Source organism: Oryctolagus cuniculus, chromosome 7, assembly GCF_964237555.1.
Source record: "Oryctolagus cuniculus chromosome 7, mOryCun1.1, whole genome shotgun sequence".
Taxonomy (NCBI): domain Eukaryota; kingdom Metazoa; phylum Chordata; class Mammalia; order Lagomorpha; family Leporidae; genus Oryctolagus; species Oryctolagus cuniculus.
In genome coordinates, this window is record NC_091438.1 from 155,832,190 (window position 1) to 155,893,137 (window position 60,948).

A 60,948-nucleotide genomic window follows, 5' to 3' on the forward strand; every position below is an offset into this window, starting at 1 on the left:
ACATGGGTGCCAGGGCGCCAGGGGGCCAAACACCTGAGCCATTCTCTGCTGCCTTCCCAGGCACATTAGCAAGGGACTGGATCAGAAGCAGAGCAGCCAGGACTCAAACCTGGAGCTCTGATATGGGATGCCGGGTTCCGCTTGCCACAATGCTGCCCCTCCCCACCCTTTTGCAAATGTGGGTTATTTATGTATTTATTTGTTTGAGAGGTAGAGTGACGGACAGAAAGAGGTAGAGACAGAGAGAGAGATCTTCCATCCACTGGTTCACTCCCCAGATGGCCACAATAGCCAGAGCTGAGCCTATCCGAAGCCAGGAGCTTCCTCCGGGTCTCCCACATGGATGCAGGGGCCCAAGGACTTGGGCCATCTTCCACTGCTTTCCCAGGCCATAGCAGAGAGCAGGATCGGAAGAGGAGCAGCCGGAACACAAACTGGCGCCCAAATGGGATGCCAGTACCACAGGCAGAGGCCAAAACCTACTACGACATAGCGTCAACCCTCTAAATTTTAAACAGTGGTGCTGGAACTGGGTCAGCACAGCTCATAAAACCAATTGTGATCAGGCCAGCGCTGTGGCACAGTTGGTTAATGCCCTGGCCTGAAGTGCTGGCATCCCATATGGGTGCCAGTTCTATTCCCGGCTGCTCCTCTTCCAGTCCAGCTCTCTGCTGTGGCCTGGGAAAGCAGTGGAAAATGCCCCAAGTCTTTGGGCCCCTGCACCCACATGAGTGACCCAGAAGAAGCTCCTGGCTCCTGGCTCCTGGCTCCTGGCTTCAGATCAGCACAGCTCCGGCAGCTGCGGCCAATTGGGGAGTGAACCATCAGATGGAAGACCTCTCTCTCTCTCTCTCTCTCTCTCTCTCTCTCTCTGCCTCTCCTCTCTCTGTGTAACTCTGACTTTCAAATAAAAATAAATAAATCTTTTTTTTTTTAAAGAAAGCCAATTTTTATCTCTTAAACCCCATTCCATGAAGTCTCACTGGTGGCCTGGAATCAGTCGCCACGGGACTATTTACACCACAGAACTGGCCAGCTCTACGTATGAGGTCTTGCTGATTTTGTCCCAAGAGCCAGTTTGTATTGGTTATGGCATCCATGTTCCCCAGAGTAGAAATTAAAGCAGACATTTCAAACACACTTATTTCAAGAATAACAAAAAAAACTCATGCATGTTAACATAACTCTTTTGTTTTTGAAGGAAAATTAACTTTATTTTCCAAACCAAAATTTAGCGAGAAGAGTGGCATGCTTTAGGTTTTTGCAAATATGCTTTGAACAAATATGTTCCCGAGTGATGCGGGTGAGAGCCACATCTTCTGTGATTCACTCCAAACTCCTCTGAGTCATGCTGAGTTTGTGCTACTGAAGAGACTCGCGGTAAACCCCCAGGCAGCTCAGGGTGAGGGCTGATCGCAGAGGAACCAGCCTTGTGATCAGGGACGTGGACCGTCAGCCACACCCCATGACTTCATGGAGGTGGGGGGCTGAGGATGGAGCTGCTCACCCATGTCCAGTGGTGTCATCAATTGTGCCTACACAGTGAAGCCTCCGTTAAAAACCCTAATGAAAGGCGTTCAGAGAAGTTCTGACTTGGCAAAGGGCACTCAGGCTGGGAGGGTGGTGCACCCCAAAACCAGCAGGGTGGGTGGTTCTGTGCTTGGCACCCTTCCAGACTTCACTCCACATACGTCTCCATCAGGCTCATAACATCATACCCGTTATCGTAAACCAGTAGTGGGAGGCAAGGTGTTTCCTCGAGTCCCGTGAGTGATTATAGCAGAGTATTGAACACGGAGGGGTCATGGGCACCCCTGATTGGCAGCCAGGTCAGACAGAAGTTTGGGTACCTTGATGACTGCTACTTGTGGCTGGCATCTGAAGCGGAGCACCTTGCCTAAGGGGTGTGTGTGCTCTCAGAGCTGGAGTGGATGGGAGGACACCAGCCAGCGTCTGCAGAGCACTGGAGAGCTGCCGGTGCGGACCAGCCTCACGACTGGCATCAGAGGTGTCGTGAGTACGGCTGGCATCAGAGGTGTCGTGAGTACAAACAGCTGCTCAGTGTGGCACACCCGCTGCTACACCAGTGCTCAGCGAGGGGCCGTCGCTGAAGGGGAGCTGTAGCGTGGAATCTGAAGCTACTCAGCGGGCTCCCTGAGCTGTCACAGGAAAATCTATTGGCTGATTTGGGGCTTTGACTAAGTTATTCACCCATTCGTGACTTTGGGATGCGGTGATGGTCATTTGGAGAAACTTGCTTTACTGAGCTGTGTGGGCCTCCTGCAAACCCGCTTTGTTCTACACACGCAAAAAGCACATGGAAAACAATGTGCAGATTTAAAAAACATTTTGCAGCGGCCGGCGCTGTGGCTCATTAGGCTAATCCTCTGCCTGCGGCGCCAGCACCCCGGGTTCTAGTCCCGGTTGGGGTACCAGATTCTGTCCCGGTTGCTCCTCTTCCAGTCCAGCTCTCTGCTGTGGCCTGGGAAGGCAGTGGAGGATGGCCCAAGTGATTGGGCCCTGCAGCCCATGGGAGACCAGGAGGAAGCACCTGGCTCCTGGCTTCGGATCGGCACAGCGTGCTGGCCATTGCGGCAGTTTGGGGAGCGAACCAATGGAAGGAAGACCTTTCTCTCTCTCTCTCTCTCACTGTCTAACTCTGCCTGCAAAACAAAAACAAACAAACAAACAAAAAAAAAACATTTTGCACCAAAATAAACTTATTTTTAATTCCATTTTCCACAGACTTTTTTTTTTTTTTTTTTTGACAGGCAGAGTGGACAGTGAGAGAGAGAGAGACAGAGAGAAAGGTCTTCCTTTGCCGTTGGTTCACCCTCCAATGGCCGCCACGGCTGGCGCACCACGCTGATCCGATGGCAGGAGCCAGGTGCTTCTCCTGGTCTCCCATGGGGTGCAGGGCCCAAGCACCTGGGCCATCCTCCACTGCACTCCCGGGCCACAGCAGAGAGCTGGCCTGGAAGAGGGGCAACCGGGACAGAATCTGGGGCCCCGACCGGGACTAGAACCCGGTGTGCCGGTGCCGCAAGGCGGAGGATTAGCCTGTTGAGCCGCGGTGCCGGCCCTCAATAAAACAATTTTTAATATGAAAAAAAAAAAAAAGCCCAGCTAATTCAGCGCACAACGGGAATGATCACGCACCTGCCGTTTGTCGAGGGCGGCAGCAGCTCCTCCGCATCTCCCTCCCGTGTCGCAGCACACACGCGGCTAGCAAGTTGTCTGCGCATTTTCACATCTTCATCAAAGACATTCTCTCTCTCTCTCTCTTTTTTTCTTAAGATTTTATTTAAGAGGTAGAGTTACAGACAGTGAGAGGGAGAGACAGAGAGATATCTTCCATCCATTGGTTCACCCCCCAAATGGCCGCAACAGCTGGAGCTGGACCCATCTAAAGCCAGAAGCCAGAAGCTCTTCTGGGTCTCCCACACATGTGTACAGGGGCCCAAGGACTTGGGCCATCCTCTACTTCTTTCCCAGGTCATAGCAGAGAGCTGGATTGGAAGTGGAGCAGCCAGGACTCGAACTGGTGTTTATATAGGATGCTGGTCACAGGCAGAGGATTAACCCACTGAGCTGGCTCCGAAAGACATTCTCAAGTGAGAGGAGGACTGGCAAGCGTTCTCGCCCCGCCTTGACCTCTTAGGAGCCCCTGCCCTTGTCCTTGCGCCTTTTCTCCACTGTGGGAACGGCCAGCGCTGTGAAACAGGGCACGTCGCATTGCAGACTTAGTGTAAAAGCAGTTTGGACCCCTGTGTCCTCTGGGAAGGTCTTGGGATTTCCAGGGGCCTGGGTACTATGGTGTGTGTGTGACTTCAGTGTGACTAGAGAATGACAACTATTTTCCCAAAGATCCTATGCACTGGTGTTCTCACCATCAGCACGTACGTGTTGGCACTGCTCCACGCCGTCCGGAACCTGCTCAGCATCAGAGACAGAAGCTCTGCCCCATTAACTTCCGTAGCAGCTTAACCACTGAGCCACAGTGCTGGCCCCGAGTGCCAGCATTGTTGACATACATCTTTTTATTATCTTTTCAAGATTTCGGGGGCTTACTTTGACTATGACCGTGTCTAAACAAGATAAGAGTCGGAGAACTCAAGGGGCTTCCATAGCCTTGGAAACTCATGACTGGTGCATAGGGAGATTACTGATGCCATAAACAGGAGTGTCAATTTGTAAAGTCAACAACAGGAGTCACTGTGCACTTACTCCTCATGTAGGATCTCTGTCCTTAATGTGCTGTACACTGAGGCTTAATGCTATAACGAGTACTCAAACAGTATATTTCACTTTGTGTTTCTATGGGGGTGCAAACGATTGAAATCTTTACTTAATGTACACTAAACTGATCTTCTGTAAAAAAAAAAAAAAAAAAAAAGAAATTATCAATTCCCAACTTGACTCTCACTGGGATTAAACATGACAATAGGTCTGATCTGATTTCATCATCATTTAAAAAAAAATCATCTATTATTTTTCACTTTATGTTTCTGTGTGGGAGCAAACTGTTGAAATCCTTACTTAAGGTATACTAAGCTGATCTTCTGTATATTAAGATAATCGAAAATGAATCTTGATGTGAATGGAAGGGGAGAGGGAGTGGGAAAGGGGAGGGTTGTGGGTGGGAGGGACGGTATGGGGGGGGGAAGTCATTGTAACCCATGAGTCGTACTTTGGAAATTTATATTCATTAAATAAAAGATAAAAAAAAAAAGATTTCTGGGGCTTGTTTGAAGTCCCTATTTATTCCTGGTTACTACTTACGCCTTTTCTTCCCTCTACTTTCAAAGAGCTAAAATATGGCATTGTTGATCAGCTCCATTGTATGATGATTATAATTTCAGGATTTCTCCCTAAAATACTTTAAAGATATTTAAAGTACACTTTTCTAAAAGATTTATTTTGTTTATTTGAAGGGCAGTGTGACAGAGAGAGAGAGAGAGAGAGAGAGAGAGAGAGAGATCTTCCATCCACTGGTTCACTCCCAAATGGCTGCAACAGCCAGGGCTGGGCCAGACTGAAGCCAGGACCTCGAGCTCCATCTGGGTCTCCCACGTGGGTGCAGGGGCCCAGGCACTCGGGCCATCTGCTGCTGCTTTCCCAGGTGCATTACCAGATAGCTGGATCAGAAGCAGAGCAGCTGGCAGACTTGAACTCCACTGTGAGATGCCAGCATCAAAGATGGCACTTAACCCATTGCGCCACAACCCCGGTCCCCAAAAATACTTCTAAAAACTTATTCTTCATCATCAATTGCCTTGCATTTTCTTTGCATCTACTTTTCTAGGTTTTTTTTTTTTAGGTGATGTTTAATTCATTCTTCTCAGTCTTCATGCCTGTCTTTCTTCTCAACGTTCAATCTCTAATCTTTTGATGAAACAGTAAGCACATCCAGTCTTCCAGGACAAATACTGCGTCATCAAAAGTGAGAAATAAGAACGTGAAAAGGATTTACAGAACGTGCAAAGCACTCCATGAACACGTCTCACTCTACACCTGCGCCGCGTTACCCATGAAGCCGAGCACCTCCTACTGTGGCACGGCTCCTTGGCCAGCCTTTTCTTGTTTCGACAGTCCTTGACTTGCCACGGTTTGCCTTTGTGGTTGCCAGCTTTATGAAGCTGTAAATGCAGCATGTCTTCGGTAGAAACCAGACTTTGAATCTTGTTATCTTCTGGGGCTGGCGGTATCAGCACAATTCTATCTCACAAAGCTGGGAAGTTCAAGGCCGGCGCCGCGGCTCACTAGGCTAATCCTCCGCCTGCGGCGCCGGCACACCGGGTTCTAGTCCCGGTCGGGGTGCCGGATTCTGTCCCGGTTGCCCCTCTTCCAGGCCAGCTCTCTGCTGTGGCCCGGGAGTGCAGTGGAGGATGGCCCAAGTGCTTGGGCCCTGAACCCCATGGGAGACCAGGAGAAGCACCTGGCTCCTGCCTTCGGATCAGCGCGGTGCGCCGGCCACGACGGCCATTGGAGGGTGAACCAATGGCAAAAGGAAGACCTTTCTCTCTGTCTCTCTCTCTCTCTCACTGTCCACTCTGCCTGTCAGAAATAAAAATAAAAAATAAAAGATAAACAAAGCTGGGAAGTTCAGAGACTGCCACTCAACAGCCGGTCACATGAGGGTGAGGGTGCAACAGATTGTGTACATGTACTGTGTCGACAATGCTTTTTTAAATTATTTTCTAAGCTTTATTTATATGAAAGAGTGACAGAAAGAGGGAGAGAAAGAGGTCTTCCATCCACTGCTTCACTCCCCAAATGTCTGCAAAGCCAGGGCTGGGCCAGGCTCATGTCAGGAGCCAGGAACTCCATCTGGGTGTCCCACATGGATGGCAGGGACCCAAGTACATAGACCACCATCCGCTGCCTCCCGGGGACGTTAGCAGGAAGCTTGACTGCAGGCCTTGAGTGGCTGGACTCAGACTGGCTCTGATACGGGATCTGGGCGTTCCACCCCGTGGCTTAACCTGCTGCACTACCACGTCTGCCTCAGTACAGGAGATATTCAACACCTCATTATATAGGAAAGTCTAGGCTAAGCTACGATGTTTGGTACATTAGGCATACTAATGCATTTTATGTTTTTTTTTCAAGATCTGTTTTATTTATTTGAAAGGCAGAGTTACAGAAAGAGAGGGAGAGACAGAGACAGAGAGAGAGAGAGAGAGAGAGAGAGAGAGATCTTTCAGCCACTGATTCACTTCCCCAAATGACTGCAATGGCTGGGGCTGTGTCAGGCTGAAGCCAGGAGCTTCATCTACATCTCCCATGCGGTTGGAGGGGATCAAGAACTTGGGCCATCGTCCTCTGCTCTCCCAGGTGCATTAAAAGGAAATTGGATCGGAAGCAGAGCAGCCAGAAGTTGAACTGGCTCCCATGTGGGATGCCACTGTTGCAGGTGGCAGCTCAACCCACTGTGCCACAATGGTGGCCCCTGTTAAATGCATTTCTTTTTTTTTATAAGATTTATTTTTTAAAGGTTTATTTGTTTTATTTGAAAGGCAGAGTTACAAAGAGGCAGAGAGAGAGAGAGAGAGAGAGAGAGAGAGAGAGAGGTCTTCCATCCAATGGTTCACTCCCCAGATGGCCAAAACATCCAGAGCTGCACTGATCCAAAGCCAGGAGCCAGGAGCTTCTTCCGGGTCTCCCATGTGGGTGGCAGAGGCCCAAGGATTTGGGCCATCTTCCACTGCTTTTCCAGGTCATAGCAGAGAGCTGGATTGAAAGTGGAGCAGCCGGGACTCGAACCAGCATCCATATGGGATGCTGGCACTGCAGGCGACGGCTTTACCCCCTATAACACAGCGTCAGCCCCAGTGCATTTTCAACTTAAGATATTTTGAACTTACGATGGGTTCATCCAGACATAACCTCACTGTAAATCAAGGGACATCTCTATACTTGTGAGACTACATTTCCTGGACTATTATTTAGACACTTCTCATAGTGGTCTAAACTATTTTCTATCACTATGGCGTTTCTCCATACGGTACCAGGTATTCATGACCAAGCCAAGTCACTGACGGATGCTTTGCCCTTCTCCCAGACAGTCCAACCATCCCAGCTTCCCGACCTCTAGGTACCTTAGTCCTCTCTCCTGGATGTTTTGCTCGACACTAACTGTCCTTATTCCTGTCGTGTAGTCAGCGTTTAGACTTCCCCAGGTATCGCTCGCTTTATTGCTTTTTGTTTCACCTGCGTTTCTGGCCTCCCTCTCGGAGCGTTTTCTTTTTCTCTGAAGAACAGATTTCCTTTCTTGAAGCTCTGCTGCTGCAAACGTCTTCCCTTTCGATTTATCCGAAAATATCTCCACTCTCTTTCTGAAGGTGGTTTTCAATGACTGGAGAATCATACTCTGACAGATCCATCCTAGCATTGAAGGTAACGTTCCACTGTTTCCCGAGTTTAGAAGACAACTGTCAGTCGTCTTATTTCTTTTTTTAAAATAGGAGATCTATTTTTTTAAAGATTTATTTATTTGTTTGAGAGGTAGAGTTACAGACAGACAGACAGACAGAGGGAGAGACAGAGGGAGAGAGGTCTTCCGTCTGCTGGTTCACTCCCCCAAATGGCCACAATGGCCAAAGCTAGGAGCCAGGAGCTTCATCGGGGTCTCCCATGTGGGTGCAGGGGACCAAGGCCATCTTCTGCTCTGCTTTCCCAGGTGTGTTAGCAGGGAGCTGGATCAGAAGTGGAGCAGCTGGGGCTTGAACTGGCGCCCATATGGGATGCTGGCACTGGGGGCTGTGGCTGTGCCAGCTGTGCCACAGTGCCGGCCCCAGTCTTATTAATTCTTTTTAGATGGTTGGGGTTTTGTTTTGTTACATTTGGTTTTTTTTTTAAGATTTATTTATTTATTTGAAAGAGTTACATAGAGAGAGAAGGAGAGGCAGAGAGAGAGAGAGAGAGAGAGAGAGAGAGGTCTTCCATCTGCTTGTTCACTCCCCAATGGCTGCAACAGCTGGAGCTGCGCCAATCCAAAGCCAGGAGCCAGGACCTTCCTCCGGGTCTCCCACGCTGGTGCAGGGACCCAAGGACTAGGGCCATTTTCTACCGCTTTCCCAGGCCACAGCAGAGAGGACTCAAAGCAGCGGTCATATGGAATGCCGGCAAAAGCAGGCAGCGGCTTTACCCACTACGCCACAGTGCCGGCCCCCGTTCCATTTGTTTTTAAGAGTTTCTCTTTGCCTTTTGGCTCAGTTTCGTTCTAATGTGTCTAGGACTAAATTGCTTTGTACTGCTTGAGTAAGGTTTCTGGGACCTGTGGATAAACATCTTTCAATTATTTGGGGCATTCTTGGGTATTAATTGCTTATTATTGCCTCTGCAATACCTCTGATTACCTCCTTTGTTTTTCCTTCTCTGCTGTGTACCAGTTACCTGTCTGCTACACCTTGTCCTGGAATCCTTCCTGCCTCTTTCCCCTTCTACATTTTTGTCCGTTTGTCTCTTCACGCTTGATTCAGAAAACTTTCTTGTTACTTAATTCCAGTTCACACACTTTTCTTCAGGTGTGTCTCGTGAAATCACACCCATCTGTTGAATTTTTAATTTCATGTTTCAGTTTTAGAATTTCTGTTTGGAGCCAGCATTGGGGTGGCATAACAGGTAAAGCCATGGCCTGCAATGTTGGCATCCCATAAGGGCGCCAGTTTGGGTTCTGGCTTCTCCATTGCTGATCCAGCTCCCTGCTGATGGCCTGGGAAATCAGTGGAGGATGGCCCAAGTGTTTGGGCCCCTGTACCCATAGGGGAACCTATAAGGAGTTCCTGGTTCCTGAATCCTGACTCCTGGCTTCTGGCTTCAGCCTGGCTCAGCCCCAGTAGTTGTGGCCATTTGGGGAATGAACCAGAAGATGTAAGACCTCTTTCTCTCTCTCTTTTTCAAATACATTTAAAAAAATAATTTCTCTTCATCTCATGTATAAATGCTTACATATAAAATATCGTGCCACTTTTGGCGATTCTAATTTTTAATATTTTATCTACTGAGTTTTCAAACTACCAGTGTTTAACTCTGTAATTTTCAAATTTAGATTCTACTTTCTTAAGCATAGTAAGCAGATTTATTCTCGTCTGTGGATATTTTTTATTTTTAAATATTTATTTAATTGAAAGGCAGAGTAACAAAAAGAGACAGACAGACAGAGAGCGAGAGAGAGAGAGGGATTTTTCATCTTCTGATTCACTCCCTAAATGGCCACAACACCTGGTGCTGGGCTAGGCTGAAGCCAGGAGCCAGGAACTCCATCCTGGTTTCCCAGGTGAGTAGCAGGGGCCCACGCACTTGGGCCATTTCAGTTGTAGTCCCAGGGGCATTAGCAGGTAGCTGGATTGGAAGTGGAGCAGCCGGGACTCAAACTAGCACTCCAGTATGAGATACCAGCATCATAGCAGCAACTCAACACACACACTATAATACCAGCTCCCGTAGATTTTTTTTTTTTTTTTTTTGACAGACAGAGTGGCAGTGAGAGAGAGAGAGACAGAGAGAAAGGTCTTCCTTTTGCCATTGGTTCACCCTTCAATGGCCGCCACAGCTGGCACGCTGTGGCTGGTGCACCGTGCTGATCCAATGGCAGGAGCCAGGTGCTTCTCCTGGTCTCCCATGGGATGCAGTACCCAAGCACTTGGGCCATCCTCCACTGCACTCCCTGGCCACAGCAGAGAGCCGGCCTGGAAGAGGGGCAACCGGGACAGAATCCGGCGCCCTGACCAGGACTAGAACCCGGTGTGCCGGCGCCGCTAGATGGAGGATTAGCCCTAGTGAGCCACGGCGCCGGCCCTGTGGATCTTTTTAAAACTCATTTCTGTGGGTTCTTGTTGCTAGCTCTTTTCTTCTTACATGGCTGGCATTTCAAAAATTATTTGCAAACACAATTCTAAGACTAGATATAACCCTCCTGCGGACATATTTGCTGTCAGCTTTTCCAAGAACCTGCAAACACTAGAAATCGGGGGCATTCTTTAATTCAATCCAAGCTCCATGTTCTCGGTTGTTGTGTGTTCACAATACAATGCGCTCAGCCCTACGACAGAGAAATGGCAGTACACAATGCAAACCTCAACGCGAGCCGTAGGAGGAGAATCTGACCTGCCTGGGGTAGGGAGGCTTTCCGGAGAAGGCGATGTCTGAGATGAGACCCAAGGGGTGAATAATTAATTGACTTCCCCCTCTTGATCCAATATGACCTGGAAACACGGCTTGGAGACTGCCAATCAGCTTCAGGTTATTGCAAAGGACAAAAGTGTTTGGAGGGTGTTGAATCTGGAACAAAGACCAACTTGGCTTCAAATTCCAGTTCTACCACTTAGCTGCCACTTAACTTTAACCAAGTTCCCAGGCCAAGTGAGCCTTGGTTTCCCAACTTATAAACTGGGAGTACGGATCATGGGCTTTAGCGGGTGACGTAACCAGGAAGAAAAGAACATAGGCCAACAGTTTTGCCTGCTTCGCTGTAAAGCCGGAAAGCTGATGTTTCAGGGCTGGCCTGCGGGCGGGCTGCACACCGCGTCCCAAGGCGCACATCGCCTCATTCCTTATCTCAGCTCCTTTGCAAAGCAGGAGGACCTGCTCGGGCTGGGTCTGGTTTCCTCAGCTGTGCACCTCCCTCAAGGAACAGAGGAGGAAAGCACTGTCATCGACACAGTGACAGGCCTGAAGCTCTTTTGCGATTTTACCATCACAACACCCCCTCCCTTGTAGCCCCTTTATAAGCTTAAGCCCCCAACCACCGTCACCCAGCAGAGCGGGAGTCCTTGAGACACTGAGGTTTGCTGCCCTCTCATCTGTCGACAGGTTAAACGAAACCTGGTCCTCATTCTTCTGACTTGGCGCTGGACACCGGGACAATGATGAGAATGCAATGAGATGTCACCTATACAGCATCTAGGACCATGTCACAGATCAGGAGTCAATAACGGTTCCATCTTGCTTCTCTTTGTGCCCAACGCAGGCTCTTTGCTAGTAACAAAATGTATTCCCTTTCCTGCACGAGAGGAGTGGACGTGGAAAATCGGAGCAGAAAAATCCCCAGGAAGTCATTGTGGATTCTCTTTCATTAGAGAATTCCCGCATCCAGAGCAGCCTGCTAACCCCAGGACCGGCGTCTTCACCTTCAAATGAACGGATGAGTCCTTCCGTGATGCCGCAGGTGGGGTTTCACGTTTCGTGGGGGTGGAGTAGACCCTGGAGAGCTTTCTCCAGGACTCGACTGATGCCTGGAAACTGAACCCCAGGCACTGCCTTATCTGATTGCACCTCAGAACCTTGCAAAGGCAGTGCTGCAGCAGGGAATTCTGGCCAGGGAGCAGGGCCAGCCTGGCAGCCCGTGGAACGGGGAGCCACTTTGCTGGCAACGGCATCCTCTGCTTTGTTAGAGGCAAGGATGTTAGAGGCCAAGGCTCAAGAATGTGTCGTTGGAGTTAAGGAACACACAGACTTGCCAGCCCGCCCTATCCCACCCCACAAACTGCCAAAGCCGTCCATTCTCCTGCTGATTGAGGGTTGGTTGTCACCATCTGACTTCCCTCCTGAACTGAGACCTGCTGAAGGAAGGAGGGGGAGACAGGCGTCCTGATGTCATCTACAGCTAGAATGCACCCAGCCAACACTTCTCCACCTTAAATCCCTCCCAGAGAATCCCCCACGCAGAAGGAAGTGTGTGCCAAAATGTTTGTTACAGCGAAAAATTAGAAACAGACCAGAGGTGTCCGTCACCCAAACACTGTACTAGGGCCATAGCCTGGGCTACTCCGCAATAGCTACAGAGGGTAGGATAAAAATGTTTTCCCCGGGCACTCCACTTCTAAGATATATCATTGAGAGGGAAAAAAAATAAACAAGTCGAGTTGCACAACAACAGGTATGGACCAATCTCTTTGATGTAAGAACATGTGGCAAAGTCGTCCCACAGAACAACAGCCTGCGTTTTCAGGGGTGCCTATCTGTGGATGCGCACGCACAGAAGCAGGCTTACAATAGGGCTGGCACACCACCCCGCCAGGCAAATAAGAGGGAGCTGCGGATACAATCAGTGAAAAGGGACCAGGGTGCGAGGCGGGAGGTCGGGAGGGACCTCAGCCTCATGGCTGGCCGACAGAGGCTCAGCCTAAAAGAATAAATTTGAGCATCATTTAGGCGATTGAAAATTAAATTTGCAGAAGACAGACCGGAAGTGGAACTGCCATGCGTGAGTGCATGGTCAGCTGTGAAACTGCTCCTGTACCCCTTCAACGTCCATGCTGTGGCCGTGTGACCGTCGTGTCCGTGACTGGTGAGCAGCGGGCTGGAGAGACTACGGTTTGCCTTGTTCTACTTCCCTTGGCCACAGGCTGGGGATATTTCCAACAGAAGCTGCTCCATCAGTCCCAGGCCCGGAGCAGGCGTAGGTGGAAGCAGACCTGCGGCTGACTTGCGGACGTCATGCGAGCAAGAAAGGGACCTCCATGGTCACGAGCTGCTGGGACTGTGGCCCCACTTACTGCAGCACAGCCCGACTGTTCCAGCGCACGGACCAGAGAGGGAGCAGGCAGCCACTCTGAGCAGAGAGTGCAGGGGAGGAGAGGCAGGTTTGGGGTCCGAAAGGCAGAGGGGCCCTGGGTGGGGGCAAGGCGGATCTGGGACAGACCCTGAAACGGAAGTAGGTGAGGAGTGGCAGACTCATTTTGCTAATTTGCAATTTGCCCCAGCACCTGTTCTCAGCTGCCTACTGACTCCAGAAAGCAACTCACCGTTCTCTATCAGACGGCCCTGTCCCAAGCTAACTGGCAGATCTGCCCGAGGACACAGTCCCAGAGCATCTGGCTTGGAGGGAGTGGGGATGTCTACCTGCCCTGGGCACAGGCAGCGGGGCACCTCCACCGTGAGTTCCTGCAGGGACCCCCAGTGGCCACTTTTGACACTGGTCAGACTCAGAGAGCTACAGCCAAGAGAGCAAAGGAAACCAGAGAATAAAAATGCCTTGAGTTTTTCAACCTGACTCAGCTCAGACAGTAGCTGACCACTACCTGGATAGGAATCGACTGAAATAAGATCACGTGGCTTGGCAATGGCGTCATCTTAATCCCCAGAGACAAGAAGAAAAAGAGGGGCCAGGGCTGTGGCACAGTTGGTTAAGCCAACTCCTGCGAGGCCGGCATCCCACATGGGCGCCAGTTCAAGTCCTGCTGCTCTACTTACGATCCAGCTCCCTGCTAATGTGCTTAGAAAAGCAGGAGAAGGTGGCCAAGTGCTGCGTGGGAGTCCTGGCTGGAGCTCCTGGCTCCTGGCTTCAGCCTGGCCCAGCCCTGGCCGTTGTGGCCATTTGGGGAGTGAGCCAGAAGACAGATTGAAGATCTCTCTCGCTTACTTACTCTCGCTCTTTCTCTCTCTCCCCTGTAACTGCTTTGCAAGTAAATCTTAAAAAAAAAAAAAAAAAGAACAAGAAAGAAAAAAGAGAGCAATAGGCCAGCGCCGCGGCTCACTAGGCTAATCCGCCTGCGGCACTGGCACACCAGGTTCTAGTCCTGGTTGGGGCTCCGGTTCTGTCCCAGTTGCCCCTCTTCCAGTCCAGCTCTCTGCTGTGACCAGGGAGTGCAGTGGAGGATGGCCCAAGTGCTTGGGCCCTGCATCCCATGGGAGACCAGGGGAAGCACTTGGCTCCTGGCTTCGGATCAGCGTGCTGGCCACGGTGGCCATTGGAGGGTGAACCAACGGCAAAGGAAGACCTTTCTCTCTGTCTCTCTCTCTCTCTCACTGTCCACTCTGCCTGTCAGAAAGAAAGAAAGAGAGAGAGAGAGAGAGAGAGAAAAGAGAGCGATAATGCTGGACTAATGGCTCATGGGACATCACAGAGTTTTTGCCAGGCAAATAGGGTTTGCGGTGGAGCGTGGACAGGAGCAGGCCTTGGGAAATCTATAGAAGCAGCTGGCCTTGAGCTCTACTGGAAAGACAGGACCTGGGTGTTATTAACATGAGTTGTGGTTCCTCATCTGTACAGTGGGTTTAAGAATACCCAGCATGTAGGGTTCATGCAAGGAACACAAGAGGTAGCAGCTCCCATGGAGATGGCCCTTAGGGGACATTCGCCCCCTCTCTTTTTCATTCCTCATGGATGGGTTGCAGGCAGGACAGCAACAAAATGCTGAAAGGCAACCAGAGGAGCCTGTGAGCCACTGGGGCCGGAGGGCTTTGCCTCTCCCACCACCTGCAGAAGGAAGGAGCCCTGCACAGGCGCCTTCGCCCCTTAAAGTGCAGCCCGTTCATCTGCACTGGGCACAGGCGTCCAGGGCTCCCAATGCCTCAGCACCCCACAGCAGGCCAGCTCATGTCCCTCCACCCGCCTCCTGCGGCAGAGGTGAGACAGCAAAAGCCATATTCCAGAGGGCTGGGACATCAGAGAGCCCGGTGGAGGACTGGATGGTGGTGAAGATCCGGTAAGAGGGAAGCAGAGTCACAGCCCCTTCCTTTATCAAATGGGCCACGCAGGCAGGATTCCCACGGAGCAAGGGAAGTGCAGGAAGCGAAAGTCAACGACGCGGAGCTCTCCATGGAAACCTTCCTCCAGGGGGATCTGTGGCTCAGCGGGTTAAAGCCTCAGCCTGCAGCACCAGCATCTCATGTGGGCGCCGGTTCAGTCCCAGCTGCTCCACTTCCAATTTAGCTCCCTGCTAATGTGCCTGGGAAAGCAGTAGAAGATGGCCCAAGTGCTTGGGCCCCTGCACCCACGTGGGAGACCCAGAAGAAACTCCTGGATCCTGGCTTTGGATCAGCTCAGCTCCTGCTGTTGCAGCCTTTTAGGGAGTGAACCAGCAGATGGAAGATCTCTCTCTCTCACTCTTCCAAATAAATAAATCTTAAAGCAAAAACCTTCCTCCATCACCAGTCACCACTCCAGGCTTCCAGCCTTTCTCCTGCCCCTCCGCTTGGAGGGACCATGCTCTCCAGCGTCCAGTACCCTCCATCAGAGAGGTGCTGGCTGCCTTCCCCACACTCAGTCCGCCCATCAGAGGCGGCTGACTCACCCAGGCTTCGATAGGACCTAGTCCTGGTCAGCGGGAACATTCTGTTCTCTTGATTTTGACAACTAGCCATACCAGTCTGAAAACCAATAGAGCCATTGAGTTGCAAGGAGAGTTTTGCTAGAACTGTTGCAAATGAAGCAACTGGATAAGAATGAACTTGACCCTGGGGCAACATAAGCATAAAGCTGCCCAAGGCCACCACCGCATGGAGAGGTGAAGAGGAAGGTCAACACCAGGCGCTGACAGAGCAGAGAGAAGAAATGGCAGCCACTGGCACTGCTCGAGTTCACGCATCAATTCTTGCCTGGCTTACCCCTGACGGTCATTGCTACACGAGCCCCAATACTGTCTGTCTGATTTAGGCCAGCTTGTCTTAAAACAGAAACGATCCCTAACAATATGTCCCTTTGGTCCTCTCCTGCCATCCCGCAATGGACACGGGTGAGTTGGGTTAGGCTCGGCTTTCATGGGTCCCTGCCCCTGGCCTCGGCTTCCCTGCTGCCCCCTGTCCTTTAACTCTTAGACTCTTGTTTCAGGGCCCTGGGTTGGAAGCTCAATTTTGACTCCACGGGCTCCACAGCAACCCTGTCAGGCAGTTCTGGGTGTTCATCTTCCTCTAGGGGGCCAACTAGCATGGGAAGCCTAGCCAGTCTGTCCCAGCTCTTCCAGTCCAGGCCATCAGAACTCGGAGCCCAGAGGCTGGGCAACAGCAGGAGCAGTGTCACTGGGACCCCAGAGGAAGAGCTGGAACGCATTTCTCCACCACCCAGCAGCCTAGAACATCAGCACTCCACCTCCACCTTCTGGGCCACAGGGAAACTGCACACGGTGGCCAGGCATGCGTGCCACGCACCATCTGGATCAGCCTCCCCAGCCAGAACTCTATGTAGCTCAGAGAGGCTGTGAGTAACTCTTATGTGCTGACTCCATCTCACAAATGGCCACCAAAAATTGTAGGTTCCAATTTCCCCAGCGGTGAACACAAACAGAAAGCCCCAGCCCCATGCCCCAAACCTGTCCCCTGGGGCTCTCCCCCAGACACCAGGAAGGGCTCGCAATGTATGATTCCAGAACCTGCCCCAGGAAGGAGACCTCACCGCCGTCTCCCTCTTTAGCCCCATTCAGCATCACCCAGATCAGCAACAGGAAGCCCCGTGGGGGATGGGACAGTGGTGTGGCTCCAGCCCAGGAGGAGGAGGAGGGTCACAACCCCCGGATAAAATGGACCACGAGATTCAGGATTCTCTTGGAGCATGGGAAGTGCAACAAGCCCAGGTCGATGGTGTTGAGCACTCCGTGGAAACCATCGTCCATGTGATGCCAAGTCACCGGCACCCCCAGGTCTTCCAACCTCTTCTTGTACAGCAGGGAGTGGTCCCGCAGAAGATCATACTCACAGCTCACGATGCAGGCTTCCGGGAGCTGAGACATGACGCTGTCCTCGGCGATCAGGGGCGAGCACATCAAATTGAGGAGGACCCTGGTCTCCAGGTAAGCATCTTCGTTCAGGGGCGCCCGGGGCACGGGCTGGTAGCCTCTCTTCTTAAACCGCTCCGGGATGTTTTCTGCGCCCACCCACTTGTCATACTTCGCCCAGACTTTGGCAGGTAGATGGGCGCCCTTCTTGAGGGCGCTCTGCCAGGAAGGGTTGATATCCATGTAGCAGCACAGACAGTAGAAAGCCAAATGCCACGTGAGCAGGGGGATTTTCTCGTTCTGCTGAAAGGAAGGGGACTGGAAGTCCAGGGCTTGGAGGGCAGGGTAGATCAGAACCTGAGCCCGAATCCGGGGCAGATCCGGACGGTTGAGGAAGGTCTGACAAACCACCGTTGCCACGCCCCCTCCCACGCTGTCACCACCGACCACGACTCGTGCTGGGTCCACGCCGTACGCGTTCAGGGTCTTCAGGAACTGGACGGTGGCCGCCATGCAGTCTCTCACCATGACCGGGAACTTGTACTTGGGTGACTTTCGGTATCTACAAGGGAAGTCAGCAACACAATTGATACTCACCAGCCCAGCAGAGTCGCAGCTATGCGTGTGCAGGATCTCTGCGCCTACATGTCTTCCATCAGCCGCCTTTTCTGACACTTGAGCAGGTGGAGTTAGAGGTGAGGCTTACGCCAGACGGAAGAAGACATGAAGTCTTCATCATTAGCACACAGGCTAATTCCCTGTGGCGCAATCACCTGCTGAGGGACCAGCTGTGGGTACAAGAGCCCTGCCAGCCGCCTGTTGGCCAATGACCTTGGTATCACCTACACCTGCCCCATCTACCTGAGCCACCTGGTGTTGCCTCTCTGCCTCGCATCTGTTCTACTTCCTGTTTTATGATTTCATGAACAGTTCCAGGCTTGCTTATATTTTGATTCTAGTGACTTCTGCTCCTATAGTTTGGATATGATCTTAGTGTGTTCCCCAAAGCATTCATGTGTTGGACGCTTGGTCTAGGGTGGTGGTATTTGGAGATGTAGAACCTTGAACACTCAGAAGAGATTAAGGCAGTTTCCCAGAGATGCCTGTTCTCACAAGAGGCTTGTTCTACAAAACTGAGCCTGACCCCATACTGCTCTCCGGCTTCCTGTTCTGAAACAGGCCCCTCTCGTCCCATGCCCACCGTTCACATCAGCCTTGGGTGATACAGCCAGGTGGGATGAGGGTCCTCACCAGAGTCTGCACGTGCCTTGAGGAATTTAAGTACCCAGATGGTGAGCTAAATGTACCTCTTTTCTTTATAAAGTTAGCCTGCCCCAGGTATTTCATTACAGCATAGAAAAATAGGCTAGTCCACCTGCCATGGCCCCAGATGCTGTGGGGGAGACCTTGTAGACTTAACTTCCACCAGAGGCCAGCAGACAGCCTGCCCGGCACCCCGACTCCTGACCGCTGCTCTGTGGAGATGCCAGCCTGGCCCTGCACTCTTCCATTGTTGAAGAGATTCCAGATTTTGTGAGAAGTCTCACCATGGGGAAGACGGACCAGGTTGTTTTAAAAGACAAAAAGCAAATGCCCTCTGGGACAAACAAAGCTTCTGGCAGCCCTCTCCATCCCGACACCCCCATTCCAGACGGCCCTGGGCTGGTGCTGCAATAGCAATGCATTTAAATCTGAAATCCGGCTGGCTTGGGGTTCAGAACGTGAGTTGCCGGGGCAGACTTGCCGGCAGAGTCTCCTGATGATCGCTTGGCTTGGCAGGACCAGGACAGGAAGGCACAGAGTGCCAACCGCGGCGGTGAGATTCCGTCTCAGCGCAGGAACCGTGTGGGAACCGAGAACTGTCAAGTGAGGACTTTGTCCAGGTCTCTTTCTGTCTCTCGCATCTACATTTAGGCCTTCGCTTTTCACGCTGCACAACTAGGTCTTCCCCAAAAAGCCGGGAAGCATCCTCCCGAGACCTTGGCAGCTGCTGTTTCCTTGTGCATTTAGATGGCTCTGCAGGAGAAGCCTAACTAGGGGCATCAAACAGCAGGCCAGGAGCCCAGGAGGGGCCAGCCCACGTCTTCCTCCACCAGCGCCCACGTGGCCTTCCTTGAGGTTCCGGGTGGGGTGGGTGGGTGACTCTCAGAGATCAGCTAGGAGGAAAGAGTGGTCTGGTCTTGTCTGTCTGTTTGTTTTTGATTCCATGGGTGGATGTCAACCAGGAGGAGGGACCTCCCTCTTGGGAGCACTTGGAAATGGATAGGCAGGGCTGGGGTTGTCTTGGAGATGGCGCTGGACACCTCTGGCATTTAGCAGTTAAATGTCTGGAACAGGCAGCACTGTCTCGCTCAGCAAAGAACCACTCCACTCCACTGCGCTCCCAAAGTGAAGCTCTGATTAAAAATCCACTTCCCTCCCAGCTTCTAAACAATTGGGTGCCCAGAAGCCACCCACGCGCCCATTCCCAGCCTCCTCTGGGTCCCCGCCTCCCTTCTCCTACTCCTCTCTGGCTTCTGGTCGTCCAGAGCTTCCGAGCCCTCTTCCCGCTCCCCACTCTGCGCGGTACTCACCCGACAGCCAGGACCACGGCGTCACTCTTCTTGGACAAATAGGAGTACACGCCGTGGTGGGTTCCTGGAAGACAGGAGGTTTCCACGCTCACTGGGAAGCCCCCTTCAGCAGCCTGCGCCAGCCCCTGGCCAGAGCCCCTGGCCGCTCCCCGCACTGGGCTCTGCAACTCAGCCTCTGGCTCTTGAGCAATTCAACTTTCCCACCCGTGGGGCTGCCTGAGCTACATTGTCCCAGACACCCGTGCCCTGCCGGACTCTGCAGATCGTGAAAAATGCCTGAGAAGCTGTTTGGTTTCTGTTGGGAGCTCCGGGCTCAGCAGACCGGAGTTCAAACCCCACCCTCACTGCCGTTTAGCTTGAGCTAAAATAGTGCCCAGCACACTGCCTAGCCTGCCTGAGGCTTGATTTCTTTGTCTGTCTAATGGGGACAACGATGATGTCTCCATCGTAGGGGGGCTGAGGAGTTAAACGAGTGGTGTACGTACGGCAGGGTGGGCTTCACGCTGCAGCCGGTTAAGCTGCTGCTTGGGACTCCTGCATCCCACCTTGGGGTGTCTGGGATCGAGTCCCGCCTCCACGTCCGATTGAACTTCTTGCTAATGCACAACCTGGCAGGCAGCAGATGAGGGTCAAGTCCTTGGGTTCCTGGTACCCACACCCAGATGGAGCTCCTCGCTTCAGCCCAGCCCAGCGCTGGTTGTTGTGGGCATTTGGGGAGTGAACTAGCAGATGCAAGATCTCTCTCTCTCTCTCCCTTTCAAATAAATAAATAAAAACTTCTAGATAATAAAAGGTGAGTCTTTGGAGCCACTGTTGTAGCATAGAGGGTAAAGCCGCCAACTAAGATGCTGGCATCCCATATGGGCACCAGTTCAAGTCCCAGCTGCTCCACTTCTGATTCAGCTCGCTACTAATGCACCTGGAAAAGCAGTGGAGGGTGGCCCAAGTGCTTGGGCCCCTGCACCCCGCATGGGAGACCCAAAGGAAGCTCCTGGCTCCTGGCTCCTGGCTGTTGCAGCCATTTAGGCAGTGAATCAGTGGATGGAAGATCTCTCTCTGTCTCTACCTCTCTCTGTAACTCTGCCTTTCAAATAAATAAATTAATTTTTTTAAACGCCTACTCTTTGTCAAGTTTTTTTTTTTTAAATGTTCATATAGTCGTGCCTGTCCTGTGAATATAACTATTCATGTTTCTGAATATTGGTAGCTACTATCATTTGTGGTAGAGACCACACCACCAAACCCCTTATTCTCAAAGCCACCACGACGGGACCCTGGCCCCCCACAAGTTGGGAAGCACTGCTAAATCCAAGACACCACGTCCCACTCTCTCATAGGGAAAACCTAGGACAACCGCCTCACTTCTGAGTTTCTCCTCATGCGTTCTCCCCACGTCTTCGGTCTGTCTCAGGCCACACCGGGTGTGAACAATGAGGTGTTTCATTGACGATATCCTTATTTGCAACTCAGTAGCAGGGCGGGGGTGGGTGTGCAACGTGCTGAAAGCCACTGAATGATACCTTGAAACAGCTGATTTTCATTTCTGTGAATTTCATCTCGATAAATGCACATTTCCCACATATGTGTGTGTACGCTTCGCGAAGTTGATGAAAAGAAGGTTTTTTTGATGCTAAAAATGTTGAGATTGATACAGAGCTTTTCATGAACTTTTTGGGTGTTATTTTCATTTTGCTTGAAAGGTGGACAGAGAGAGACGGAGAGAGATCTTCCATCTACTGGTTCACCCCCCAGTGCTTACCATAGATTGGGCTGAGCCAGGCCAAAGCCAGGAGCCTGGAACTCCATCCAAGTGGGCAGCAGGGTCCCCAGGACTTGAGCCGTCACCTGCTGCCTCCCAGAAGCTGAGACGCTGGAGTCAACAGCAGAGTAGGGACTTGAATATGGGATGCACTCCAATATGGGGCTCAGGCGTCCCAGGAGAACTCCTGCACCAAAACGCCTGTCCCCATGAACTTTTTGAAGATCTCTCATATGCATGAATTTCAAAATATTTTTCACCAGGGCCGGCGTTCTGGTGTAGCAGCTAAAACCTGCAACACTAGCACCCCATATGGCCGCTGGTTTGTGCCCTGGCTGCTCCACTTCCAATCTAGCTTCCTGCTAATGGCCTGGAAAAAGCGGCTGAAGATGGCCCAAGTGTTGGGAGACCTGGATGAGGCTCCTGGCTCCTGGCTTTAGCCTTGACCCAGCCCTGGCCATTGCAGCCATCTGGAGCGTGGACCAGCCAATGGAAGATCTCTCTGTGTCTCTCCTTCTCTCTCTAAAACTCTGACTTTCAAAGGAATAAATAAATCCTGGCCAGTGCCGCGGCTCACTTGGCTAATCTTCCGCCTGCAGTGCCGGCACCCTGGGTTCTAGTCCCAGTTGGGGCGCTGGATTCTGTCCCGGTTGCTCCCCTTCCAGTCCAGCTCTCTGCTGTGGCCCGGGGAAGGCAGTGGAGGATGGCCCAAGTGCTTGGGCCCTGCACCTGCATGGGAGACCAGGAGAAGCACCTGGCTCCTGGCTTCAGATCGGCACAGTGCACCGGCCGTAGCGGCCATTTGGGGGGTGAACCAATGGAAGGAAGACCTTTCTCTGTCTCTCTCTCAAATTTTTTTTTGTAACAAACCAAATTTACCCTTAAAAACAATTTTTTTTGACAGGCAGAGTGGACAGTGAGAGAGAGAGACAGAGAGAAAGGTCTTCCTTTGCCATTGGTTCACTCTCCAATGACCGCCGCGGCCGGCGCACTGCGCTGATCAGATGGCAGGAGCCAGGTGCTTCTCCTGGTCTCCCATGGGGTGCAGGGACCAAGCACTTGGGCCATCCTCCACTGCACTCCCTGGCCACAGCAGAGAGCTGGCCTGGAAGAGGGGCAATCGGGACAGAATCCGGCGCCCCGACCAGGACCAGAACCCAGTGTGCCGGCGCCGCAAGGCAGAGGATTAGCCTAGTGAGCTGCGGCGCCGGCAAAAACATTTCTTAAAACATATTTGCGAGACAGCTTCCATCTACTGGTTCATTCCTGAAATGCCCTCCACACCAGGGCTGGCTGGGGCCAAAGCTGGGAACCAGGGACACAAGTCAGCTCTCCCACATGGGCGGCAGGAACCCACACTGCCTCCCGGGGTCTGCACCAGCAGGCAGCTGGGACCAGGAGCCAGAGCCAGAGACTCGGTGTGAGTTACTAACCCCCAGGCAAAACGCTTACCCTAAGCTTAGCTTTTAAATCCAGTTTTAGAGGAACCTTATTGAAGTACCCTGGTGTATGTGTGTGTGTGTGTGTGAGAGAGAGAGAGAGAGAGAGAGAGAGTGAGCACTCTGGGACACACTAAATGTACCAGTGTTCCTGGTCCTGGGATGATGACTTTCTTTTTTTTTTTTTTTTTTTAAAGATATTTATTTACTTGAAAGTCAGAATTACAGAGAGAAAAACAGAGAGACTGGCAGATAGACAGACAGATAGACACACACACACACACACACACACACACACAGATCTTCCATCCCTGGCTCACTCCCCAAATGGCTGCAATGGCCAGGGCTGAGCCAGCCTGAAGCCAGGAGCCAGGAGCTTCTTCCGGGTCTCCCACGTGGGTGCAGGGGCCCAAGCACTTGGGCCATCCTCCGCTGCTTTCCTAGGTTGTCAGCAGGGAGCTGGATTGGAAGTGGAGCAGCCAGGACTCCAACAGGCACTCCCATATGGGATGCCAGTGTCTCGGCAGCTGGGACAGGAACTGGTGCCCATGAGCAATGCCGGCTTTGCAGTCGGTGGCTTTACCCGAGCATCGCAGCGCTGGCCCTGACATTGTTTTAAACCCTTGATTCAGCATGTCACGTTCCTTTGGGAGGTCTGTGGACAGGGCACTTACTCAAGCTCCCCATGATGGTGCCGCCACCATGGTAGAACACAACGCCGGGCCTGGGGGTGCTGGACGATGCCTTGGGCTGGTACAGCTTCGCCCGGATGGTCCCGAAGCGGAGATCCGTGACCAGGACATCCGGGTCCTTCTTTGGCACCCTCAGGTCGTGTATGAAACGGACAAACTGGGGCATCGAACAGATCCCCAGCTTCTCAAAAACCAAGCCCTGTTAGAGAGAGACGAGAAAACGCGTCAAGGGTCTCTGCCCAGGGGTCTGCAGGTCCCTGGGGTCTGGTGGCCACCCCTAGCCTCAGCAGGTGGCAAGAGAGCTCAGCTTAGGGAATTACAGTCAGGTTGGGCCCAGCCCTGCTCCGCCTCCTGAGTGGGTGCCCCCTCACACTTGCAGTAAAATCCAACCCCACTCAGGTGCTACGTGGCCTCAGGCCTGCCAGTCCCTCTCAACCCTCTCCGTCTGGTGTCTTCAACCCCAGCCAGGATAACTCCGGCTTCTGGTTCCCCCAGAAATCCCCCTCCCCGGAGCACCCCGGTCCCTCTGAGGCTCCCACTCCACTGGGCCTGGACACGATGACTTCCCACAGTCTCCCTGGGCCACCCCAGCCCACCTGGCCATCCCTAGGCTTTTGTGGCCATGCTTAGAAAAAAGTGGGGGTGGCCGGCGCCGCGGCTCACTAGGCTAATCCTCTGCCTTGCAGCACCAGCACACCGGGTTCTAGTCCGGGTCGGGGTGCCAGATTCTGTCCCGGTTGCCCCTCTTCCAGGCCAGCTCTCTGCTGTGGCCAGGGAGTACAGTGGAGGTTGGCCCAAGTGCTTGGGCCCTGCACCCCATGGGAGACCAGGAGAAGCACCTGGCTCCTGCCATCGGATCAGCGCGGTGCGCCGGCCGCAGCGCGCCGGCCGTGGCGGCCATTGGAGGGTGAACCAACGGCAAAGGAAGACCTTTCTGTCTGTCTCTCTCTCTCACTATCCACTCTGCCTGTCAAAAATTAAAAAAAGAAAAAAAAAAAAGAAAAAAGTGGGGGGTGGGGGAGGGAGTCCCTACTAAAATATTTGAGAATAAAGTAATGCAGTGCCCAGGACGCGCTGTCTAAGCAACTGGGGCCGTGGGGACGGTGTTGTGGCACAGCGGATTGAGCTGCTGCTGCGACACGGCATCCCACATGGGAGAGCGTTTGGAGTCCCGGCTGCTCCACTCCTGATCCGGCTCCCTGCTGTGGCCTGGGAAGGCAGTGGAAAACGGCCCAAGGGCTGGGGCCCTGCACCCGCGTGGGAGACCGGGGCGGAGCCCTGGCTCCTGGCTGCATCTTGACGCAGACCCGGCTGTTTCTGACATTTGGGGAGTGAACCAGAGGATGGAAGATCTCTATCTATCTATCTTTCTCATTCTGCCTTTCAAAAAAACCAAACACATCTTTAATAGAAAGAAAGAAAGAAAGAAAGAAAGAAAGAAAGAAAGAAAGAAAGAAAGAAAGAAAGAAAGAAAGGGAGAGAGAAAGAAAGAAACTAGAAAGGTAGGGAAGGGTGGGGCACAAATGAAACAAAGCTTGGCTCCAGCCGACAGCTCAGGGCCGGCAGACTCTCCACCTTCTCTGGGACGTGCCTGAGAGTTTGCACCATACACAACACCAAATAAAGGCGCCTTCCCCCCGGGGCCTCTTTCCAGGAGTTCACAGGCCGTTGCTGTGCCACAACCACTTTGGCCAGAAGGAAGGCAATTTTACTTAATAGTCATCAAACTGTTCAAGTGAATGTGGGATGTCATAATATATTTGCTACCTCTGTGCACATCAACGAGCAAGCCCTACGGGCCACCTTCATATGAAGGTGCTCCTGAGAGTTAGTGGCCTCCAGCATCGGCATCCCACATGGGTGTCGGTTCGAGTCCTGGCTATTCCACTTCCAACCCAACTCCCTGCTAATGCGCCTGGGAAAACAGCAGAGGACGGTGCAAGTGCTTGGGCCCCTGCACCCACGTGGGAGACCCGGAAGAAGCTCCTGGCTCCTGGCTTCAGCCTGGCCCAACCCTGGTCATTGCAGCCATTGGGGAGTGAACCAGTGGAAGAAGACCTCTCTCTCTCTCTCTCTATGACTCTCTGTAACTCTGTCTTTCAAATAAATTAAATAAATCTTTAAAAAAAAGTTAATGGAAAAATAGAAGGAAAAGATAGGTTTATTTCTGTGCCAAAAGATTGAAGTCCATGCTTAGCTTTTTCATATACGTGCACTTGTCTGAAGTTTTAGAAGACCCCGCATACTACCTTTTTTTTTTTTTTACAGGCAGAGTTAGACAGTGAGAGTGAGAGAGAGAGACAGAGAGAAAGGTCTTCCTTTTTCCGTTGGTTCACCCCCCAAGTGGCCGCTACTGCAGGCCCGTTGCAGCTGGCGCACTGCACCGATCCAAAGCCAGGAGCCAGGTGCTTCCTCCTGGTCTCCCATGCGGGTGCAGGGCCCAAGCACTGGGCCATCTTCCACTGCCTTCCCAGGCCACAGCAGAGAGCTGGCCTGGAAGAGGAGCAACTGGGACTAGAACCCGGGGTGCTGGCACCGCAGGTGGAAGATTAACCTAGTGAGCCGCGGCGCCAGCCCACTACCTTGTTTCTAAGGAGTGGGAGGCTGTGGTTTGTCGCAGCAGCTACAGTGGTGGAGTGACCGCAGTGGCTGGCCCTCTTGCCATCGGGCTGCAGCTCTGCCGTGGAGGCTGCTCTGGTCTTTATCCACTACGGGAGGAAACGCTACATTCCTGTCACACCTTGGTGGCGAACGTAGGGCCATTGCGACCCCATCCAAATCCATGGGCCCCTTGCATTCTGTCCCCCACCGGCTCAGGGAAGCCCGGGGAAGAAGCCCTGCTGTAGCCACTGCCCCCGTGCACTTCCCTCTTAGGGTTCGCCTCTGCATGGTTTGCTGGTTTACCAGCTGTCTCCCCATCCCCACACAGCAAGACCCCAAACTCCTAACGGCTGACCTGTTTGTGTCTCTGGATCCCAGAACTGGTGTGTGGCACACAGTAGGTGCACAACCCCTCTTTGCAGAAAACAGCCAACACACAGTACCAGCGGCTAAGCGTGTGGAGGGCCTGGCAGGTGCTCCCAGCACAGCTTCCCCCACAGCACCCCCACAAAAGGCCCTGATGTGTGTTCCCATTCTGCAGATGCGGAAGTTGAGTCGCTGCGATCGGGAACCTGGACCGCAGCCTCTTTGGGCCGGAGGAACCCCAGGGCCCAACGTCACTTTTTCAACATCACATCTCACCCGGGAGGGAAGAAGCCCAGGAGGGGAGACCCTGGCACTTGCTTCCCCGTTATGTACGAAACTTGAAGGAAAGAAAGCTTTCCCGTGTTCCGTTCCTGCCAATGCCCTGCAGAAGGGCCACCAAGTCGGCATCTACACGGTTCCCGCGGTGACTGCTCCCGGATGCCACACGCTGACAACAGCAGGCAGAATCAGACTGCGACACGCAAACACTTCTCCATCTCCCAAAGGCGCCAAGATATTTGTGAAGTTGTATCCGGCCGCTTGGTGCCTCTGTGCTGATGGCTTTGTGACCTGTTTGTGTTGGCGCTCGCTGGCTCTGGCCGGTGGACGGGTGGCCCCTGGAGCTCAGAGATTGGGAAACTCCTTCCTGCTCCACAGGGGGCCCAGAGGGACAAAGGGAGACAGGTGCCAGGGCAGGGGGCCCAGCTGTTGACTGGGAAAAAAAGCGAACCAGGCTCTGAGGTTTGCGGACAGCAGCTCGGCCAGCGTCGGAAGAGGCTGAGAGCTGTATTAAAAGGGTTACTCTGTCCGAGCACGCGCCGTCCCCCTGCGCGGCGGCGGCCCCTGTCTGTGCCCGCTCCCTGGAACCTGCACGTGCCTGATTTTCTCAGCTCCCTCCTCAAGCCGTGGGTAACGTGCAATACTCACCCAGGTTATCACCAGCTGTGTAAGACAAGAGAGAACCCGCATTTTCACGGGGTGGCCGATACCCGCCGGGACATCTTGCCTGAGGAAGTGGGTGCAGATGGCCCAGAGCCACACCCCTGAGGACAGCACACACACGGCCACGAGCAAGAGCAGGGCCAGACTCACCATGCTGCCGCTGCCCACAGGAGGCGGAGCGGGAGCTGTGTGCAGCAGCCCAGCCGCGGCGGCTCTGCTCACTTATACATCACCACCCACCCTCCCCTCTTCCCTGCCTCCTGAAAACATTGGCCCAGCCCACGTGAGTCACGGACTCAGGTGACGCTGTGGTTCTAGGTCAAGGTCCGGCCCCAGAGAAAGTTGCTTGTACAGCTTAGCCCAAGAGAGACTTCCAAAGCTCTGGCTTAAATCCTGGCTTTGCTGGAGACGCCCATGGGTAAGCCACCATGTCACCTTGGATGTCACAAACTCGACCACCCCCACCTGCCCTTGGACCTCACCACTCACCCCCTTATATCCGCTCCGACGACATTTGCTGTTCCTGAGCCTACTGAGGCGGTCCCAGGGCCTTTGCACATGCTGGCCTCGGTGCAGCAGTCTCCCCCCAGACTCCATCCCTCCCCTCCCACAGATCTTGGGTGACATGTCACCTCCTCCAGGAGGCTACCATGGCCACCTTATTTAAAACTGTGCCCCCACCCCTGCATGCCTGTGCTCCCCTCCCACACTCCCACTTACTCTTCTCTGTGTATCATCACCTGCGGTACCGCAGGCTGCACCTGCTCGACGGCCGCCTGTAGACAACTGTCTCCGTGAGGGCGGGACTCTAGACTCGCTTGTCCCCGGGGCTGGGTCAGGCTTGGGCCCTCGGCAGGTACGAAGCGAGGCCCTGTCCAGTGCAGGGTGGAAAAACAGGCTCTGTTCTCTTCACTGTGAGGCTGGACAACTGAGCTCCCCGCCTTTCCAGGTCAGGTCAGAGGTTGGCATTCCTTCCAGCCCTCCTGGCAATGGCATCTACCACCTCACCCACCTGCCGGGTCTGGCAGCAAGGCTGTGTTGCTCAGATGAGAGATTGTACCTCTCAGGAGACATCTGGCCACACATCCCGAAACAATTCCGTCTGTCACGCTCAGCGAAGGCAGGGGGTGGTGGTGACATCCCGGGGACCCGTGCCAGGGACATTGCTAAACGTGCTACAGCAAAGAGTTCCCCAGTGCAATGCATTGACGGTGCTGAGGTTGAGAAACCCCAAGTTAGGATCGCTTGGACCCAAGTCCTGCTTCAGCCAAATGCCAGCATTCTGATCGTGAGCAAGCTACATTTCCAAGCCTCCGTTTCCAAATCTGTGAAATGGGGATAATAAGGGTAGCACCCACCCCCCCAAGCTGGGCCACGGCGCATCTGAAGCACTAGCACGAACATGGTGCGTGTGGACGTGTGAGGGAGGTCCGAGGGCACGACCGAGACTGCTCCGCGTGTTCTCCAACCCCTCCTGTCCCCTGGGGACACACAGGAAGTCAACATCCCCCCTACTTTGGGAGGCTGCGGGATGTGTGCCAGGATGTGCGTGAGACCACCACGGCCACTTCCTGGCTGCAGGCTCCCCAGGCGTGGCTGCAGAGGGTCCACACTCTCTCCCACTCCCTCTCTCTGGAGGGAAGGTCTTCCGAGGGGTGCAGAGCCCTGCCCCAGGCTCGGAGGGGAGCTTCCGGAAGACGGAGCTGCTGTGGGAGGGCATGGTGCAGGCGCGCTGCGTGCGGCCACTGCGCTGGGTGACAGCGCCAGGCTCTGGAGGTCCCCGCAACCCCAAAGCCTAACGCGAGCTTCATTCTCCTGCTCCTTTTGGCTGCTGTCCCCTGGGCACAGGACGCAGGACTCTGTCCCCGTGAAGGTGCTGACCGGGACCCTGGGGCTGGGCAGCGCCCCCAACATCGTTTAAGAGGAGGGACCACGGCGCAGGGCAGAAGGGGGGGCCTTCCCAACCTGGGCCCACGAGGCTCACGGTGAGGTTGGGGATTTGTGCCTTGTCTGCTCCCTGCCTCCCCGTCTGTAGAGCAAAGCCGGGGTCCCCGCTCCGTGCCCGGCACTGTGCCAGCGCTCTGCGGGTCTTAATGTGCTGTGATTTCCTGTGATCGTGGGTCAGCTCAGCAGCCATGCCGAGTACAGGTCCGAGCGGTTGCGGCCAGAAACAGGCCTCGTCACCCTTGACTCGGTTTCCGGCCGGCTGACCTCCTCCCGGGCCGGCACCATGGTTGATCCAGATGCCTGGTGACCAGCTGCCACCTCCCCGACTCACCCCACTGCCCCCATGCCACGTGGACTTCACGGACGGTGACCACTGCTCGGTCACAGCCTGGCTCCATGCACTCACTCCTTAGAGCTCCCCACCAGGGAGCCGGCACTGTGGCATAGTGGGTAAAGCCTCTGCCTGCGATGCCAGTGTCTCATATGGGCACCAGTTCATGACCCGGCTGCTCCACTTCTGACCCAGCTCCCTGCTCATGGCCACTCCCCAAATGGCTGTGTGGGCCAGGACTGAGCCAGGAACCGGGATCTTCCTCTGGGTCTCCCACGTGGATACAGGGGCCCAAGCACTTGGGCTTCCTTCTGCTGCTTTCCCAGGCTCATTAGCAGGGAGCTGGATGGGAAGTGGAGCAGCCGGGACATGAACTGGCGCCCATATGGGACACTAGTACCACAGGCCACTGCTTAGCCTGCTGCAACACAGTGCCAGCCCCCAGATCCAATTCTTATACCCATTTTATGGATAAGGAAACTGAGCCTCACTGAAGTTAAGCAACTTCCCCAAGGTGGGAAAACTCCTAAGCGGAAGTTGTGGAGAGGCCTGATGTTGAAGCGAGGCTGTTCTCAGGCCCCTTATTTCGTGCTGTGCCAAAGAAAAGCACACGTGGTTGCCCTGTCTGCCACCCAGTCCCTGCCGAGAGAAGCTCTGCCAGGCGGGAACTCCCAGTGCATTGCACGGTCGGCAGCTGGGTTACGGAGCTACGCTGGGGCTGCTAGTCAACGTTTGTTTATTTATTTATTATTTGAGAGGCAGAGGGTGGGGGGAGCTCCCGCCCTCTGGTTCACTCCCCAAATGCCTGCAATGGCTGGAGTAGGCCCAGGCTCCATCCGGGTCTCCATGCAGGTGGTAGGGGCCCGCACACCTGGGCCATCATCTACCACCTCCCAGGATGTGCATTAGCCGGAAGCTGGAGTGAAGAGCAGGACTCAGATCTGGGCACTCTGACATGGGATTTGGTGTTCCTCGTGGTGTCTCAGCCACCACACCAGTGCCCACCCCCAAGCACAGTTGTTCCAATCATCCGAGCAAGGCGCACGCGCCGAGTCCTCACTGGGACTCCTCCACGCTGACAGAGCTCAAGCTGCAGGTCCCTCGCCGGCAACACAAAACTGTGCTCAGGGTCATAAGAGACTCAGGACTTTTGTGACACCTGTAGTAAGTTTGGCTTTTTCAGACGCGTAATTTGCTATGGCTTCTTGTCCTAAATGTATTTTTGCCTTTTAATCTAAATCGGATGAATAATTTTACATATTCTTCTAGAAGAAATTCCCCCAAACCGTGCACATTTCAGTCCCACAACATCTGGATCTGGGAGCAGTAGAGTTGCCTGCTGCATCCCACATGGGACTTCCAGGATTCGATTCCCAGCTCCAACTCCTAACTCCAGTTTCCTGCTAACATAGACCCTGGGAGGCGCGGGGTGGGGGGATGAGTCCAGAAACTGGGTTCCTGCACCCATATTGGAAACCCAGATAAAGTTATCGGCTCCTGACTTTGGTCCAGCCATGGCCCAGCCTTGGTGTGCATTTGAGGAGTGAACCAGTGGGTGGGATCTCTTTCTTTATTAAAAGGCTGGATCCACCCAGGTCTGCACGTGTGTGTGCAGGTGCATTTATGGTATGCACATGGGTGTGTGCGTGTATTTCCATAGGAGCCCAGGGAACATATTCCTTGTAACCTTCTCTGTCACTCTTCCAAGCCAATACACTAAATCCTATGACCTAACTTTCAGCGCCTGTAGAATACTCTGTTGCTCCCTTGCTTGTCTGTGCTGTCATTTAGTACCCAAATTCCGAATTATTGTTAGAAACCAAGATTGTCTGATTTTCCTATCTTTGGACAAGACCCAATCACTTCTGTAGAAAACTGGTGGGTCAAAAATAAAATTGTTTTCAGGCTTTTGATCCATATGAACACATTATCCCAGAAAAGTTGTATCCATTCGCATCCCAACTCTAAGTGTAACAAAACCGATTGCTTCCAGTCCTCCCGCCAACACTGGGTATTAATCATTGTGTCTGAATTGGAATAGTCTGAGTTTTTAAACTTATATTGCAGTGTTGTTTCAGTTTGCATTGCCTCCATACCAGCACAATGGAACGCTGCTTCCTGTCCCATGGAGCATTTGAATCTGTTTCTTGGATTCACGTGACTTTATTTTATTTCATTTTCTACTGATGTCTCTTTTTTTTTTTTTTTTTGACAGGCAGAGTGGACAGTGAGAGAGAGAGACAGAGAGAAAGGTCTTCCTTTTGCCGTTGGTTCACCCTCCAATGGCCGCCGCGGCCGGCGCGCTGCGGCCGGCGCACCGCGCTGATCCGATGGCAGGAGCCAGGAGCCAGGTGCTTTTCCTGGTCTCCCATGGGGTGCAGGGCCCAAGCACTTGGGCCATCCTCCACTGCACTCCCGGGCCACAGCAGAGGGCTGGCCTGGAAGAGGGGCAACCGGGACAGAATCCGGCGCCCCGACCGGGACTAGAACCCGGTGTGCCGGTGCCGCTAGGCGGAGGATTAGCCTAGTGAGCCGCGGCGCCGGCCCTGATGTCTCTCTTTTTGCTGTGACTTGTGTGTGCCCTGTGCATAGTAAGGATATTGAATCTCTGTCATGTGGCTGCAAACAGGATTTAAACTCTATTTACTTTGTTGAGAAACAGAGACACAGTGAGAGGGGCAGACAGAGAAAACTCCCATCCCTGGTCCACCCCAAATGCCCACAATGGTCAGAAATGGTCCAGACTGAAGTTGAGAGCTGGGAACCAAGCCAGGGCCCCCATGTGGGCAGCAGGGACCTAATCACTTGAGCCATCACTGCTCCTCCCTGGGTCTGCATTAGCCAGGAGCTGGAGCCGGTATTGAACCCAGGCATTGTGATGCGGGATGCAGGGGTCCTGACCAGCCTTCCAATCACTCAGCCAAAAGTCCATCCCTAGTTGCAACCCTCTCCTTTTTTTCAAGGTTATTATTTGCCTTTTAATCTATGTTGTATTTCTGTACTTATCATTATAATTTTATGCAATGAAACCTGTCATTTCTTAAGGTCTTTAATTTTGTATCATGCTTAAAAAGATCTTTTATAATACATAAGGGCCAGTGCTGTGGCGTAGCAGGTAAAGCTGCCGCCTACAGTGCCAGCATCCTATATGGGTGCCAGTTCAAGTCCAGGCTGCTCCACTTCCAGTCCAGCTCCCTGCTAATGTGCCTGGGAAAGCAGCAGAAGATGGCCTAAGTCCTTCACCCCTGCACCCACGTGGGAGACCTAGAAGAAGCTCCTGGCTCCTGGCTTCAACTTGGCCCAGCCCTGGCCATTGGAGCCATCTGGGGAGTGAACCAGCAGATGGAAGATCTCTCTCTCTCTCTCTCTCTCTCTCTCTCTGCAACTCTGTCTTTCAAATAACTAAACAAAACATTAAAAAAAAATGGAGTTTGGCGAATTTGTGGCGTTTTCCTACCACGCAGCCTCTCTTCTCCCAAGCAGAGAGAGATTTGGTCGAGGGAGCTGGAAACCGGCACAGCTGTTGGCAGGCCTTCCCTGAGCAGGAGCCGCAGGTGCTGCAGGAGACAAGCAGGCTGACTGGCCCCTGTGGCAGCAGGTGATTGTCCGCAGAACACCTGGGAGCTATCCGCAAAGCTGCGCGTCTTGTGTCTGCTTACGCACACACGCTTCACGGGAGAAAAATAACTTCTGCTTCCAGCCTGCCTTCCAACGCTTCCTGGGAGGTTTCTGTGTGGCAAAATCTCGCCCAGAATGTTCCTGGAGAGAGTGAGCCTGGGAAGGGCTGCTCCGTGCGTTCAGTCCCTGTACCTGGGAAAGACCCGGAAGGGAGGGCAGGGCGCTGGTGCCAGCCTCCAGCATACAGAGTAAATGCCAGTTTGACCGTGGCGTTCGGAATCCTTGGGGGCCAGCCGTGCAGGAGTCCCTGGCCCTGGGGCAAGCATTCCTGCTGCTTTTGTCTTTTCGTTGTGACTCAGCACTCCTGGATTTTCTTTAAGGCTCTCGGGGTTTCTATTGGATTTTTCTGTTGGCTGTTTGGTTGGACTCACAGGCAGATACAATCATACGCTCATTAGGGACGGCACCTGCTGCACCTGCTGCAGCTGCAGTAACAAAGCACCACAGGCGGGGGCGTGGCTTATGCAACAAGTGTATTTCACAGTACCCGAGGGAGGCTGGAAGTGCAAAGCCCAGGACGGGTTCCCTCCGTGAGGGAGGACCTGCCTCGGGCCGCCGGGTTGGCTGGTGGCCACTGTCTTCTCCCAGGTCTTTGCAAACACAGGTCGTGGTGGGCTAAGGCCCACCCTCACGCCCTCACCTCACCTTGAGTACCTCTGGAAAGGCGCAAAGACACCATTCCCACTTCAGGTCCCACGCCGAGGCGCTGGGGGTCAGGACCTCGACTATGAGTCTGGGGAGACAGAATTCGACCCTAACAGAGGCCGTCCCCCCTCCCACCTGGTTCTCCCTGAGGATGGAGGGGTTCCTGCCTTGTCCGTGCACACAAACTAGGATGCCTCGGGGTGCACGAACCCCAGGGCAAAGGGGTCTCCACGGGTGGGGGGTAATAGGCCACGTCCCCTCCTCTCCACTGCTCTGAGCCGGATGGAGAGGGAGAAGTGGTTTTTCTGAGACTTGGAGAGGTGGTGCTGAGCCTGCCTGGGCATCTGCAGAGCTGCCTGCCTACAGAAGAGAGGGGCTGTCCGCTCCCTGGGACCAGGGCCCCAGTGTGCGTGTGCAGTGCAGCCTGGGAGGGGTCCCTACTATCAGCCGGCGCACCTGCCCACACACCTGCACCACCCTCTGAACATCAGCCTTAACAGAAAACAGAGCGATGCAGCCGTCAGGGTCTCAGGAGGAAACAGAGGGACACTCCCAGCAGGGCCATTGGCGGAGTCTAATGAGGGACTGGTTGGAGGCCACACAGGATAGCACGGCTGGTAACTGCAGGGCCGCAGCTCTTGGTGGGGGAGTGGATAGCAGAAGCCGAGGCTGTGTGGACAGGGCTCCAGCAGGAGCTAACCTGCAGCTTGCCCACGGCAACACCACAGCATAGCTCTGGGGGACAAACTCCCCCAGCCTCCCTTCTCTCTCCCCAAGTTCCCACACCACTGCCCCCATGCCCTAAACCCTTAGGGAAGGCAGAGGGCCGAGGAGCCCGCAGTTGGGCCCACACAGCTCAGAACCCAGGGCCCAGAACAGGTGAACAGGTGGAGGAAGGTGACTAGAGCACACCTGGGAGGCAGGGGGCAGCGTCCAGTGTGGGGATACTTAGCTCTGCACTTCCTTGTCTCCTGTTCTGTTTCTCGATGACCACTGAGGTTACGCGGAGGTGGGCGGGGGGTGGGGGGCAGATGACAATGGAAGGGTTTCAAGTCACACGACTTCACCCTCCTCCATTCGGAGGTCGGAAGTCTGAAATCGAGCTGCTGGCAGGGCCGGCTCCTCCTGGGGGTCTTAGATCTGCCCTCTCCGGCCTCCAGCTCCTGGAAGCCACCTGCGTGCCTGGTTGAGACCCCTTCCCCCTCCACTGTGCCCTCTGCTTCCATCACGGCCTCCCCCCCCCCCACCTCATGTAAGGACCTGCGTGTGACTACAGGGGCCCCAGAGGACCCAGAGCAATGTCCCCACCCCAAGTCCTGAATGTACTCGCACATGCAGAGTCCGTTTTGCCTTTTTGGAAGGTGACAGCTCTGGGATCAGAGCACAAACATCTCTGGGGAAAGGAGCCTGACCTGCCTGCCACGGGCAGGCAGCGGTGCCCAGCCAAGGCCCTCTGGCTTGGAGAAAGAGGCGTGTGACATCTGCTTTGGCACCACAGTAAAGACGGCTGTAAGAAGCTGCCGGCAGCAAGGTCCCGCCCCTCTACACCTTCCTCCCAGCTAGCAGGCACCACCTGAAGACGCAGAATTCTCTTCTCCCTCCTGCTGGGCACCCAGGCCTGGCTGGTGTGGCCACTCGGGTTGGTGCCTTCAGAGACACACTTGCCTTCACTTCCTCCTGCTCTCCCCGGCACCCCAGCAGGTGCGCACCGCTGTGCACGTTTTTTTGCTATTTCATTGCACGCACTTTGATCCTCGCTGAGCACAAGCCCTCTGTGAAAGGAACTGTGAGGAAGCTGGGAACCTTCTTCTGCCAAGGGTCATCTGGACATTCATCGCATCGGTCATGGGCCACAGCGAACAACCCACCTGAAGGTTAGCCTGCCTTAGGTGTGCATTGAATCTTGAGGCCCACCTGCGGTTGCCTTGGCAGGACCAGACCCAGGGACTTTGCGGGCCTTGTACAACGGATGTCCCGTGGGCCGGGCATCCCCCACCCCTGCTTTAAAGGAAAAGAGCTGCAAGTTACTGACCTGAAAACACCTTCCTGGACTAAGAAACACAGGAAGAAGACGCCCACGCAGGTGCACCTGGCCACGGGCTCAGGAGCCACGGTGTGGAGGCTCCGCAGGGATCCTGCGGACACAGCATGAAGCAGCCAGCACCCCTGGGGTCTTCCTACAACGCAGTGTGGGGGACCCCACAGAGGGGTCCACGCCCCAGAGGGAAGAGGGGCTGCTCATTTAAACGTGACCCATGTCCCAAGGTGCCCTGGGCGGCTGGCACAGCTTCTCCACCACGTGGCTACAAGATGGAGGAGGATTTGGAAAACTGTGTCTGTGCCTGTGAGCGATCTCCTCCCTTTGCAGCATCCAGAGGTGTCTGCTCACCTGTCCGTGAGTGGGGAGGGTCTCGGGCGGCACGCAGCTCCCCGCTCCCTGAGGGGCTTCTGGGAACAGCCGGGACCAAGCTTCGTGTTCCAGGAGCCTTCTCTGCCCCAAGGAGAGGTCAGGGTAAACCTGAAGCCATCTTGATTAAATCCTCATCACAGCTGTCTTAGCCCCTAGTGAGGTTGTCATGGCTTCACGGCTGGTAGCGTGAACAGAACAATTTTACATCACTTCACTCTTTGGCCTGGTCTAGCCCCGGCTGTTGTAGCCATCTGGGGAGTGAACCAGCAGATGGGAGACCTCTCTCTCTCTCTAACTCTGACTTCCTAATAAATTAAAAAAAAAAAAACTCAGTTAGCTAGGAATAAATCCACTGGAAAAATGTGCTAATCTCCATAGTGAAAACAATACAGCATTATTGAAAGAAATTAACACTAAACTAAAATACATGGAGTGGGACCTGAGTTATGGCACAGAGGGTTAAGTTCCCACTCAAACACCAGCATCCCATAATCAAGAGCTGGTTTGAACGCCAGCTCCTCCACTTCGGATCCAGCTCCCTGCTAGTGCACCATGGAAAGCAGCAGAAGACGCCCAAGTGCTTGGGCCCCTGCCACCCATGTGGGAGACCCGGATGGAGTTTCTGGCTCCTGGCTTCAGTCTGCACAGTCCTAGCTGTTGAAGCCATTTGGGAAGTGAATCAGCAGATGGATTATCTCCCTCTCTCTCTAAGATTTATTTATTTATTTGAAAGTCAGAGTTACACAGAGAGAGGAGAGGCAGAAAGAGAGAGAGAGATCTTCCATCCAATGGTTCACTCCCCAAATGGCCGCAACGGCCAGAACTGCGCCGATCCGAAGCCAGGAGCCAGGAGCTTCTTCTGGGTCTCCCACGCAGGTGCAGGGGCCCAAGGACTTGGGCATCTTCCACTGCTTTCCCAGGCCATAGCAGAGAGCTGGATTGGAAGTGAAGAAGCCAGGACTTGAACTGGTTCCCATATGGGATGCTGGCACTTCAGGCCAGGGTATTAATCCACCATGCCACAGTACAGGCCTCTCTCTCTATCACTCTGCCTTTCAAAGAAAGAAATAACTCTTTATAAAAATAATAAAATACTTGGAAGAATACAATTTTTTGAATAGACTCAATAATGAAAAATGATAATTCTCCACAAATTAGCCTTCCGACTTGAATCATTCCCCATCAAAATCTGAGCCCTTTTGTTGCAGAGATGGGCAAGTTGATTTTAAAACTCACATGGAAAAGCAAGGCACCAAGAAGATGCATAGTATCAGATGGCAAAATGATCAGAAGGCTGCCGCAATTAGACGGCGTGGTTCCAGCACAAAGACAGACCCCTGTAACAGAACTGAGGCCAGAGACGGATCCAGACTCAGGACAGCGCTGTGAAGAAGGCATGGGCTCTTACCATCTGCAAAAAATGCATTTCAGACGTGTTGCAGATCAGAATGTGGTGGCTGAAACAGTCACACTTCTACACGGACACACGGAAGCACCTTCCTCCCTCGGAGTAGACAAAGTCGGCTGAGGGACACTGAAAGCAATAAAGGAAACAGGGAGAGATCTTCCATCCACTGTTTCACTCCCCAGATGGCCACAACAGCTGGGGCTGGTACAAGCCAAGCCAGGAACCAGGAGCTCCGTCTGGGTCTCCCACGCGGGTGCAGGGGCCCAAGCACCTGGGCATCTTCCACTCCTTTCCCAGGCACATTAGAAGGGAGCTGGATTGAAACTGGAGCAGTCGGGAGTTGAACCAGCACTCTGATATGGGATGCCACCGCTGCAGACAGCAGCTCAGCACCCTGCGCCACACTGCCAGCCCCCACACATACCTTTTAATTGCATTTTCTTTTTTTTTAAGATTTATTTTATTTATTTGAAAGTCAGAGTTACACAGAGAGAGAAGGAGAGGCAGAGAGAGAGAGAGAGAGGTCTTCCATCCACTGGTTCACTCCCCAATTGACTGCAATAGCCGGAGCTGTGCCGATCCGAAGCCAGGAGCCAGGAGCTTCTTCCAGGTCGCCCATGCAGGTGCAGGGGCCCAAGGACCTGGGCCATCTTCTACTGCTTTCCCAGGCCACAGCAGAGAGCTGGATTGGAAGTAGAGCAGCCAGGACTCAAACCGGTGCCCATATTAGATGCTGGCACTGCAGGCGACAGCTTTATCCGCTACACCACAGCACCAGCCCCTTAATTCCGTTTTCCACAGACTCTCGGACGTACTCCTGTAGACGAATCTTGCTGATATTAGACTGAAGGGTTTCGTTAGCCAGCTTTCATCACTAACACAAGCATCCCTTGTCTATTGTCCTGCTGGACTGTGGTCTCTTCACTTTCTATTTGTTGATTCTTTATTTACTAAGCCTTTGACTATAATGTCAATTTAGAATCTCATCTCAAATGGCTGCGATGGCCAGAGCTGGGTCGCTCTGAAGCCAGGAGCTTCTTCCGGGCCTCCCATGTGGGTGCAGGGGCCCAAGCACTTGAGCCATCTTCTACTGCTTTCCCAGATGCATTAGCAGGGAGCTGGATTGAAACTGGAGCAGCCCAGGCTTGAAGCAGCGCCCATAGGGCATGCCAGCACCACCAGCTACGCCATAGCACCGGCCCCCACGCACAGTTTTCTATCACACAATCTCATCAGGGCCCATGGGAAAGACCCAAACCCTTTCAAAGACACCTGGTCAATTAACACAGGGACCACCTGCTGAGCCCCACCTCTTAAAGGTTCCAACCCACCTCCCAAAATTACCAACCTAAGGACCAAGCTTCCAGCACACGGACCATGGAGGGAGTCCAGCAGCATCCACACCACAGCCAGGGACCACAGCCCTGTGCACCGGTGTGGCTGCAGTGCCCAAAACCCAGAGCAGGCGAAATGCATGTAACGCTATCCTATGGGAGCGGAGCCCCTTAGTCTGGCTCCGTGCGGAATCTCCAGCACTGACTCCATTGTGCCTCTTCAGAGAGGGAGGGGCAAGGCCACACCCAGGGCACCTCCCTCTGAAGCTCCAGGGATCACCTAACAAAAGATGCCCAGTGCCCTGGTGGGAGCTGATGCCTGGCCCAGCTCTGGAGGACGCCTCCGTGGGCGGCAGCAGCCTCACCGGGCTCACCCCAAGGCATAGGCCGGTGGCAACAACTGTGCGGTCGTGCACAGAAGAGAACCCCGGGGCGTGGAGCAAAGACCCAGCGTCTCAGAAATACTTCCCCTGTTGGCAAGGTAGAGAGAGAGAGAGAGAGAGAGCAAGCGAGCAAGCAGCAGGTTGCTGTCAGGACTAAGGGTTCCTCCTCAGCTAGTGCCGCCCACCCTCACTGCCCGCCTTGCAGCAGGATTCCTGTACAGAGACAAGACACCAAGGCCTTTAACAGGAAGCAGTCCTCTATTATTTATGATGGCAAAAGACCCAGGTGGAATTTTTTACCCAAAAGCCTGAGCTCCGAACAAAGAGAGGGTATTTCCTTATCCATGGTTTAGCTTCTGTCTCCCTTATGTGGGTACATGTACGCATTTGGTGGGATATTCTACTGCTACATGGCAGCCAATCCTGCGCGTGCGTACAGTTACTGATGACTTTACACACGCACACACACACGCACACACACACACACGTACTGAGCCGCACGCTGCCTGGCAAGGGTTAACACCGTTGCCTGTGCTAGCCAGCATACCTGACGTGGTTACATAGAAGTAGAGAGGGGCAGCAGTGGGGGCATTCCTAGGCCCGCAGATAACAACATCACTTCATTCCCAGGGGTCATGCCTCCTTTTTCTTCTTCTGACCTTGGGACGATGTCTCCCACAAACTTAATCATGTCAACTAGAAGCAAGTTTAATTAAACACAGGGCCTCTGTCAGAGTCGCAGGTGGGCATGCAGGGCACTGTGGCCGTTTGAGGCCCCCTGGCTTGGGTTTCGCCTCAGGCAGGAGGACATAGGAGCAGGGGTTGTGGAGAGCAGGGCAGGGAGAGTCCTTACCAGGCGCCTTCCACCTGGCTCTGCACAGGGCACCGCGGGCCCAGCGAGGCCAGATCCCGAGCTGGCTCCTCCACTTCCCACCAGGCAGGACTTCGGGGCCCGCAGATAACGCCTTGGCCAGTTACACAACAACACCCAGGCAAAGTCTTGGCTTCCAGGTGCAGGGTCACCTTGGGATTGCACACGGGCCCTTGGTCCAACCTGGTCCCTGGCAGATCCAGGAGTGGTCAGCGGAATGGCTGACCCAGGAACGGTCCCCAGCCGCGCCCCTGCCGCGCAGGCCATGCACCCGGAGAGCTCCGACAGCTGCCTGAGGCGGGGTGGCTTCAGGTCAGTATCACCACCTCATCTCGGGTCAGCCAGCGCGTGGGACTCGGGAAAGGGCCCTCCAGGGTTTCCGGGTGGATCAGGAGTTAAGGATCCTTACACAATGGCCTCAGAACACACGCGGCAGAGGCCAGCTGCCCAAGCTGCCATCTCAGGAGCAGGCCAGTGCGGGGCGGGCCCTCTCTGTGCCAGGCGGCACCGCGGGAGCCGAGGGCCCAGGGCTGCCCGGGGGTGGCAACGTTCCATTCCCGAAGGTGCAGAGGGTGGGCCTGAACCCGGCAGCCCGAACCCCGCCCCCCATTAGTCAGTGAGCTCCTTGCCAAGCGTGCCTGGGACTGCACCCCCACAGGGGATTCGGCAGGCGGATTCATCTGCACACACGCAGCCCGTGGGGACACGCAGCACTTCATCCACCTGGGCTCCCGTGTCCCTCAGGCAGGCCCTAAAGACCTCAGAAGGCCCTGGGGTCCCCAACCATCCCCACCCACGGCCTCCCTGGTGTCGGCTCTCTGCTCCCCCTTCTGTGCGGTCCCAGACCTGCTGGCCTCATGGCTGCTCCCTGGACACACCTGCCCTAGGGGACCCACATCCCACAGATGCCTCACCACCCTCTGCAGCAGGTGCAGACGTCGCCTGTGTGTGAGGCAGGGTCCCTACAGACCCACCAGGGACCCCTCCCACTGCCTCCTGCCTTTCCCATTTTCCTGTCCATAGCTGTCTTGGTCACTGGCACTGGCTGTTTTCATGGATGCTGGGTCTGGGGGGTTGTCCATCTGCCATGAGAAGGAGAGCTCCGTGCTGTCCACTGCACTCGCTGAGCGGGAGCCCCGTGCAAGACCGTGGTCCTTTTTGTTCACCGCTGGAGCGTCCGAGCCTGGCTGGCTCTGGCCTGGCAGGTGCACCCAGTATGCACACGCTGAGTGGGATAAACTCTTGTGCTGGACCTTTGTGGACCACTGCTGGTTGTGGCCATGTCTGAGTGTGGCCCTGGAAGAGTGGTGTGCTGGAGCTTGGTCCTCCATAGGACAGTGTCTCAAGCTGCAGGGACCCCTAGGAAGTGGGGGAGTGGACGGTGATTGCACCATTGGGGGTTCAACCTCCAGAAAGGACCCATGTTGGTCTCTGGGGACCTGGCTTAGTTCCCACCCAGCCGGTTGTTACAACGAGGACAAGCCTGACCCCTGCCCCTCTCTGCCACTTCCTGTCTTGCTGTGTGATCTCTGCCCCACAGCTGTGAGGGCGTCAGCCATGAGGGTCTCACTGAGACCGGCCAGAAGGCGCTCCCGGTCTTGGAGGTGCAGACACCAAAACCGTGTGCTACAGAAACATTACTGTCCGAAGAACCCAGCCCCGGGCGTTTTATTATTCAACAGGATGAAGAGCCAAGGCATCCCGCAGCCGGGTGACGTCTGTGACAGCAGGGTCCCCCGCTCACGGCGTGCCAGTCTGTGTTTATTGGGAGAAGCTAGCAAATGGCCCATGTTCTCCCCTTGCCTTTCTCAGCTGGACTGGGAACAGGATTTCCTGAGCCTCCCCCATGGCGTGGGCTGGCAGAGCCCACCGATCCCTCCCCACCTGCCCAGCCTACCTGCAGCAGAGCGCCCTGCACTAGCAGAAGCCTGACCCGTGCCCCCTGAGCCACCTGCAGATTCCATGGGTCTCAGGGGAGGAGGTGGTGAGCACTCACTGCTTCAGGAGCCGAAGGGCAGCAAGCCCAAGACAGCGGAGCAAGGACAGCTACAGGAAGTCAGCTCAGGCCGGCGAGGCCCGTGGTTAGGCCCCACTTGTGACAACCACTTCCCACACTGGACCTCCAGCTGAGGCCCAGTTCCCCGCTTCCCGTCCAGCCTCTGCTCTCGTGCCTGGAAAGGCAGTCGCTGATGGCCCAAGTGGTTCAACCCCTGAGACGTTGGTGAGACCCACATAGAGCTCTGGGCTTCTGGATTCCACCTGGAGAACCTGGCTGTTGCGGTCATTTGGGAGGAACCCGTGGCTGGAAGATGTGTCTGCCTCTCCATCTCTCCCTGTCTCTCCCTGATGCTCTGCCTTTCAAACAAACAACAAACAAATACTTTGGTTTTAAACATTATCTCAGTTCCAGGATAGGATCAGGTTCGCTTAATGAAATCAGAAGACTTTAAAATGAAAGGGAACATATTTCATGGACGTGATCACCAAGATGTAGAGCTATTAAGAAGCTTCTCTGAGTGGCCCAGTGACTGCACTCAGATCAGGGGCCTGGCTGGCTGAGTGGGCAGTCTCCCCACTGGCCCAGCTGTCAGCTTCAAGGTAGAATCCCAGCAGAGAACTAAGAAACATGGAGGCATGTCTGCACATTGTGTTTCTGGGCTGCATCCTCGCTTCTCTTAGGTGTGACGATTTTGCTCACTGAGCACTTTCGCAGGCTGCCACTACCATGCTGGGGTGATTTCCCGCACAGTGCGTGATGTGGAATACTCCTGAATGAAGCTAAAATGGAGGTTCCCTCTAGCCCACTGGTGAAGAAGGGATTCCAATGCTGTTACAATAGCGACTGGCTCAGTCTGGCAGGCAGCTATGCCCAGGGCGGGTCAGGAGCAGAGGGAGGCTCCTGGTGGTGGGATCCTCTCCTGTTGTGGTCTGCGCACCCATCAGGGCGGTGGGTACCCGGTGGCCATCAGTCCCCAGGGTCCTGTGGCGGGGGGGGCTGCCTCTACTCATCTGGACCCTGCTCATTGGGGCAGGCAGAGTGGGGCTCCGGAGAAGCCAGGGAAGGAAGAGGTGGAGGGCTGTGGGCTCGGTTTTCCCATGAAAGGTGCAGCCACAGGAGTCGCCCAGGGCCACTGTGGCAGGGCTCCCGCTGGGCAGGAGGAGCAGCGCTGGGCCCACTGTCAGCATGAGGCTGGGGAGACAGACCAGGCTGTCAGCAGGAGAGCCTGCACACCTGTGTGGGTCACACCGGGTGCAGGGGGACAGAAGGGGCGACTGGGGCAGGATCAGCGCTTCTTCAGCTGGGCTGATCTTGGCACTCCCTAATCAGCGATTTTACAGCTCAGGGAAGAGCCATAGGGCACCTTCCTTTCACCTGCCCATTTGCCCAATCTCCCAGGAGTCCGGCCAGGGTTTGGCCCCTGTCCCAGACCCCATCACAGTCCCTCAGGGAGGTGGACGTTGGGTGTCAGGTGGTGTGGAGTAGCCCGGCCCTCCCCACGGGGTGATGACTGCGCAGGGCACTGCTGCCTGTGTGGAACAGAGACCTCGAAGGACCCCGACAGTTACAAGGGGCCTGAGTCTGCTGCTGGGAGCCCAGGCGACAGCCTCTCCTGCAGGTACCGGAGGGGCGGAGCACCATGCTCTCCTGGCTGGCGGTCCTCCTCGCCGCTGTGTGCGTCCTGAGCCTGGGGGTCAACTCCTGGGTGCTCAGGGAGCACTGTCTGACCACCGAAATCCCATCTACCATCAGCCACCCGCTGAAGCTCTGGACTCTGTACTACGCGTTCCTGCTCTTAGTAACATGGGTAAAGTTTTATCTGTTTATGCCATGACCTGCTAAGGGCTGAGACGCTCTGGCTAGATGACAGTGGACTGGGGGAGGCATTTGCAAGGGGCTACACAGTAGTGAAAGGATGGACGATCAAGTTTTTTTTTTGTTTGTTTGTTTTTGTTTTTTTTTTTGTTTGTTTGTTTGTTTGTTTGTTTTTTTTGACAGGCAGAGTGGACAGTGAGAGAGAGAGAGAGAGAGAGAGAAAGGTCTTCCTTTGCCGTTGGTTCACCCTCCAATGGCCGCCATGGCCGGCGCACTGCGGCCGGCGCACCGCGCTGATCCGAAGGCAGGAGCCAGGTACTTACCCTGGTCTCCCATGGGGTGCAGGGCCCAAGCACCTGGGCCATCCTCCACTGCACTCCCTGGCCACAGCAGAGAGCTGGCCTGGAAGAGGGGCAACCGGGACAGAATCCGGCGCCCCAACCGGGACTAGAACCCGGTATGCCGGCGCCGCAAGGCAGAGGATTAGCCTAGTGAGCCGCGGCGCTGGCCACGATCAAGTTTTATGTGCCGGACATTGCGCTGAGGGCTTGTGGAAGGGCTGACGGCAGCCAGTGTAGACAACATCCCAGTGGGTTCTCGATGTGTCTGTGTTAATAGATCATACAAGGGGCTCTGGATTTACTTTCCAGGCAGAGGTATGGATAAGAGAGAGAAAGCCAGGGAGCTGGGGAGCTTGCTCTGGGGTGGGGGCCCTGCTGGGAGGGGGAATGCCTGCATCAGTCCACACCGGGCTGGGAAAGGCGACTGGTGCTACTCGCTGCTCAGGCAGGGGACTTGTGCGGTGACCGAGCACCGTGGCTTGGAGCCTGGCAACGCACTCAGGTCGGATGCTTAGGACCGGTGGTGGGGAAGCACAGACTAGGGCCCAAGGCCCCCAGGCCGTGAATGCTGGCCTCTCACAGCCAGGGCGCAGCGAACACCCCTGCCTCCGCCTCCCAGACTCAGTGCCCCTACCGTCAGCTTCACAGCGGATACTGGAAAGCCAGAGTTACACAGAGAGAGGAGAGGCAGAGAGAAAGAGAGAGAAAGGTCTTCCACCCGCTGGTTCACTCCCCAATTGGCCGCAACGGCCAGAGCTGCGCCAATCCGAAGCCAGGAGCTAGGAGCTTCCTCCAGGTCTCCCACATGGGTGCAGGGGCCCAAGGACCTGGGCCATCGCTTCCACTACTTTCCCAGGCCATATCAGGGAGCTGGATCAGAAGTGGAGCAGCCGGAACTCAAAGTGGCGTCCATATGGGATGCTGGCACTTCAGGCGGTAGCTTTACCCACTATGACACAGCTCTGGCCCGGGATATTAGTATTTTCACGCTTTATAGAATATTAGTATTTTCAGCCAGCGCTGCAGCTCACTAGGCTAATCCTCCGCCTTGCGGCGCCGGCACACCGGGTTCTAGTCCCGGTTGGGGCACCGGATTCTGTCCCGGTTGCCCCTCTTCCAGGCCAGCTCTCTGCTGTGGCCCGGGAGTGCAGTGGAGGATGGCCCAGGTGCTTGGGCCCTGCACCCACATGGGAGACCAGGAGAAGCTCCTGGTTTCGGATCAGCGTGGTGTGCCGGCCACAGCGCGCTGGCCGCAGCAGTCAATAGGGGATAAACCAACAGAAAAGGAAGCCCTTTCTCTCTGTTTCTCTCTCACTGTCCACTCTGCCTGTCAAAAAAAAAAAAAAAAAAAAACCAATATTAGTATTTTCAAATGTCCTGTGCGGGAGGTGGAGGAGGAGGGTTCTAGAAAGAAATCAAAATCCCCAAAGCAGTGAGGCCTGAGAATTTATATACCGTTTTGACAAAGAAGATTAAATTTTGGGAGAAGTGAGAAGACAAAGGCAAAAGGATTCAGGCTTTTAGGGGTGGCAGACTGTGAAGGTAAACCTATGGGAAACACGGAACACAGGGGTTGTTTCTGCTAAGCTCTGTATTGTGTATTCCTCTTAGAGGAGTCTCAGGACTGCCAGGGTCTGGAGTCATCTCCTGCCCCGCACGCAGGAGAGAGCTGAGGCGACGTCTCCATAGAGAGCCGTTTACGTCTTGCTGATAGGCACGTCAGGGCAGTGCAGAGAGGCTCTTGCTCCTGCTGTTTCTCAACTTTCTTCAGCTCAGAATAATCCTTACGTCTAAGTGGTGTATCTGCCCTTGCGCATTCTGATCCTGCCACAGCCGGCACATTGCATCTCCACATTGCATCTCGGCTCATCTCCCGAGACCGGTGCAATCTGATTGCCCACCTCTGGCAGACCCAGTCACCTGCCCCACATCAGAAGCTAAGTAGGTGTAGAGCCAGCTCGTGGGCCCAGGAGTCCGGCTGGCGCACACAGCCCACAGTCTGATGCGCTGACACTGGTGTGTGCTTCCTCACACCACTCTAGAAGGGGGGACCCGAGTTGCCAGAGGGGCCCTGCTGAGGACCCATGTGGAGTCGCAGCCGCATACTGGGGTCGGAGGTGCCACGCGCACAGTCGACCTCAACTGCACTACTTCTGCCGCCCCAGCGGACACGAGCAAGGTCTGGAGAGTTTCGTTTGTTCCAAATGGGCAGAGGCCAGGAATGCTGCCAAGCAGCCTGACAGGCACAGGACGGCCCCACGGGAAAGCCTTGCCAATGCCATCCAGGGTGAGGAACCTTAGTGTGTAAGGAGAAGGTCCCGTGGGCTTTGCTTGCCGTCGGGCAGACCGGCAGGGTTCAAGTCACTTTCTACGGGAGAGCCGTGAACTCTCTTAATCTTCGGCTTCCTCAGCAGGGAAATTGAGAGTCACTGGGGCCACCTGCAAAGTTCTCTCTAGAGCCTGGCACTGTGCAGGTTACAGGAAATCGCCCCAGCCAGGCAGTGGTGGCCGCGAAAGCGCTCAGTGAACAAATTGTCACACCTAAGAGAGGTGAGGATGCAGCCCAGCAACACAAGGGGCAGACGTGCCTCCGTGTTTCCTAGTTCTCTGCTGGGATTCTGCCTTGAAGCTGACAGCTGGGCCAGTGGGGAGACTGCCCACTCAGCCAGCCAGGCCCCTGATCTGAGCGCAGCCACTGGGCCACTCAGAGAAGCTTCTTAATAGCTCTACATCTTGGTGATCACATCCATGAAATATGTTCCCTTTCATTTTAAAATTTTCTGATTTCATTAAGCGAACCTGATCCTATCCTGGAACTGAGATTATGTTTAAAAACCAAAGTATTTGCTTGTTTGAAAGGCAGAGCATCAGGGAGAGACAGGGAGAGATGGAGAGGCAGACACATCTTCCAGCCACGGGTTCCTCCCAAATGACCGCAACAGCCAGGTTCTCCAGGGGGAATCCAGAAGCCCAGAGCTCTATGTGGGTCTCACCAACGTCTCAGGGGTTGAACCACTTGGGCCATCAGCGACTGCCTTTCCAGGCACGAGAGCAGAGGCTGGACAGGAAGCGGGGAACTGGGCCTCAGCTGGAGCTCCAGTGTGGGAAGTGGTTGTCACAAGTGGGGCCTAACCACGGGCCTCGCCGGCCTGAGCTGACTTCCTGTAGCTGTCCTTGCTCCGCTGTCTTGGGCTTGCTGCCCTTCGGCTCCTGAAGCAGGTGTGTGAGCACCACCTCCTCCCCTGAGACCCACGGAATCTGCAGGTGGCTCAGGGGGCACGGGTCAGGCTTCTGCTAGTGCAGGGCGCTCTGCTGCAGGTAGGCTGGGCAGGTGGGGAGGGATCGGTGGGCTCTGCCAGCCCACGCCATGGGGGAGGCTCAGGAAATCCTGTTCCCAGTCCAGCTGAGAAAGGCAAGGGGAGAACATGGGCCATTTGCTAGCTTCTCCCAATAAACACAGACTGGCACGCCGTGAGCGGGGGACCCTGCTGTCACAGACGTCACCCGGCTGCGGGATGCCTTGGCTCTTCATCCTGTTGAATAATAAAACGCCCGGGGCTGGGTTCTTCGGACAGTAATGTTTCTGTAGCACACGGTTTTGGTGTCTGCACCTCCAAGACCGGGAGCGCCTTCTGGCCGGTCTCAGGGAGACCCTCAGGACTGACGCCCTCACAGCGGTGGGGCAGAGATCACACGCCAAGACAGGAAGTGGCAGAGAGGGGCAGAGGTCAGGCTTGTCCTCGTTGTAACAACTGGCTGGGTGGGAACTTAGTCAGGACCCAGAGACCAACATGGGTCCCTTCTGGAGGTTGAACCCCCAATGGTGCAATCACCGTCCACTCCCCCACTTCCTAGGGGTCCCTGCAGCTCGAGACACTGTCCCATGGAGGACCAAGCTCCAGCACACCGCTCTTCCAGGGCCACACTCAGACATGGCCACAACCAGCAGTGGTCCACAAAGGTCCGGCACAAGAGTTTATCCCACTCAGCGTGTGCATACTGGGTGCACCTGCCAGGCCAGAGCCAGCCAGGCTCGGACGCTCCAGTGGCGAATGAAAAGGACCACGGTCTTGCACGGGGCTCCCGCTCAGCGAGTGCAGTGGACAGCACGGAGCTCTCCTTCTCATGGCAGATGGACAACCCCCCAGACCCAGCATCCATGAAGACAGCCAGTGCCAGTGACCAAGACAGCTATGGACAGGAAAATGGGAGAAGGCAGGAGGCAGTGGGAGGGGTCCCTGGTGGGTCTGTAGGGACCCTGCCTCACACACAGGCGACGTCTGCACCTGCTGCAGAGGGTGGTGAGGCATCTGTGGGATGTGGGTCCCCTAGGGCAGGTGTGTTCAGGGAGCAGCCATGAGGCCAGCAGGTCTGGGACCGCACAGAAGGGGGAGCAGAGAGCCGACACCAGGGAGGCCGTGGGTGGGGAAGGGTGGGGACCCCAGGGCCTTCTGAGGTCTTTAGGGCCTGCCTGAGGGACACGGGAGCCCAGGTGGATGAAGTGCTGTGTGTCCCCACGGGCTGCGTGTGTGCAGATGAATCCGCCTGCCGAATCCCCTGTGGGGGTGCAGTCCCAGGCACGCTTGGCAAGGAGCTCACTGACTAATGGGGGGCGGGGTTCGGGCTGCCGGGTTCAGGCCCACCCTCTGCACCTTCGGGAATGGAACGTTGCCACCCCCCGGGCAGCCCTGGGCCCTCGGCTCCCGCGGTGCCGCCTGGCACAGAGAGGGCCCCGCCCCGCACTGGCCTGCTCCTGAGATGGCAGCTTGGGCAGCTGGCCTCTGCCGCGTGTGTTCTGAGGCCATTGTGTAAGGATCCTTAACTCCTGATCCACCCGGAAACCCTGGAGGGCCCTTTCCCGAGTCCCACGCGCTGGCTGACCCGAGATGAGGTGGTGATACTGACCTGAAGCCACCCCGCCTCAGGCAGCTGTCGGAGCTCTCCGGGTGCATGGCCTGCGCGGCAGGGGCGCGGCTGGGGACCGTTCCTGGGTCAGCCATTCCGCTGACCACTCCTGGATCTGCCAGGGACCAGGTTGGACCAAGGGCCTGTGTGCAATCCCAAGGTGACCCTGCACCTGGAAGCCAAGACTTTGCCTGGGTGTTGTTGTGTAACTGGCCAAGGCGTTATCTGCAGGACCCGAAGTCCTGCCTGGTGGGAAGTGGAGGAGCCAGCTCGGGATCCAGCCTCGCTGGGCCCGCGGTGCCCTGTGCAGAGCCAGGCGGAAAGCGCCTGGTCAGGACTCTCCCTGCCCTGCTCTCCACAACCCCTGCTCCTCACATCCTCCTGCCTGAGGCGAAACCCAAGCCAGGGGGCCTCAAAAAGCCGCAGTGCCCTGCATGCCCACTTGCGACAGACAGCGAGGGTGGACAGCACCTCCTGGGCGGAAGGACCCCTTCTTTCTCTGCTCGCTCACCCACTCTCACTCTCTCTCCTTCCACCTTTCCCACAGGGGGAGATTTTTGAGATGCTTGGAATTTGCACCATGTTTAAATTTATCCGCTTTTTACACGACCTACTGCCGATAAGAAAGGACCCCCAGGTGGCGGTGACCAACCTGCGTTTCGGCTCGGTGCCCGTGAGGCTGTTCCAGCCCAAGGCCCCGTCCTCCCGCCCCCGGCGAGGCATCATCTTCTACCACGGTGGGGGATCCGTGTTCGGGAGTCTGGGTAAGAAGCCTCCCACGGGTTCGGACGTCAGGGGTTCAAATCCGAGCCCAGCGCTGCCCCGTCTCCCTGGAGCGCCCCATAGGAGTAACAGAGCCACCACCGCCTGGAGGAGCCGTCCCGGGAGCCCAGACCGCGCGGGGATGCAGCCTCCAGGGAAATCAGCCTACAAGGAATGGGAGGGTCATGGTGGGGCCAGGCCTGTCCCAGCGGGGCTGTGGGCCCTGTGAGGACGCCTCCCCTCCTCCCCACCACAGCTGTCCTGCTGTCCGGTCTGCCCCACAGTGGGCTCAGACCTGCGCATTTCCTTCCGTCTCTGAGCAGCGCTGGGGGCCGAGACCCCACTTCTCCTTCCCGCGGGCTTCACCCTGGGCCCTGGCCACAGGGCTCCGCCTCTCCTCTTGCCCCGCACACTCTGGTCATCAGACGGCAGACGGAGGGGTCTCTGAGATCGACCCATCAGAGCTCGTCATCTGGTGCTTAAGCTGCACCCGGGCCCCTCTGTGAAGCCCACTCCCACAGCTGTGAGCCTCTGACCCAGCTGGCGCTGCCCACCAAGGGCACCCGGTCCCACGTGGCTGCCCCCTGCCTTCCCTGTGCTCAGCTATGGCTCTCATGCCGCGGACACGCGGGCTCCTCCCCCTGGGGCCTCTGCACTTGCTGTTTGCTGGGATTCCCGAGTCCCACCTCCCCCGCGCAGTGTTGACCACCCTCACTGCTCCCAGGTCCCTCCCCAGAGCCCCGCCCCCCAGCATCTCATCTAAAGAACGCTCCCTGCCCACCTGCCGCCCCGCCCTCTCTCTGTCCCCCCGCCCACACACCGACACCGTCCTTGTCATGTTCTTTCCTGCACTCGTCCCAGCCTGAACTTACCCGCTCCTGCTGGTGTCTCCCTGCTCGCTGTCTGTCTCCGCCACTGGGAAAGGCAGCGCCCAGCGCCCAGAGAACACCCCGCTTCCTGCGGCAGGGTCCTGCTCCCTGTCTATTGTCCTAGTGTTCTGAATGCGTGCAGGCTGACGGCGGGGTTTGTGGACGATGTACGCATAGGTGGAAGCATGGGCACGCGGGAGCCGGCCTGGCCATGTACACAGGCGGACCTCTCCCCTCCGTGGGAGTAGCTTCCCCGAGACGCAGGTGCACCGGCTGCCACCTGATGGCGGGTGGCAGTGTTGGCTCTGGCTCTGAGCACACAGGGCACCAAGGGCCTCCCTGTCTGACAAGAGTTGGACTACCCCCACCAAGGGCCGCCCTGGTCCCAGACCACTCTTCTGTTTCAGTCGCTGCCGCGCCCTCACCACGTGTGTGGGGGGGTGTTCTCCGCCCCCGTTGAGGGTGACGTCACTTCCATAGGCGGACCCGAGGTTGCCCAGCAACCACAGGGGCTTTCCAAAAGTTCGTGGACAGTGGAGTTCCAGTGAGTGTATTCGGTGCTAAAAAGCTTGGCAATCCATGCCTAGTTATCACGACACGGGTTCCCGGGAACTGTGAAGCCCTCGTGGTTACTGAGCGCTTCCTGAGAGTCCGACCCCATCCAGGCACAGGGGACAGGCGGGGCACAGGGAGGAGCCAGGCCCGGCCTTTCTGCACCTGTGAGGTGAGGGAGGGGCCTGGAGAGCGATGGGAGAGCTCACAGGCAGGGTGTGGCCTAGAACGGTGCCCCAGGAGCCAGGACACAGAGGGACGCAGGGCCCCGCGCATCCCCATGGTCAGAGAACCCACGGAGAAGTGAGAACTCGATCCCTGGCCCCAGGATGAGGAGAGGCCAGCTGTAGGGGGCCTGGGGAAGTGCATCTGAGCCAGGGCCTGGACGAGGTTGAGAATGAGGCCACTGCCCCAGACTCCACACTGAAAACCAGAAACTCAGCCAGGGCACAGGTAACATGCACCTTCATACCACACACGCTAACGTGGCATCTCCATACCACACACACATAACATAGCCTCTTCATACCACACACATATAACATGGCATCTCCATGCCAGACACATAACATGGCATCTTCATACCACACACGCTAACATGGCATCTTCATACCACACACACAACATGGCATCTTCGTACCACACACACTAACATGGCATCTTCATACCACACACATAACATGGCATTTTCATACCACACACATAACATGGCATCTTCATACCACGCACACATAACATGGCATCTTCATACCACACACACTAATGTAGCATCTTCATACCTCACACATATAACATGCATCCCCATAGTACACACATAACATGGCCTCCTCATACCACACACACATAACATGGCCTCCTCATACCACACACACATAATGTGTCCTCTTCATACCACACACATAACATGGCCTCCTCACACCACACACATAACGTGTCCTCTTCATACCACACACACATAACGTGGCATCTCCACACCACACACAGATAACATGGCATCTCCACACCACACACAGATAACATGGCATCTCCACACCACACACCACACACAGATAACATGGCATCTCCATACCACACATATAACTCAGCCTCTTCATACCATACACACATAACATGGCATCTTCATATCATGTATTTTTTAAATGCGTTGATACAAAAACTTCCCTGGTGAACACAACATCAAATATCACTGAGGGCAGAGCCCACCAAGGCTGAGTGAGGTCCGCACGCCAGGAGGGCCTAACGGCGGGGGCTCTGTTCCTCCTGGAATTCTGCATCAGTTTGGGATGGTAGAGTCGCGCACCCAAGTGTCTCTGTCTGGTCACCGAGTGTCCTGGCGTCTGGCTTCTGTGCCCAAGGCGGATGCCCCATTTTCTCCCCGAGTCCCACCCACAGCAGGTGCAAAGCTTTGATACAGGAGCGGCCTGGCCAGCTTGAGGGAAGGCAGAGAGGCAGGAGGCAGCACGAGGCTGAGGCTGGACAGTGGGCCAGGCCCAGCTCCTGGTGGCCACAGAGGGCTCCACCTTGGCTGTGTTGCAGTCACCTGGGAGCTCTTAGCCCCAGGCATGTGCAGCCCCCACAGCAGGCTGACTCCTCTCGGTGAGGCCCAGGCATCCCTGTGGTTCTAAAGTTGCCGGCGACGCCAGAGTGCAGCCAGGGCTGAGAGTCATGGTGGAGAGTAGCAGGCGCGGGCACCGAGCATCCGAGTCGGTCACTGCCCTCCGAGCTCCACTCCCGGCTGCACTGTCCTCACCTCGCAGCCCTGCATGGGCAAGGTGTGCACCACCTCTGCCACCCCCGAGCCCTGATGCCCGCACCCCACTCCCGAGATTCTGCTCTCTGGGCGTGGGGTTCAGCCTGGGCGTGAGCCCTCGTGGACCTGCCCCAGGGCCTCCATGGGCAGCTGAAGCTGAGAACAGCAGAGATTCTGTGCCCCCACTGGGCCTGGACGCCTGTGCACCATGTTACCCGACCTCGCTCAAGCACATCAGGTGTCCCAAGCCGCTGCTGGAACTGTAACGACACCTGCGAGACGCTGGGAGAATGTCATAGGGAGGCAGGCCCAGCACGCTGGCCGTGGCTCTGTCCATCCCAAATCACCAAGGCTCCATGGCCCTCAGATGCCCCCCAGTGCGAGCAAACACTGCAGGAGGTCAGCTCCCCGTGCCCTTGACATCCAGGGACAGGGCTGACGTCAGCTGGGCATGGCCTGTGGGCTTTGTCCCTGCCGAGGTGGCCAGAGTCACTTCAGAGGATCCAGGCACAGGGACAAAGACAGGATGCCACACCACGCCTCCTTTGTCACCTGGCTCTCCCTGGGCGTGGTGGCAACGCGGGGCCCCTCTCACGGCACTGTCTCGTCTTGCAGATTTCTACCACAATCTGTGCAGCTTCCTGGCCCGGGAGACCGACTCTGTGCTACTCTTAGTTGGGTGAGTTGCTGGAGACAGCGGTGGGTGTTCCATGGAGGGGAGACGTGGGGGTATTCCTGGGTGAATGAAGGACAGAAAGAGGCCCTGCAGAGCAGCAGGCACTCCTGCAAGTCCCCCACCTCCATCCCGAGACAGGTGCAGCACAGCTCAGAATAGCAAGAGTAAGGGCTGGCATCAGTGAAAAATGGTGCCCTTGTGAATATTAGGTTACATTGCAAGATGTCACAGAGGCACTGTACAACTGAACTGGCAGGCAATACCACAATGAGAATACATTTTAGTCATATAAAATTACACAAAAATTTCTAAAAAATTTTATAAGCCTAATGCCTCTACAAATATAAATAAACACAAGGTGCACCAGCACTGTGGCTCAGAGGGTTAAGTGCCACCCACAATGTTGATATCCCATATAGGAACGCTGGTTCAAGTCTTGGCTGCTCTGCTTCCAATCCAGCTCCCTGCTAATGCACCTGAGAAAGTAGCAGAAGTTGGCCCAAGTGCACCCATGTGGGGAACCTGGATGGACTTCCAGGCTCCTTGCTCAGGTCTAATTCAGCACCAGCCTTGCAGCCACTTTGGAGCAAACCAGTGGATGGAAAATCTATTTCTCTCTCTGTTTCTCCCTCTCTGTATATCAATCTGCCCTTCAAATAAATAAAATAAATCTTTTACAACAGAAATAAGGCACAAGACAACAACATGAAAACAAAAAGGAAAGCTAGGTACAGGGCTTAGAGTAACCCTTTGTAGGTTCAGGAAGGCATCCAGTTGGAAGATACAACTTTTTTTAAACATCTTACATTAATGTTCAACCACTTACCTTTTAAAAAAATTCCATGCAAGTTATACAAATTTTATGTATTTCATATACACGGATTCAGGACACAGTGATGCCTCCCATTCTGCCCTCGCTCCCCACCATGCTCCAACCCTTCTTCCTCCTCCCTCTCCTATGCTTGCTCTTAATTTTTACAAATATCTATTTTCAGTTTACTTTATACTCATAAGATTAACCCTACACTCTGATTAACCCATCACCGAATATGAATAAAAAAAAAACACTGTTCCTCAACAGTCGACACAAGGGCTGTAAATGATCATCAAATCTCAAAATGTCAATTTCACTCCTATACATTACCTTCAAGGTACCCTATTAGTTACCACAGATCAGGGGAAACATATGGTATTTGCCTTTTTGGGAATGGGTTGTTTTATTAAGTATAATGGTTTCCAGTTGCATCCATTTTGTTGCAAAAGACAGGGTTTCATTTTTTTACCTCTGAATAATATTCCATAGTGTATATATCCCATAATTTCTTTTTCCAGTCATCAGTTGATAGACATCTGGGTTTATTCCATATCTTAGCTATTGTGAATTGAACTATAATGAACATGGGGGTACAGATCACTCTTTCATATGCTGGTTTCATTTCATTTGGGTAAATTCCCAGGACTGAGAAGGCTAGTAGGTCTAGATTCAAATTTCTGACAGCGCCGTGGCTCAATAGGTTAATCCTCCGCCTGCAGCGCCGGCACCCCGGGTTCTAGTCCCAGTCAGGGTGCCAGATTCTGTCCTGGTTGCTCCTCTTCCTGTCCAGCTCTCTGCTGTGGCCCGGGAGTGAAGTGGAGGATGGCCCAAGTGCTTGGGCCCTGCACCCGCATGGGAGACCAGGAGAAACACCTGGCTCCTGGCTTCGGATCAGTGCGGTGTGCCGGCTGTAGCGGCCATTGAGGGGTGAACCAACGGAAAAATGAAGACCTTTCTCTCTGTCTCTCTCTCTCTCACTGTCCACTCTGCCTGTCAATAAATAAATAAATAAATAAATAAATAAAAAGATTCAAATTTCTGAGATATCTCCACACTGTCTTGCAGAATGACTGCACCAGTTTACATTCTCACAAACAGTGGGTTAAAATACCTTTTTTCCCACATCCTCACCATCATTTATTGTTTGTTGATTCTAACTGGGGTGAGGTGAAACCTCATTGTGGTTTTGATTTGCATTTCCCTGATGGCTAGTGATCTGAACATTTTTTTCATGTGTCTGTTGCCATTTGAATTTCCTCTTTTGAAAAAATGCCTGTTCAAGTCCTTTGCCCATTTCTTAACTGGATTGTTTGCTTTATTGTTGTTGAGTTTCTTGAGCTCTTTAGAGAGTCTAGATATTAATCCTTTATCAGTTGCATAGTTTTTAAATATTTTCTCCCATTCCGCTGGTTTCCTCTTCACTGTGCTGAGTGTTTCTTTTGCAGTGAAGAAGCTTCTCAGCTTAATGTATTCCTATTTTTCAATTTTGGCTTTGATTTCTTGTGCTTCTGGGTTCTTTTCCATGAAGTCTGTGCCTAGGCCAATGTCTTGCAGAGTTTCCCCAATGTTCTCTAGTAATTTGATGGTATTGGGTCATAGATTTAGGTACTTGACTCATTTTGAGTGGATTTTTGTGTGAAGTGTAAGGTAGGTATCTTGTTTCATACTTCTGCACCTGGGGATCCAGTTTTCCCAGCACCATTTGTTGAAGAGACTGTCCTTGCTCCAGAGATTGATTTTAGCTCCTTTATCAGAGATAAATTGGTTGTAGATGTGTGGATTGATTTCTGGAGTTTCCATTCTGTTCCATTTGTTGAACCTGTCTAATTTTTTGCCAGTACCAGGCTATATTGATTATAACTGCCTTATAGTGTGTTTTAAAATCTGGTATTGTGATATCTTTGGCTTTGTTTTTGTTGTATAAGATTGCTTTAGCTATTCAGGGTCTCTTGTGTTTCCATATGAATTTTAGCATCATTTTTTCTAGATCTGAGAAAAATGTCATAGGTATTTTTATTAGGATTGCATTAATTATGTAAATTGTATGGACATTTTGATGATATTAATTCTTCAAAGCCACTAACATGGAAGATTTTTCCATTTTTTTTGTGTGTGTGTGTGTCTTCTGTTTCTTTAAAGTTTTATAATTCTCATCATAGAAATCTTTGACATTCTTACTTAAATTTATTCCAAAGTATTTCATGTTTTATAGTTATTCTGAATGGGATTGATCTTAGAAGTTCTTTCTCAGCCATAGCATTGTCTGTGTATACAAAGGCTATTGATTTTGGTGTGTAAATTTTACATTCTGCTGCTTTATCAAACTCTTTTATGAGTTCCAGTTGTCTCTTAGGGAAGCTTTTTGGTTCCTCTATAAAGAATTATGTCATCTGCAAATAGGGATAGTTCAACTTCTTCCTTTCCAGTTTGTATCTCTCTGATTTCTTTTTCTTGTCTACTGGCTCTGACTAAAACTTTACAGGACTACACTGAATAGCAATGGTGAGAATGGGCATCCTTGTCGGGTTCTGGATCTTAGTGGAAATGCTTCCAACTTCTCCCCATTCAGTAAGATGCTGGATATGGGTTTGCCATAAATTGCCTTGATTGTGTTGAGGAATATTTCTTCTATATGCAATTTGCTTAAAGTTTTCATCATGAAAGGATGTTGTATTTTGTCAAATGCTTTCTCTGCACCTACTGAAACAATCACATGGTTTTTGTTCTTCACTTTGTTTATATGATGTATCACAGATATGGATTTGCAAATGTTGAACCATCCCTGCATACCAGGAATAAATCACACTTGATCTAGGGGAACGATCTTTATGATGGGTTTGATTAGCTAGTGTTTTGTTGCAGATTTTTTGCATCTATGTTTATCAGGGATATTGGTCTATAGTTCTTTTTCTGTTGTATCTTTTTCTGGTTTAGGAATTAAAGTGATACTGTCTTCAAAGAAGGAGGTTGGAGGATTCCTTCACTTTGAATTGTTCTGAATAGCTTGAGAAGAATTGGAATAAGTTCTTTAAATGTCTAGTAGAATTCAGTAGTGAAGCCATTCAGTCCTGGGCTTTTCTTTGTTGGAAGGTCTTTATACTGATTCAATCTCTGTCTTGGTTATTGATCTGTTTAGGTTTTCTGTGTATTCATGACTCAATTCTGGTAGATTGCATGTGTCCAGGAATCTATCCATTTCATCTAGATTTTCCAATTAGTTGGCATACAGTTCTTTGTAGTAATTTCTGATGATTCTTTTTATTTCTGTATATCTGTTATTACAGTTCTTTTTTTTTTTTTTTTTTTTGACAGGAAGAGTGGACAGTGAGAGAGAGAGACAGAGAGAAAGGTCTTCCTCTTGCCATTGGTTCACCCTCCAATGGCCACTGTGGCTGGTGCGCTGTGGCTGGCGCACCGTGCTGATCCGATGGCAGGAGCCAGGTACTTATCCTGGTCTCCCATGGGGTGCAGGGCCCAAGCACTTGGGCCATCCTCCACTGCACTCCCAGGCCATAGCAGAGAGCTGGCCTGGAAGAGTGGCAACCGGGACAGAATCTGGCGCCCTGACTGGGACTAGAACCCGGTGTGCCAGCGCTGCATGGTGGAAGACTAGCCTATTGAGCCATGGCGCTGGCCACAGTTCTTTTTTTGTTTTTGATTTTATTGACTTGGTTTCTTCTCCATCTTTTTGTTGTTGTTGTTAGTTGGGCCAATGGTGTATCAATTTCTTTTTTTTTTTTTTTTCAAAAAACTAGCTCTTTATTTCACTGATCTTTTGCATTTTTCTTTCAATTTTTTAATTTCTTCTCTAATTTTAATTATTTCTTTCCTCCTACTAATTTTTTTTTGACAGGCAGAATTAGACAGTGAGAGAGAGAGAGAGACAGAGAGAAAGGTCTTCCTTCCATTGGTTCACTACCAAATGGCCACTACTGCTGGCATGCTGTGCCGATCCGAAGCCAGGAGCCAGGCGCTTCCTCCTGGTCTCCCATGCGGGTGCAGGGCCCAAGGACTTGAGCCATGCTCCACTGCCTTCCCGGGCCACAGCAGAGAGCTGGATTGGAAGAGGAGCACCTGGGACAGAACTGGTACCCCGACCAGGACTAGAACCCGGAGTACCAGCACCACAGGCGGAGGATTAGCCTAGTGAGCCGCAGCACTGGCCTCCTCCTACTAATTTTGCATTGGTTTGTTGTTGTTTTTCTAGGTCCTTGATTCATTGATAGCTTAGGAATTTGGTGCCTTTCCAATTTTTATATGCATGCACCAAATTCTCTCTTAACACTGCTTTTGCTGTATCCCATAAGATTTGATATTTTGATATGTTGTATTATTGCCTTCATTTCCTGAATTTTTTTATTTTTTTATTTCCCTTTTTTATTTTTTATATCCCCTTTTAAAATATTTATTTAGTTATATTTATTTATTTATTTATTTGAGAGGCAGAGTTACAGACAGAGAGGAAGAGACAGAGAAAGAGGTCTTCCTTCCTCTGGTTCACTCCCCAAACGAGGGGACACAATCCTGTCTTAGCAGAGTCATTCTGAGGACCTGGTCAGGTTGTGGTCTCACAAGGGGGGTTGGAGGCATGGTTCCCACGGTCCCCTGTGACGCATGTCCACACGGGGCGGGCCTTGCTCCTATGTCCTCCCCAGGTACCGCAAACTTCCCGAATACCACAGCCCTATCATCACCAAGGACTGCCTGAACGCCTCCATCCACTTCCTGAAGGCCCTGGACACCTACGGGGTAGACCCTGCCCGAGTAGTGCTCTGCGGAGAGAGCATTGGAGGCGGGGCTGTGGCCGTCACCACGCAGAGCTTGGTGGGGCGCCCGGATCTCCCCCGGATCCGGGCTCAGGTCCTGATTTACCCAGTCATCCAGGTTGTCAATCTGCAGCTGCCATCCTTCCGACAGAACCAAAATGTCCCATTACTCACTGGCAAGTTCACAGCCAGGTTAATGTGTCGTTATATGAACATCCACCGCTCCTGGAATCGCGCCCTCTTGACGGGTGCTTTCATACCCCCGGAAGCCTGGAGCAAGTACAAGAAGTGGCTCAGCTCGGACAATATCCCCAAGAGGTTCAAAACCAAGACCCACCAGCCCTGCTTCCCCGCCCCTTTCAACGAGGCCGCCTACCTGGAGATGAAGCACCTTCTGGACGTCGAAAACTGCCCCCTCCTAGCAGAAGACGAGGTCATCGCTCAGCTCCCGGAGGCCTTCGTGGTGAGCTGCGAGAATGACATCCTCCGAGATGACGCCCTGCTCTACAGGAAGCGCCTGGAGGACCAGGGCGTCCCCGTGACCTGGCACCACGCGGAGGACGGCTTCCACGGGTCTGTGATCTTGTTCGATAAGAAGCATCTCTCGTTCCCGTGCTCCCAGGAAATCATGAATGCCGTGGTCTGTTACATAAAGGGCATCTGACGGTGGCCCCAGGTCCCGAGAGGGAGGGGCGGCGTGGCCTCCTGCACCTGCTGGGTCCCTGGGTGCGTACTCGCTGATGGACAGAGATGCTGAGTCAGCGCTAGACCCACGTGGGGAGGCTGAGAAGTAAGCCCAGAACAGTGCCGCGTAGAGTTCAAGTCCATCCCCCTCGCGGGTGGGCAGCCGGCGCTATCCGTCCCACCACTGCCATCATGTGGCAGCTGCAGCAGAGGGGGCAGGGATGCCCTGGTGACTTCTCAGAGCTGTGACACGCATGTATATGCAGAATAAATGCCAACATCTGGTCTCTGTGTCCCCGGTGACTCTGTACCACGATGACGATGCCTGGCGTGGGTCACGGCTCCTGCTGGGACAGGGGTCCCCTGACAGCTTCTGGCTCAAGTGTCACTCAGAGCAACCCCAGCAGGCCTGGGAGATGCTATGGCCACGAACCTTTGGGGCGCGGCCAAAGGCCAAGGGGGAGACAGGGGAAGAGGAAGGGAGGAGGGGAGGAAAGGCTGAGTTTGGGGGGCCCAGGGCAGGGCTGGGTGTGTGGCTCCCCTCTGAACCCCGCCAGCCCAGTGCTGCTGCTGGGCCTTGGCTGTCTTAGGAACCCCTGGGTGCCCTGAGGGGTGGCACCTGCCTCCTCTCTCTGGCAAGCTCACTCCTTTTTCCTTCTGTGGAAAGGCCGTGACCTTGCCTGGCTACGGTCGCTCTCC

The 60,948-nt window shown here is 54.0% G+C and overlaps 2 protein-coding genes across 2 annotated transcripts; one reads left to right on the forward strand and one right to left on the reverse strand.

Moving 5' to 3' along the window:
• Positions 1-5,306: 5,306 nt before the first annotated feature.
• AADACL3 (arylacetamide deacetylase like 3) lies at positions 5,307-27,462 on the reverse strand. The gene is made up of 4 exons (XM_002721511.5): positions 27,295-27,462; positions 23,383-23,599; positions 19,511-19,574; positions 5,307-17,499 (listed from the first exon to the last, which is right to left on the reverse strand). Exons 1-4 carry the CDS (start codon positions 27,460-27,462, stop codon positions 16,725-16,727), a joined length of 1,224 nt encoding a protein of 407 aa, XP_002721557.1. The 3' UTR covers positions 5,307-16,724.
• A 16,492-nt stretch (positions 27,463-43,954) lies between these two features.
• On the forward strand, positions 43,955-60,548 carry LOC100349193 (arylacetamide deacetylase-like 4). The gene is made up of 4 exons (XM_002721512.5): positions 43,955-44,122; positions 49,924-50,140; positions 53,925-53,988; positions 59,455-60,548. Exons 1-4 carry the CDS (start codon positions 43,955-43,957, stop codon positions 60,227-60,229), a joined length of 1,224 nt encoding a protein of 407 aa, XP_002721558.1. The 3' UTR covers positions 60,230-60,548.
• The last annotated feature ends 400 nt before the right edge of the window (positions 60,549-60,948 follow it).

Coding starts and splice junctions, on each gene's coding strand:
- LOC100349193 (XM_002721512.5), top strand. CDS start 43,955: ATGCTCTCCTGGCTGGCGGTCCTCCTCGCCGCTGTGTGCGTCCTGAGC. Junction 44,123..49,923: donor TCCTGCTCTTAGTAACATGG/GTAAAGTTTTAT, acceptor CCTTTCCCACAG/GGGGAGATTTTTGAGATGCT. Junction 50,141..53,924: donor ATCCGTGTTCGGGAGTCTGG/GTAAGAAGCCTC, acceptor CTCGTCTTGCAG/ATTTCTACCACAATCTGTGC.
- AADACL3 (XM_002721511.5), bottom strand. CDS start 27,462: ATGGTGAGTCTGGCCCTGCTCTTGCTCGTGGCCGTGTGTGTGCTGTCC. Junction 19,575..23,382: donor CACCATCATGGGGAGCTTGA/GTAAGTGCCCTG, acceptor CCTGTCTTCCAG/GAACCCACCACGGCGTGTAC. Junction 17,500..19,510: donor GCCGTGGTCCTGGCTGTCGG/GTGAGTACCGCG, acceptor CTTCCCTTGTAG/ATACCGAAAGTCACCCAAGT.